The sequence below is a fragment of the Gossypium hirsutum genome, chromosome D13 (assembly GCF_007990345.1).
Source record: "Gossypium hirsutum isolate 1008001.06 chromosome D13, Gossypium_hirsutum_v2.1, whole genome shotgun sequence".
NCBI lineage: Eukaryota > Viridiplantae > Streptophyta > Magnoliopsida > Malvales > Malvaceae > Gossypium > Gossypium hirsutum.
In genome coordinates, this window is record NC_053449.1 from 9,462,002 (window position 1) to 9,534,090 (window position 72,089).

Here is a 72,089-nt window from a genome sequence, read left to right on the forward strand (position 1 = left end):
TACTATTCCCTAAATGACATGTTTGCCCCCCATTTTTATTTTAATTCATATTTTACTTGACAAGCTTTAGTAAATTCCTTTTTTCCTTTTATGTACGTCACAGAGGATAGGAAAATAAAATTAAATATCTCTTATTTGGATAATTATTATTATTTTTTGTTTTAATTTCTATTTAAATTTTTGAGTTAATTATAGGCTTTTATGTATAATGTAAATAATCTTAATTCAGTATTAAATAATTAAGACAAAATTTTAGATAATTATGCCCTGAAAAAAATCTAATTAGAAGATTGAAAACTATACACCACCACTACTTTATTTATAGAATTAAATTTAATTTTAAACACAAAGATCTAAAATTTAAGTATGAGGTATAAGAAAAAAATAGTAAAAATAATAAAGGTCAAAGGTGAAAAAGGTAATTTTGTACATTTATACAAGTATAAAAAGTAAAAGAGAACTTAAATTATGCAAGTATAATTTTGTAAACACAATATTTTGGAAGTGGTGGTGCCACAGCCAGCATGGTTGGTATACTGGGAGTATTATTCTAAAAGGCAACTTTGTAATTTGAAAGCAAAAGGAAGGCTGTTACTATAAGCCACAGCAGGGTTGATGGTTCTTTTCTCATCCCTTTTTTCAATCGCTCCAAGAAAGAGAAAATTCTTGAAAGAAATCGAAAGAGAAATATTCTCTGAGAAAACGAAAGAAGAAGAAAGAGCGGAAGCATCTCTCTCTGTTTTCGTAGATCAAATGAAGAGCTGTGAGCTCTGTGATTTGGCGGCAAGGACGTATTGTGAATCGGACCAAGCAAGTTTGTGCTGGGACTGCGATGCTAAAGTGCACGGAGCCAACTTCCTGGTAGCGAGACACGTCAGGTGTCTTCTCTGTCATGCGTGCCAGTCTCTCACTCCGTGGAGAGCCGCTGGTTCAAAGCTTGGTCACACGGTCTCCGTCTGCGAGAGCTGCGTCGACGGCGGCGATCGAGAAGACACCGAAGCAGAAAACGATGATGAGGACGGGGAAGGCAACGATGGAGGAGCTGTTTCCGATGAGGATGTGGAGGAGGATGAAGATAATCAAGTCGTGCCGTGGTCTGCAGTTGCAAATACACCTCCGCCGGCTTCAAGTTCATCTAGTAGCGAAGAATCCTCTGATGGCGAAAGAGAGATCTATAAATCGACAAATTTGTTTCCGTTGAAAAGGTTGAGAGAAAATGGTTCAGATCTTCGTTCTCAGGTTGGTTTCCTCGTTTTCTCTTTGTTATTTCATTTTAAATTCTTTCCTTTTTTGGATTTGTTAATTAATTTTCATCTATCATTGTTTTTTGCAGGACGATCTGGATCTTTCATCTCCTAAACGGAGGTGCGGTTACCGTACTGTATTGGCGACTCGGAGCAGAGCAGAGGAGGAGGAGGAGGAGGAGGAGGAGACGGTTTCTGTTGACTCTATGAGGGTGCTGAAAGACCAACCGATCATCAAACCGGAGGATACGGTTCAGTTTCAATCCGATTCGAGAGGCGCGGCGAGTACGCAGTCATTAGGTAAAAATTAGAGCTCTATTAAAATCCCGTAACAAATATCCTAAATTCTGTTAGTAATAGTCCAATTTGAGATTTGAGTTGGTTAGGCCTGATATTTCTGATGATCTAACCTATTCTAACGGTAGTCCATGATTGATGGGATTGTTGACCCTTGTAGTAGTTAGTTTGTGCTCATCACCTAAGAATTTTACTAGTTTAATCTGTCTCTGTCAGAGATTTTGTAATTCATTTGTGCCCATCATCTAAGATTTTTACTAGTTTGATATCTTTCGAGGTTCTGTAATTCTGAAATTTAACAGTGGTGAATTAGTGCATTATCATCTTAAACAGACGTCGTTCCCAGCATTTTTCTTCTTCTTTTCCCTTCAGTTGTAGATTTTATTTGACGTTCACTTAAGGAATCTGTTGAGCGGCCTGCTCCCTCGCAAGAAGTTTTCAAAGAATCAGTCGGCTAGGTCCTTAAAAATAAAGTATTATTGAATTTTTTCTCCCAACTCTCCAAAGAGCCCAAAGGTTCTCGGGGTGGGAGCCTGGTGAAAAGATACATCCCTAGAAGACACAAATAATTAATCGATGGAGTGGTGCACGATGCGGATGGTTAGCCTTTTCAAGGAGACATAATATCATTTGGGCTAGTTGTATTTTGGTTGGTGGTTCGATTCTCATTGTGTGTGACTCTATCGATTAATTATCTATGCATTTTTTAAGTATATATTTTTTCTATGAATTTAGATGATCTCACTTCATGAACCCTTGGGGTTGTGCGGTGTTGAGAGATAAAACTCGGACCATCCCAAGCCCAAGATAATACTTTTGATTGTTGAGGGCCTAATTACTCATCATATAACATTTTGAAAACTTTTCCCAAAAAAAGCGATATCCTAAATTGCAATATGTTAACATGTTATGCATAATATTAATTTTAATTAAATTAATAGGCAGTCGATCATATGGAACGTCAACATTTTAGAGTACTTCCAAGTTCCAACTGAAAAGAATCAAAATCCCTCGACCCGTTTTTAATTAGTAACAAGCAAGCAATAAGGTTAGTGCCACGTGGTTGGAAGTTCATTTCATGTGCCTACACGGTGACAAGTGTGGGTCATTTTGTGAGAAATTTTGGTAAAATTGTAGGATGGGAGATAGGAGGAGGCGAGAAATAAAACCATTGTTTTAGTTGGTGAGAAATGAAGGACTTGGGAGTCATATGCCTTCGTTTGTGTTTATATTTTGAAATGTCTGTAGTCTAAGTCTAACTGCTCTAGTTGGTATGCGTGTTTAAGTTGATGTATTCAACATGAGGTAGAAGGAAGATATTTTGTGTTTGTTTAATCATTTATCTGGGGCCTCCTTATGGTATGTATGACTTGCAGGCTTCCAGAACCAAGAATTTTAATTTGAATAATAAATTAAGAAAAAAGGGTGATGGCCCGCCAGCTCTCACATCAGGTGGGTGGGGAAACTAGAATGTTAGAAACTAACAGAAGTCTGTAATTCCAATTTTCAATAGGATAGAGGAATGATCATCAACCCCCATGAAAAGGATGGAATTGGGGGATAATTAGCGGTGGAGAATTGTTGGGGGGAAGTTGTGGTGGGCATGTGCATAAGAAAATGTTGTCAACAACTGTGCAGATATTTATTATAGGGTCATGGAGTTATGATTTCATCTTAGGATTCTGCTGCTGACCTTGACCTTCCATCATCTTTAAGACAATGACTGACGAAAAGAATATTGTTTTTTTGTTTTATTTTTCATATTCAAAACACCATTAACTTGTTGACTAAGCTTGGGTCTTGTGTTTTAAGTTTCAAATTTAGACCATTCACTTGGGTGCAAAATCATATTCTAATCAAAAGGGAAAGACTAAAAACAATATTCTATCCCATCAAGCTTATGTAAAATTGAAGCTAGTATATGTCGTTTCTCCATCCAAATTTGGCAGGAGTAGTCTAGACCACCTCACCATTTTAAATATACAAAATAACAAATTACTAATCCTATTAAAAGACATTATATCAAGGAAACGTTTTTTTTTCATAAACAACTAAAAAATAACTTATAATTAATAAAATATTGGTTATTTATAATTAGGTTTAAATTTACTTGAGATGATTACACCTTGTTAAAATTTAAAATTTAATCTCTATATTTTAATTTTAAAATAATAAGTTTTTATACTTTTTGATTCTTTTATCTAATTGTATCGTTAAAATTATTGACTTAATAGCAAGATAAATTCGTATTTTTAATATATTTATTTTTGGCTAATTATCAAATAAAATGATATTAAATTTGAATTTTTCTTATCAGGAATGAAGTTGGTGTGCCAAATTTAAACTCTTACTAAAAATAGCTAAATTGGAACAAAAAGTAAAGAGAGGGCTTGATTGAAAGATTGAAGATTTAAAGATGATTGGATAAAGATTGAAGGGTCAGAGATTTTTTTTAAAAAGTGGCTAGATAGAGATTGAAGGATTTTTTTTATATTGTTTCTGTAATTAGTTTAAATTTTAATTTTAATTTTATTTTTAAATTTAGAATTATTTAGTGATAATATTTAAGAAAAATCTAATTAAATTTTAGCACTAAAAGTGTACAAATACCTAGTAGCTAGAACCAATTGAATACACTTGGCTATTCTTTTCTTTTTTTTCTTTTTCCTTTCCATTAACTGCGTCACTTTCATTCAGCCATTTTTATTTCTTTTTCTTTTACTTTCAACTTTTGGTTAAATTACCTTTCAAGGCCCTTTCCCTTTCCACTTTCCATAATTCTATTTAAACCATTTATTATGATTCTTTTCATAATTAATTAAACCCTTTTTTAGCTTTAGCCCAAAAATTGCTCCAACAAAACAATCGTGAGATACGAATCCGCTCAGAAAAACCTCTCAATTCAGTATTCGCTATCCCCGATATATGGGATAGTATAAATTCGTCCCTCAAAGTTGATTCAATTTTAACTCAAAAAGCACGCTTTGGGTTGGAATCATTTGGCGTACAGTTGGGAAGTTGAGTTGGCGATGCTGTATTCAAAATCCCACGAACAAATTGGCATGTTCAATTGAAAAAAGCTAGTTGGATTCCGTCAAAGGAGATCGTGGTCGGATTTAAACGAGCCACACGGTTGAGGCCGTTAATTCGAGTTGGGCTTTTCAGATCGTAAGGCTGTCGAAGTCTTAAATTACAGGTACGTGCCACGTGGTTCGAAAATTCGACAAGGGTCGATTTGCAGGTGATACCGGGATCGACTACGAAAGGAAGAGATGGCGATTTGAGGGATCCTCGATTGCTATAACCAGCTTAACGCTTGGAAGAGAAATTTTGTTTCAAGGATCGATTCAAGATTGGAGTACACCAAGGCTAAGGCTAAGCTTAAAAAATATTTTATTTATCCATTTATTTTATTTTTTTAATTTATTTTTGCATTTTTGCATTTGTTTTTATTTTATTTTATTTTTCGTATTTCCTTATTTTATTATCTTAATCAATTTAAAACCCCCATTTTTATTTTTCAGTATTGCAACGCACTTGTCGTGGGCACGTCTATTATCGCGACAATGATTCTGGTAACGAAAAAAGGCGAAATTAGAAACCAGTCCCTATGGATTTGACCCCACTACTATATATTCTAATTTACTATTATTTTGTTGTAGGAATTTATATTTAGTGGTTTCGACGCCCATCAAATTTTGGCGCTATTGTCGGGGATTGGGGAAAATTTATAATTTTTGTTTGTTTTCTTTATGACCAGCTCAGAACCGAAGACTCTAGCATTTGGACCAGAGAAGAAAAGTTGGCTTGCACACTTCAAAGAGAAGCTATTCGGTGCGGTAAACAACCACAACCCGATTTTGAATAAGGATCTTACACTGAAGACATCTACTTATCCAAAGGTTCAGACAAAATGGCAGATCAAACTATACGCCAACTTGTAGCTGCACCAGATGAACAACAACCGCTATGCATAACTTATTCGGTGGGCGAAATACCGTTCGAGTTAAAGGGTGGGTTTGGATGGGCGATTGGGTGCGGTGCGGTGCGTTTAGCTTACTTTTTGTCTCACCCTATAGTATTTAATCTCACCGCCATTATTGTTTTTATACTAACCGCAGGTAAACGCACCGCCCATCCAAACCCACCCAAAGTTGGGATTAATACATTTACTGCCTACTTTCCACGGTTTGAAAATGAGAATCGACATGCTCATCTAAAAGAGTTCCACATGGTTTGTTTAAGCATGAAACCAGAAAGAGTAACTGGGGATCAAATAAAACTACGAGCTTTTTCTTTTTCATTAACTAACTCTGCTAGAGAATGACTGTTTTATTTACCTTCAAGATCTATTAATACTTGGACTGATATGTCTCAATTGTTTCTTGACAGGTTTTTCCCAGTAGCTCGAGCAGCCAAATTAAGAAGGAGTATAGTTGGAATACAACAAAAAGAAATAGAACCACTCTATGAATATTGGGAGTGATACAAGAAGTTGTGTGCAAGTTGCCTACAACATGACCTATCAAAACAATCACTCTTACAGTATTTCTACGAAGGGTTACTCCTAATGAAAATGAAGATGATTGATGCCGCTAGTGGAGGGACTCTTGTGAACATGACTCCCAAAGTGCTAGGGAATTAATTCCGGCCATGGCTGTAAATTCTCAACAGTATCGACCACCTATGGAACCTACAAGAAGGGTTCATGAGCTATGTACTCATTCCATAGTAAATAAGATTGATGAACTTACTAATGTGGTTAAAACTATGCTTGCAAGACAGATGAACCCAGTTCGGTTGTGCGAGATATGTGCTAAGCCTAATCATCTATAACGACCCGATAGTCGCGAGTGTTAGATTGTGCATTTTCGAGACTCTATTACCGTAAATTAGATTCATAAATATTTTATATTTATTAAAAATATTTACGAAGCTAGTTGTGTAGTTAAATAGGTTTTGGTTTGGTGAATTTGCTTAAATTAGGAGTAATTAGGTAAAAGGACTAAATTGCATAAAGGGTGAAATTTGAATTATAGATTAAAGAAAAATTAAAAGGACTAAAGAAGTAATTAAGCCTTATTCCAACAAGTGGATGGTAATAGTGATTACATGTATAAAAATAATATACATATGTATATATTAATAAAATATATATTACTTAATATTTAAGTAAATATATAATATAATAATAAAGTAAATATAATAAAATAAATAAGTAAATGAAATAAAGAAAGAAAGAAAATAAAAAAAAAGAAAGAAAGAAAAAGAAAGAAAGAAAAGAAAAAGGAAGGAGAAAGCCACGGCCTTAGGGCTTCAATTGTTGAAAGTTTAATTGGTTAGTTAATTTAGTCCCCTTTTCTTTTAATTTTTATGTTTTTGGAATCCCGATATTAAATACTACCCAACTCATGTCAAAATTTTAGAAATTATTGAGTTTTTAAATGTTGTTAATGTTAAATAATTTTAGTATTAGGGATTAAATTGATAAATTTTTAAGTTAGAAGTGAAAAAGGATTTAATTGTAGAATAAATTGTAAATTTTGACTAATAAGGACTAAATTGTGAAAAATTCAAAATTTAGGGATTTAAGTGAAATTAGAGATTTAAATCTAGTTTAAAGGTGGAATTGAATGAAAATATAGAATTGATTGTGAAGAAATAAAATTAGTCTCGGTTTAGGGACTAAATTGAAATTTAGACAAATGTTGAGTAAAAATTGAAATATGCAATACGAAATTGAGTTGTATTGTATTGATGAATTTTAATTGTTTTAATTCTGTAGCTAACATCGTATCAGAATCCTCGACTAAAAGGGGAAAGATAAAGTCGACGAGGATTAGCTCAGAATTTCTGGTTTGTATTTCTATAATCCGAATTTAGTTGTTAATTGTTATAATTCAATTTAATGTATATTATAAGTGTTGAGGTGAAGATTATTGTGTTTTGCAATTGAAATGGATTGATTTAGTATGTGATGAATTTATTGAATTTATATTGATTGAATTGGTATATATATTGAACATATTGATTATTTGAATTGAAATGAATATTTGTTGTATTTGAAAAGTGAATTGAAACCCTATTAACTGTATCGGACTGAGTCGAATATAGATGGCATGCCATAAGATTGGAAGAGTTCAGAGATTTCTTCGACTTCGAGTCGATGAGACACTGTGTGTCAATTTACTACTTCGAATTAATTCGATGAGGCATTGGGTGCCAATTTACTTCGGTTGAGTCGATGAGACACTAGGTGTCAATTTATTACTTTGAATTATCCGATGAGGCACTGGATGCCAAACTAGTGTGTTTGGTTGGATCCGTATATCTGTCTGAGTCCGAGTCGTGTTAATAGGTGTAAATAAATAATAAAGTTCTATAATTGATGTTGAAATAGCATGGTATGAGAAATGGAAGTGATATAGTGAATTGAAAATAGAATGTGAAATATGTTGGCAATACATGAAATATATGAGTTATATACTCATGAATTGAGTATGGTATGAAATGATGTATTCATAAATTGAGTATTGCATGACTGATGCCATTGTACGAATAAATATGGTTGATATGTGAATTATCATTTATATAGAAATTATGTGAATTAGGATATTGTTTAATAAATAAAAAAATGATAGTTATGATACTAGACATTAATAAGTCCTTATAATTTAATTGTGTCTATTATATTTTATTATATTATTTTTAAATATTCAGATTATAGAAATACCACTGAGTTTTTACTCAGCGTACGGTTTTGTTTTCCGTGCGCAGATTAGGTATAGTGATTTTCAAGAGTTAGTTGAGGTTGTAAGCATCCATCTCATCACATCTCCAAGTGCCAAAAAGGCATGTTTCAAAATTTTGAATAAAATGACATGTACTGAGGAAGATCAAGTGTGTTCCAAGTAGTATGGACTAAAATATAAATTATAATTTTTTTAATGTTCAAATATATTAGTGATTAGCCAAAATCACTTTGGCACCAAATGTAATATTCCTATAACAAGTTCCTTGGGTCGAACCGGGTATAGGGGTGTTACATCATCCAATCGACTCGTGCCCGGTTTTACTTGAGGACGTAACTACACAAGTAAACACCGTTGGGAACTTCCCAGGGCCACCTCAAAGGTGTTATGATCCATATTCAAGCACGCACAATGTAGGGTAGAGGGGTCATCCAAACCTAAGCTATGGGTCGAACCCTCAATACAACCAACCATATCAACCAAGACCACCTCTGCCTCAACAATATCAACCTCCAAAGTCATCTCTTGAAGCCATAGTAGAGAGGTTAGCCGTTAGCACCAATAAAAGACTGAAGCACATTTCCAAGAACTAGATCATCAAATAAGTAAGCTAGTAGTTATAGTTAGCAATTTGGAGAACCAAGGAAAATTTCCATCTCAAACCGAGCCAAACCCATATCAAAATGCAAATGCTATGACTATAAAAGATGAAACAGAGTCAGAACTAGTGCTTGACACGAGTCGTGACCACAACGTTAAACAAGAAGCCGAACCAGCATCTCCTACTAAGCCGGCACCTTATAAACCATTTGTTGTACCTCCTCCATACCCTAGAAGGCTCGCCCAAGTTAAAAAGGGACGAGAGGAAAAAGAAATTCTTGAGACATTCTGAAAGGTAGAAATTAATATTATTTTACTTGATGCAATTAAACAGGTTCCACGCTATTGAAAATTTTTGAAAGAACTGTGTACTGGTAAAAAGAAGCTCCAAGGAAATGAATGGGTGAATGTGGGAGAAATGTTTCTATAGTGTTACAAAGGAAAATCCCGCCTAAGTGTAAGGACCAAGGTATGTTTTCTATATCTTGCAAAATAGGTAATATTGGCATAAAGAATGCCATGTGTGATTTGGGAGTATCTATTAATGTAATGCCTTTATCTATTTTTAAATTGCTAAACACTTAAAAAATGCTTATGATATTTTACTCGGGAGACCATTCTTAAGTACCGCACGTACAAAGATTGATGTTCGCAGTGGAACCCTCACTATGGAATTCGACGGTGAGGTGGTAAAATTTAATGTTTATGAGGCAATGAGCCAACCCAACACAATATCAAATATTTCTAGTGTTGATATTATTGAACCACTAACGAAATTTCATTTTGAGTATCGTGAAGGGGATGGATTACAACCTGTACTTTCTAAAAGTTTAGACCTCAATATGGTGGATAAATTGTAGATAATGACATTTAGAGAACCAATTCGGGAAACAGTTGTTTTATTAGAGACTCGTCAATTCCCTAGAAGCTAAGGTAAGTATTTTGAACTTTCTCTTTCTAAAACTAAACTGTTGCCTTCTATTTTGTAGGCCCTTGAGATAGAGCTTAAACCATTTCTGGAACACTTGAAGTATGCCTATCTAGGTAATGGAAACACTTTACTAGTATCAGTTTCCAGTAAACTTATGGGATTGGAAGAAGAGAATTTAATTCGAGTATTGAGAGACTACAAAGGGGCTATCGGATGGACGATCACCGACATTAAAAGATTAAGTCCCTGGACTTGTATGCATAGAATGCCGATAGAAAAAAATGCAAGCCCAAAGAGAGAAGCTCAAAGATGCCTTAATCCACCAATGATGGAAGTTGTCAAAAAGGAAATTCAAAAGCTACTGGACGCCAGGATGATCTATCAAATTTTTTACAGTAATTGGGTCAGCCCAATTCATTTAGTACCCAAGAAAACTGGTATGACTGTAATAAAAAATACAACAGGAGATTTAGTTCCCACTCGAGTCTAAAATAGGTGGAGAGTCTGTATAGATTACAGGAAGTTGAACTCTTTAACTCGGAAAGACCACTTTCCATTTCCTTTTATTGATCAAATGTTAGAACGTTTAGTAGGAAAAACTCACTATTGTTGTCTTAATTGTTATTTAAGTTTTTTCCAAATTCTAGTGGCACTGGAGGACCAGTAGAAAACAATGTTTACATGTCCCTTTGGCATATTCGCCTACAGACGAATGCCGTTTGGACTTTGCAATGCACCAACCACATTCCAGAGGTGTATGGTAAGTATATTTTCTAACTATGTCAAAAAAATAATTGAGATATCTATGGATGGTTTTATAGTTTATGGTAATTCTTTCAATGAATCTATTTCTTTCAATGAATCTAATTCTTTCAATGAATCTTTATCAAACCTCGTTAAAATTTTGGAGAGATGCCTAAAATTTAATCTAATTCTTAATTATGAAAAATTTCATTTTATAGTAGATAAGGGATTGATTTTAGGGCTTATTGTTTACGCTGAAGGGATTATGGTCGATAAGGCCAAAACTGATGTTATCAACTCACTTCCATACCCCACTACTATGACGAAAATTCATTCTTTTCTTGGTCATGCAGGTTTTTATAGGTGCTTTATTAGGGACTTTTCTAAGATTTTGCGATCGCTCTGCAATCTCTTGCAAAAAGATAAAGTGTTTAAATTTGATCAAGCGTGCAAAGATGCATTCGACATTCTCAAACAAAAGCTTGTTTTAGCTCCTATAGTACAACCGCCAAATTGGGACTACCCTTTTGAACTCATGTGCGATGCAAGCGACCAAAGTGTAGGAATTGTCCTTGGGCAAAGAATTGGGAAGGAACCTCAGGTCATATCCTATGCCTCTAAAACACTAGATGCTGCCCAGAGCAATTACTCAACTACTGAAAAAGAATTATTAGCTATTGTTTTTTTTCTTGAAAAAATTTAGATTGTATTTATTAGGCACTAAAGTTATTGTTTTTTTCTAATCATACATCGTTGAAATATTTGATCGGGAAAAATAGGCAAAACCTAGGTTAATTCGATGGATTCTTCTCTTACAAAAATTCAATCTCGAGATCAAGGACAAGAAAGGAAGTGAGAACTTAATAGCTGATCATTTTAGTCAAATTCCCTTTTCAAAAGACTACATACCTCTTAAAGATGACTTCCTAGATGAAAGTCTTCTGTAAGCTCAGACAGTTTACCCATAGTATGTAGATATGGTAATTACCTCGCTATAGGTATTGTATCTTCCAACTTATCACGTTCTGAAAAGGTCAAGCTCAAAAGAGACTCACGATATTATATTCGGGACAATCCATACCTATGGAAACACTGCTCCAATCAGATAATTAAACGATGTGTCGCAGAAATTGAGGTACAATCTATCGTTTCTTTTTGTCATTTTTATGCTTGTGGAGGGCATTTCGATCCTAAATGCACCATACATAAGGTACTTGAGTATGGATTGTTTTGGCCACACATATTTCGTGACGCTTATTTATTTTGCAAAACTTACGAGAGTTGTCAAAAAGTGGGGAATTTAAGTCGAAAGAGTGAGATGCCCCTAGCACCTATACATGTATGTGAAATTTTTGATGTGTGGGGCATCAATTTTATGAGACTGTTTGTTTTATCATTTAATAATGTTCACATTGTTCTCGCTATAGATTACGTATCTAAACGGGTAGAAGCTAAAGCTACTCGACATGTCGATGTTAAAACTGTAGTGGATTTTCAAACAAACTCTATCTTCTCCAGGTTTGGCACACCGAGAGCATTAATCAGTGATCGAGGAGCTCATTTCTGCAACAAGGTAATTGATACTCTACTGAAAAAGTATGGGGTGACACATCGTGTGGCCACGGTTTATCACCCATAAACAAACGATCTAACGAAAGTTTCGAACTGCGAAATAAAGTCGATTCTGGAAAAAACTGTGAAACCAAATAGGAAAGACTGTAGCTTATGTTTAAATGATGCATTGTGGGCGTACTGTACTGCTTACAAGGGACCCATAGGAATGTCCCCTTACCGACTCATATTCGGTAAATCGTGTCATCTTCTAGTGGAGTTAGAACAGAAGGCATTTTGGGCAGTAAAAAGATGCAACATGGAGTTGGACGCCACAGGTAATTATTGAAAATTAGACATTCAAGAACTCGAAGAGATCCGGCGAGACGCATATGAAAACGCTCAAATTTATAAATAAAAAACCAAGGCGTTTCATGACCAGAAAATATCTCGCAAACAATTTTCAGTTGACCAGAAAGTGTTACTTTACGATCCTACATTGAGAACTTTTTCGGGTAAGCTTCGAACCAAATGGCTTGGTCCTTTTTTTATTACTAAAATATTTCCTCATGGTGCAGTTGAAATTAAAAGAGAGGAATCCAAGAAATGTTTTAAAGTCAATGGTCAAAGGTTAAAACCCTTTTACGAGAACTTTCAAGTACATGTGGTGGAGGAATTATTTTTCGAGAAGCCAAATGATTAAATTTTCCAGATCGTAGAGCTAACGACATTAAAAAATGTTTTATGGGAGGCAACCTACATTTATTTTTATTTTATTTTATTTTATTTTATTTTGAATTCTAGTTTAGTTTGAGAATTAAATAAAATATTATTTTAATCCGTTTGATCATGCTGTTTTCCAGGAGCAACCACCTTCAACTATAGAAGAATTACTTCTTCGCATTGAAACTCTTCTCGAAACAATGGAAACCAACATCTCAAACATCCTCAACATACGACAAAGTGATCACTTCCACCGCCCTCTGGCCTATTAAATATAAACGGGGAGTACACTTTCTCCACTCATATTATTCTTTTTGCACATTGGGGGCAATGTAGGCTAAGTAGGGAGAATTTTGGATCATGCCATACTTTCTTTTTACATGTGTTTTGCTAAGAATAATTTCTTAATTCGTTTCAGAAATAAACCTCTAATTCTTATTTTTAGTTTATTTAAATAAGTGGGTGAATCATGAATAACTATTGCTTGCTTGATCAATGAATATTTTGTAAAATTGAAAATGTTATGCCTTAGTCGATATTTCATGAAAGTTGTTGGTTTTGTTGAACTTGCCTAATGAAAGTACTCGTTTAAATAAATAAATAAATAAATATCTTGGTTAAGAGTGAAGATTCGGAAATATGACCAAGTTGAGTAACCGGGATGAGGTGCTTGGGTTGTCATCTTGTTTCGCGTCAAAAGATTTAGTGACGAGCCGAAGCTTGTAACACTCTACTAATCGAGCTTCCTTGAGAAATAAATCGATTAAGGACATTGAAACTGAGTAACCGGGATGAGGTGTTTGGGTTGTCATCTCATTTTGCATCAAAAGGTTTGATTATGTCTCGCGTTAAAAATAAAAAATTAAATAAAGAGAACGTGCAGGGTTGAGTAACCGGGGTGAGGTGCTTGGGTTGTTATCTCACTTCGCGTCAAAAGACTTTACTACGTTTAAAAAAAAACAAAAAAACAAAAAATGTATATAGATATAAATAAAAGCATATATTGAGTATGACCGTTTTGCATGTTTGATTGAGCCTAAATTTTGTGAAATAGTTAAGTTTTACATACTGTTTGAGATTTTATAAAATGCTTATTGATTGAGTTTAGCAATTATTTATTTTTGATTCACCTAATTGTTTGATATATGCTTGACTAGGAAATGGGGTTTTGATTTTGAAAGGTATTGACAAATTATTTTTAGTGGATATCATGCTTGAGGACAAGTATCGGCTAAGTAGGAGGAATTTAATAGCAAGATAAATTCATATTTTTAATGTCGAAACCACTTTTTAAAAAACAAGCATTAGGTTGTCGACTTAAAAACGAAAATTGGAGTCGTCACTGATCTTTTTTATTTAGGTGTGATCGAATCACCTTAAAAATGATTTTGGTCTACGAGTTTCAAAAAAAAAGGTTCGAGAGTCAGTTACGTGCGAGGAAGGATTAGCACCCTCGTAACGCCCAAAATTGGTATCGAATTGATTAATTAGTGTCTTAATGTCGAAAATTTGTAAAGATTTTAAAATACGATCCTTGTATTAAAAAACTTGTATAAATCAAATTACATGTTAAGGCCCTCTCATTTTGGAGAGAGAAAATGTCACACCCAATAAGTTAGTGCATGATATTTCACATCCTCAAAAATGAGCTTGTCCTTTAAAAAAACTCATGCAATGAAATTTAAAAGGATATTCAATTGTTTAAGTCAGATGAAGAAATCGAAGCCAATACGTTAGGGCACAATTTCTCAAAATTCTAAACATTGAATATTGTATTTATTATTTTTTAGAAAAATCCTTATTTCGAGAAAACAACATGTCATATCCAATGCGTTAGGACACAACGTATCAAATTCCCAAGAATAAACTTTTTATTTATATGTTTTGATTAAAGAATATTCTCGATTATTTAGATTCAACGAGAAAAATTGTAACCCAATACATTAGGGCTCAATCCTCTCGAAGATCCCAAATGCCGAGTATTGCGTTATCTTATGGATAAAACGATTTCAATATTTTAACCAAATGCAATCTATTAGACAAAATAAAACGTGAGTGAATGATAGCGTATAATGCAAAGAAGATAATTTGTAAATAAATCATACATTTAATCAAATGAACGGTAGATAAATACAAGCAAGCAATACACATAACAACAATAATTTTATGTAAATACCCACATTGGCTAATAAGAGGAAACTAATTAATATCAAGCAAATTTACATAAACATTAATGAAATATACAAATTTAAACATAATTTAAGAAATAAATATAATATATTAAAATGTTAAAATAAATTTAAATAAATTAACAAAATTGAAATAGGTTGAAATAAATTAAAGATGTTAAAATATTTGAAAGAGATAAAATATTCATATAATAATATGAAATTAACAATAGATTATGTATGTATGTATACTGAAAATAATTTAATATGAAATATGTATACATATAATATTATTATATAATAGTATTATATAAAAATATATATTTTCAAATGTAATGAGTGAATTTAGAGAAAATATATTATAGAATAAAATATTAAAGAATGTATATAAAACATATCGAATTTACATAAAAAAAATGAACGATTAATCTAAATGATGATAAATATATAACAATGAATAATACATAATAAATTGCAAAAGAATAATACATAATAGATTTTAAAACAAATGTATAATAGATATAAAATGATTATTTAAAATACTAATAAAATATAATGAAATGGGATACTAATATACGATGATATAAAACTTAAAATATTAATACGTAATAAAATAATGTATATATAAAAAGGTAAATAAATGTATGTGATTAGTACAAATAATATCATCAACAATTATAATGATAATAATAATAATAATAATAATAAGCACAGTTAATTAATAGAAAGAAAATAATATATAAAAGGGCTGATTTGAAATTAAAACATAAAGTCAAGGGCTGTATTGAAATGAAATGAAATGAAAGGGGCCGTATTGAAATCTATTTAAAATCAAAAGGGCTAGTACATAAATTATACACATAAATTCCACTTGGAAAAAAAATTAGATCATCGGAAACGACACCGTTTCGCGTGTTCGTTTCCTCAACTGATGGCAGGACGAGATCAAAAATAAGATCAAATTATGTGGCAAAATTAAAAAAGCAAAAGGGATCAAATTGAAGCAAATCGATAAACAGAGGGACCAAACACGCAAATAGGCCATTGAAATGAAACGCTCGGATTCTTCCCTCGGGTCAGGTCACCACGCAGGTCTCGACCTTAAACGACGTCGTTTTGGCACTGAAGGCACTAACCCAAAACAACGTCGTTTCTTTCTAATACTTAAATCAAATTTTTTTTTAAAAAAAAAAGGGGATCTATTTCGTTTTTTTTAAGAAAAATAATGCAGAGGGGAGGGGAATTCTCCGCTAGGGTTTTAACCCTAGCCTCCTCCCTTCAAGAAAAATTTGCACCGATTTAAACACTATCACCCTGTCTGATCTTCGATTTTGACGAAGATGGACAGGGATCAGACGGCCTCATTGCGAAGGTAAGTTCTCTTCTTCTTCTTTGCTATCTTTTTACACCCAACAAACAAAACAAACCGGGATCTAAGGAAAATCAAAAAGAAAATAATCGAAAGAAAGAAAAAAAAATCCCATCACCTTTCGAAATCTCTGTTTTTATTGCTTTTTCAATTTTTAGTTTTTTTTATTTCCTCCCCTCCCTTACAGATTGAAAATCGGCTTTATATAGCCGAAAAAATTACAGAGAATTTTATATATTTTTTATCTTATTCGCTGTATTTTCTGTTGTCATTGTTGCTTCCTTTTCGTGCTTTGCTTGTTGGTGTTTGTTGCAAGTACTGGCGTACGGAGGCCAGCTGGAAGCGCGTGGCAGAGGCGCACGTGCGCGAAGGTTGGTGCGCGGGACTACTGTGCGGCGGCTGAGGCTGAAGGCTAGGGTTTCAGTTGTTTTTTGGTGTTGAGGGCCGCATTGTAGTTGGGCTTGGTTTATATGGGCTGGGCAAATTCAGGCTGATGTAATTGGACTTTTATTATTGGTTTTAGATTATTTGGTTTTAATTTTTCTTTATGCAGGCCCTGGCCAAAATTGGGTCTTACATTTAATATATTTATTTTTGGCTAATTATCAAATAAAATGCTATTAAATTTGAATTTTTCTTATTAGGAATGAAGTTGGTGTGCCAAATTCAAACTCTTAAAAAAAGGGCTAAATTGGAACAAAAAGCAAAGAGGAGGGCTTGATTAAAAGATTGAAGATTCAAAGATGATTGGATAAAGATTGAAGGGTTGAAGATTTTTTAAAAAAAGTGGCTGGATAAAGATTGAAGGATTTTTTATATTGTTACAACTCTGTAATTAGTTTAAATTTAATTTTTAAATTTAGAATTATTTAGTGATAATATTTAAAATTATTTATTGATAATATTTAGGAAAAATCTAGCTAAATTTTAGCAGTAAAAGTGTGTATAAATACCTAGTAGCTAGAACCAATTGAAATAATCGTGAGATACGAACCCGCTCAGAAAAACCTCTCAATTTGATATTCGCTATCTCTCCGATATATGGGATAGTACAAATTCGTCACTCAAAGTTGATTCAATTTCAACTTAAAAAGCGCGCGTTGGGTTGGAATCGTTTGGCGTACAGTTAGGAAGTTGAGTCAGTAGTGCTGTATTCAAAATCCTACAAACAAATTGGCGTGTTCAATTGGAAAAAGCTAGTTGGATTCCATCAAAGGAGATAGTGATTGGATTTAAATGACCCACGCGCGGTTGTGGCCGTTAATTTGAGTTGGGCTTTTTAGATCGCAAGGCTGTTAAAGTCTTAAATTACGGGTACGTGCCACATGGTTGGAAAATTCGATAAGGGTCGATTCGCAGGTGATATCGGGATTGACTACGAAAGGAAGAGTTGGCGGTTTGAGGGATCCTCGATTGCTATAACCAGCTTATCTCTTGGAAGAGAAATTTTGTTTCAAGGATCGATTCAAGATTGAAGTACACCGAGGCTAAGGCTAAGCTTAAAAAATATTTTATTTATCCATTTATTTTATTTTTTAAAATTTATTTTTGCATTTTCGAATCTGTTTTTATTTTATTTTTCGTTTTTTTATTTTATTATCTTAATCAATTTAAAACCTCCCATTTTTATTTTTCAACATTGCAACGCACTGTTTGTGGTTACGTCTATTACCACGACAACGATTCTAGTCATGAGAAAAGGTGAAATTAGACAATCAGTCCCTGTGGATTCGACCCTACTACTCTATATTTCAATTTACTATTATTTTGTCGTAAGAATTTATATTTGGTGGTTTCGATGCCCATCAGACGTAGTAGTTAAAAAAAATTAAAATAACTATTTAGCCCACAATGTTCATTATTTTTGTTAATTTAGTTCTTTTAAAAAAAACTACTCAAATTTTTTAAATTATTTTTTTCATGTTTTAAATAAAAAATAAAAAGTATAAATTTTCAAAAATAATGAAAAAAATTCTTTAAATTTTAAAATATAAAAAGATTTTACAAAAATCATTTTAAAAAAATTTAAACATGTTAAAAATATAAAAAAATCAAATTAAAAGAAAAAATTTATTTAATCCTTAAATGGTAATAAGAGGTGTACGTCGATTGGCTCAAATCATTTTAGGACGAGCTTAGGCTTATATGTTTAACTTTGGGCTAACCTGAATTAACTTGTTTTACTATTTAAAACAATCGAACTAGAAAGAAATATATCAATACTAATTTTTATAATTAAATTTAAATATGAAATAATTTGTTCTTTATTTTAAATAGAGAAATGGTTGATTTGGGTGAAATGAACTCGAAGTTGAGAAACTTTTTTAACTTGTGCCTCAGTCTGGCGTTGTCCATGATCACCTCTAATGATAATAGGATCTCTCTAAAGTTTGAGCTATTCGTTCAGTTTATATTCAATAATGTTTAACAAGTACTTTTTTAATTTATTCAAATTATTTATATATAATCAATTTAAATTTAAAATACGGTGTAAATTTTATATACTTTATAATTAGATTTATATAAAATTATTATTTTTTTATATATTATCAATTTGACTTAAAAAAAAACATATTCAAGTATGATTTTATATGGACTGAACGAAAAGCTCAAAGTTTGAAGAGACCTTATTATCATTCATGGAGCGTGTATATGCAAATTTCGAATCAAATATTGACTTGAAAATTTTGAAGTCAATTTATTTATGGACAAGAGTATTATCTTTGAAATTTCTTTAATATATTTGATGGAGCTTCAATCCAAACGTCTATCTAGACTTGGTTTTGAAAGGATGTGATTTGTTTCAATGGTTGTCGAGACTTGAAGTTGAGTTTAGTGAGATTGATTGAGAATTTGATTTAATTTGATTAGATTTAAGGATTTCTTAGACTTGATCTTGAATCGAGATGTTTGTTTCAATGGTCATCAAAACTTGATCTTGAAAATGGATTTGAAGAGAGTTTGGATCCAAGGGTCATCTAGACTTGATCTTGGGTGGTTCAGTTTGCTTCAAGTGTCGTGGTGACTTGCTCTCGAAACGAGTTTTGACTTTTTTTCTTCGGTTGAATACTATCAAAAGGCAACTTTCTTCATAAACACATTTTGACTTCCTATCCTTGATTAAATTGGAGCGACAAGCAACTTTTCTTCAAAATTGATATGGAGTTCGTCAAAATCTCTTCAAGTTCTTCAATTCCTTCAGAGATTTTTGCAAAGGATTTTTAAACTTCTTGAACTTGTGAATGTGTAAAATGGTTGTTGGACTGTCAAGTAAAAGAGAGTTCTTGTAAAATTTAACTTATTCATTAGAGTGTTCTACTTTATCTAATATTAATTTAATTAATTAGAAATAAAATAATCCTTAAAGAATATGACTTTTTTTTTATAAAAGAGTTCTAAAAGATTTAAATTCTTAATTTATCTTTTTATTAATTAAATTAATTTAATTAGAGATAAACGATAATGATAGATAATGAATTTGAATTGATCCTAAATTTCTCCCTCTTTAGAGTGAATGATACATTTTTTGAACTTTTATATTTTTTATATTTTTAAAATTTTAAAGAGTTTTAACTTTTTCACAATTTTTAAATTTTTATTGATAATATGAAAAATCTTTGAATTTTTAAAACATTTTTGTATTTGTTTATGTATTTTTAAAGAGTAAGGACCAAATAAACAAAAAAATGTAAATGTTGAAGACTAAAAAGTTATTTTACCTTTTTTTTATAACAGGCACACCAATGATTCTAATAGCAAAATTGATAGAGGGCCAAGATTGTTAAATTAGAAAACGTATAGGGACTCCAATGTCTCAAAATTAAAATATAGGGAGTCAATTTTAAATTTCATAAAGTACATGAATCTTTGGCATATTTGAACCTAAAAATTAACTTCAATTAAACCTAATATTACTATATTATTAATAAAATTTATTATTTTAATAAATGATTTAATATTGTAATTTTATTTTAATAATAAATTTTAAATAATATTCTTATCATTTTATTAAAATACCTATATTAATATTTTAATAATAAGTATATATTATAATTTATAAATATTTAATAATAAATGTTTTACTGTATAAAATCTAAATATTGTTGTGACTTGAATGGAATAGTGGTTAAAGCTCTTGTTAGACATCTGTTTGACACGAATTCAAATTGTGTTACCCCACCCTTTATAAAAAAAATATAAATATTTTAATAATATAAATATGTTTAATTTATGCATAGCTACATTTATCTCTTTTAGTTCCAATATGTCACTATTTTTCTCATATATGTAAGGGTGAGCAGTCAGTCTATTTATTAGTTTGTTTCAAAAAATTCTGAAAATGAACGGAATCGACTTTCCTATTTTGCAAATCAAAACCAAATCACTTATCTTTTGTCAGTTTAGTGGGGAAACCGAATAAACCAATTATATATTTTTTTTTCTAAAAAACTAAAAAGAATAATGTTTAGTACATTGCTAGTGCAGTTTTTAGACTCATAATTATTATGGCCGATACCCCGAGCGAATAGCGAGTTACTCATATTAGATTGTTCGATAGGTACGAACAATATCAATTCTAACTAGGAAACTTGCTATAAAAATAGAAAACTTTTCATCACTTTTTTTTTATCACTTTTTCTTTAGCCTCCGGGCTCGAAGAATTTTTAAAAAATGGAATGGGTCTACTTTTATGTTATTTCGTACTGTACACTTCCTTTGTTTGTGAGATTATTTTCTCACGAGGGGTAATGAAAAGAGTTATAGAATGGATTGCTACCTATGCCTAGATCGCAGATAAATGGAAATTTTATTGATAAGACCTTTTCAATTGTAGCCAATATCTTATTACGAATAATTCCGACAACTTCAGGAGAAAAAGAGGCATTTACTTATTACAGAGATGGTGCGATTTGATTATTATTATATATATATTTTACTTTATTCTCTTTATTCTTTATTTATTATTTACTTTTTTATTTACTTTACCACTCTCAGTCTTAGGAAAAAGACACATTATTCAGAATAGAAAAAAGGCTATTGAAAACAAAAAAGTTAATAAAATATTAAAAAATAAAAGACCTAGGTAAATTTTTTTAAAGTTACTTGTAGAATAAATATTAACTCAAAACTAAAATCATACAAACGGTATGCAACACATTGTATAGACAATAATTTACATTCACATTAAGTGTAAAACTGAAGTGAAGAATTGAGTTTGATTTAGTATTTTGGGATTTATTTTATTAATTTATAGATCTCCAAAGAGAACCCAACATTTGGCTTATTGATGTTCACTGCGAAACACAAATAGTGGGTTCCAATACTAAAAATTGTATGCTTGTGATGTCCTACCGCTAACCTTGTTTTTCTTTTTATAAAAAATCCTTACATCCAAAGATGGGGTTTAAGAAAAATGTAGAAAGATAGCTTGTTGAAGAAATCAACGCAGGCAAACCCTCCTTCAATGGTGGTAAATGCTTCCAACATCAACACTAGGCAAACTATCATGGGTTTGGATAGGCAATGCGTTTTCCTGCGGTTAATTTAAAAACAGCGGTGACAGTGATATTAGATATTGTAGCGATACTGTAGCGTGAGATAAAAGATAAACTAAACTAAACTCACCGCCCCGCCCATCCAAACCCACAACGCAAACTATCATTTGAACCTGGATGGACCGCCGCATGAAAAAACCATTTTCTTCAAGATCATGAAATTGCTATCATCATTTACACTTCAACAAACATAATTCTCCAAATAGGATTTAGGGTAAAACACACACAAGCAGTCTTGAACTACAGAGTGTTGGTAGTTAAACATATTGTTGTCAGCTACAGTCCAAACATATATTTGATATAAACGAAAGAACAATGTTCGAGATTACCTACATATGTTCAGCAAAAGCAGGTATGCTGGTGGTAATAAACATTCTTCCTGTCGTTTCAAATATACGGAAATCAATTCCCTACCTTTCTTATACATAGCGTTTTCAGAAGAAAGATGGAGACAAAGGAAATGGCAACTTATTATTACAAATGCATAGATAGTATGAGGACGCCAACACTCAACGGATCATTCTTCCGGAGACTAGAAGCAGCGTAGTTTTAGATTCAAAATGACATATTAGTTTTAGGGTATTGTAAATGTTGAGCTAATACCTAATAAAGGGCCTAAACAGAGGGCCATTAGTATCAATTATTTAAGCTTTAGTTGTACAACTGATTATTTACACAAATAAATAGCCATCAATGATCTATGACCCAACTACAAAGGACCATCTAAACAAACACAAGCAGGTTCAACACCAGGCTAATGTCCACATGAAAAGTTTCAACTAATAATTTAAAGAAAAAAGCTACCTTTCCCTACATACATCTAAGAAGTGTTGGACCAACAAAATTAATGGAGAAGGTTGGTAAAGACGAATAAAATCTCCTGTCTATCAACCTTAAGTTAATTCCAATGTAATTAAGGGGTCACAAAATGTAAACAGAACATCATCTCCAATCCCGAAGACCACAAAGCCAAATCTTGTGATTACAATAAATGGGAAAAAATCATACCTTAGTGGTGAAGATAACCAAATTTGTCGGTCAGGGATCTGCTTATTCAACACATAGGTGATCAAAGCCCCAAGTTTTAGTGTCAATACTTCATTCTAACAATTGCAAGGCAATGTGTTAAACCTCACAAAATGAAGGAAAGAAAAGTTCCAAAATCAGCAAATCTTACTTGCCTCAAGTTTTTTTCTTGAAGGTCATGGATTATGGAATTAGCTAATTTATGAAATTCATCCTCCTGCAGAACCCAACTGTTTTCACATTAAAAATTAGAGGGAAAAAAGTTCATATTTTAACAGTTTATTAATGAAAAAAATTGTGGGTAATTAGAAAGAAACGATACCGGTAATAGATGGCAGCAGGTGTCTGGGAATCCTTGAGAGAGCTAACAGGTGGGGAAGGCGGAGGTTTGAGTAGTTTAGAGCTTATTCTGAGAAGGGATAAGCTGGAAGTCATAGCCAACCGAAATCGAAAGCTGAAACTCTGAGGGTAGGGGGTAAAATCTTGGATTTCAATTAGCTCATATCCTAAAATGAAGTCGAAATCGTCTTTATCCGCCATTAAAAAGGAGTTTATAGGACGAACCGGCATACGGCAATCTCTTAGTTCCTTCACCCAGAGCTATGGCTTTACATTTTTTTTATCGTCTTCTTCAAGTAAGGCCCAGGCTAATCTGTTAGTTATTTTACTGCTAAAATTTAATAAAATTTGAATAAAAAAATTATTAAATTAATAGTACTTCGAACTGATTGAAACCTGCTCCATCATACAGAGTTTGTATTACATGTGACATGCATTGATAGTGAATAATTGATAAACATTTTCCATAAACTATTTTAAATTAACTATTTTTGTGATATGTATTGATTGTGAATGATGTTAAACACTGTTGATTTCCATTTCATTAAAAATATCATTTACATTTATATATCCCGAGTTCAAGCGATTTAAATCAGTCCCACTCAAATTAAGTTATTATTATTTGAGCATAAAAAACATGTAAATGAGCTAAATCAAGTTGATATTATACCAAGCTAGAATAGTTTGATTATATCTTGAATCGAGCTTAACCTTAAAAAATTTATACCCGATCATCTACGAATTTCAAATTGAACTTAAGCTTATCACCTTTCAAACTTAATTACATAAGCCGGGTCAAATCAAGTTTGAGCTAAACCTAAATATAATATTAACATATTTTATATTTACCCAAACTTGGCCCAACTTAAAATATAAACTTAAAATTTTACCCAAACTCATTTATATTTGCAAAAGACTAAATCAAACTAATTTTAGACTCTCTCATATTATTTTTTTAAATTTTTTATATAATCATCTTAACATTATTTTAATATTTACATTACAGTAGTATTATATATTTAGAATATGTTTATTTTTTTAATGTGTTCTGGATTAAATAGTATCTAAAAATAATATAATATAAAATATTATAAACTTAAAAACATGCCGAACCAAGTTGGGCTTAGACCTTAAATGTTTAAGCTTAACTTCTACCCATATTTTAAACAAGTTTAATTTTTTTGCCCAAACCCATTTTTCGGACATAATATTTTTACCAAAACTCTCCAAATTTTAAGCAAAAAGGTGGTGGCTCAGTCCATGAATAAGTCTAATTACAACCCAGTACAAAAAGTTGGTAATCCTCAAAAAGGCTTTTAACTAGGTGACAGGGAAACTGGATTACATACACGAGAAATGAGCAGTAAATTGTGGTAAGCAGGAAACTAAGAGGAAAGAGAGAAAAAGAAAAGTAACTGCCCTAGGCCTATTCCTATCCATCTATACAAAGCATTCAAATCCCAACTCCACACCAACACTAGATTCTCAACGCTTCTTTGTTACCACATTTCACATTTTGTTTTAGCTTTCATCACCCTTGGCTGCAATCTGAGCACACCAATCAACCCTATCCAACAAATCAAAGTTTAAAACTTAATTTTCAAGGGACTTCATAAAAAGGATTGAGTACATTACAAGTGTAAAGCCTGCAAATCATGCATTAAAAATCACCAAACTTTATACGTAGACCCATCAATGAGTTCTGTGCTCCCATGACAACTAAGAACATATCTGGATATGGGTATGAATACTAAGAACATAAAAAAACATTGAGGTAACATAGATCATAAATGGATTTCAATCAAATATAGATTTAAATTACCTGAATCAGTAGGCACTTCTCATTCTGATTCATATCAAGTATCTGATAACAAAAAAACGAACGAGTGAGAGATGTGATTCGAATATTAATACCGTACTGCTTAACCTCAGGATGAAACCTATTATGGAGTAGAAAAAACATCACATCCTACATGCCTTACATGTTTCTATGCCTCTACTTTGGTTTAGACCAGAAGCAAGAACAGAGCACTGATTCAACCTTTAATTCACATTAAGCAATGAATTCAGCACAAATATTTGATCCAAGTTGCACGATAGACAAGCATTGCTTATCTCCAAGATCATTCTCAAGACCCCATATGTATGCTTTCTTGGCTGTTACAACTATGCACCAGGTTCATGGGTTCAATTGTTGTCAGTATTTCCATATCTTCCAAGCCGATACCCAAGAAAGTAAGCAAAAACTTCATTTCTCCTGCAACTTACCACTTCTCAAAGCTGTTTTCATTCCTCTAATTAGACTACTGTTTTTTAACTTTTAACAAGAACTAGGGGCGTAAATCAAACTCTTCAGCTCCCAAGCTATTCAAGTTGGACTTCAGAAAAGTTCAAACTTCATTGGGTCAGGCTCAAGCAGCTTGAGGTATCAAACGAACCTAGTTTGAGTATCTTAATACTTAATTCAAGCAATTCACAAGCGTAATAAAGCTTTTAATTGATGGATGGAGGTTGAGTTAGAGTATAAATGGTATAAACAAACTTAATTAAGCGAAGCTGAAGTAGTTCAATTTTAGTATGGCCGATCTTGAGTTTCATCACCTAGTTCAATTTTATTTCGAGATCAAATCGACCTTCGAGCAGTGAGTTTCGAATCGAGCTTCTCAACCTTGGCTTAGCTCAATTAGAGCCTTAAGAAGAACTTCATCATGTACATAAAGCAAAAAAATAATAATAAAGTCCAAAAATTACTGTAGAAAGCTTTACAAATTATAAGACCCAATTAAAGCTGTTGATTACCATAAAATTAAATATTAAATCAACTCAAACCTCTGTGCTCCTCCTCCGCATCATAATACTCAAGTTCCTCTTCTAGTACCGGCTGCAGCTCCGCATCTTCTCCGGTAATCTTCTTTTTTTTGGCCTCCTCCTCATTGGGGTACCGGACCACCACCACCGGATAAATACAGTGGTGGACGCAATAATCACTAACACTTCCAAGCCTTCCTTTGCTGGTCCTCCTAGCGGCTCCAAACCCTCTGCTGCCCATGATCACCGCACTCAACCCTAACCTCTCCACTTCTAAACACAGTCTCTCTTTCAGGTCATGGTCTTTCACTATGTGAATCTTAAACGGAATCTGAGCATCCACTAATGGCTGCGCCAGCGTGTCCGCTTTCATCGTCATGAGGTCGAACTCGTTCTTGAGCTTCTGCTATGACTCTTCGTCGGCGGTGGCATTTTCGTGATTAGTTGTGGAGTAAGGAATGGTTTAGACTTGAACGAACCCCAAGTCAGCTCCGTAAAGGACGGACGTCGGATGGATGTGGAGGAGTATCACGGCGTCTCCGGGACGAAGGTAGTTCTGAACAGACCATCGGACGGCGTAAGCGCTCTCGTCGCTCAAGTCGACGGCGATGGCGATGCGACGTTGGGCACCAGCGGTAGGAGTAACGCTCAACGGGACACGTGGCGACGTGGGTTGGATCCGAAGAGAAGCGAGGGGTGGAACCGGAAGGTACGGCTCCGATTGAGGATAGTGTTGTGGATTCATTGCAAGGAAAGTAGTCATTTTTCTGAGAAACAGAAAAGATTGCGATGAGAGCTCTATGAAACAGCCGAAGTGTTACCGGCTTTTAAACTGCGCCACTAAGCAACACGATATCGATACGCCAACCTGTTATTTTACTCATTCTAACTAGTTTTTATAAGGGTTAATGTCTCCAAACATCCTCAAACTATTGTTTAAATTTTAAATCAGTCTTTAAACAGAAAAACATTTAATTGAGTATAGATATTTATATCACAACTAATTATATGCTTTTTCAGAATTAAATTATGGAGGGTATGGAATGTGGTTGAAGCTAGAGGAGGCTCACCCTCTAAAATTTTGGTAAAACAAATTCCAGTGCTTATTCTTCCCCCAAACATCCATAATGAATCGAGATATAAGGATTGTAGAGCGATTAAGTAAACCAAGCTCTCTATTTTCACACTGGTTGGACGAAAAACATCGATGAAAATAATTAACTTCATAAGAATTAAAACTTGTTAGTTATCAATTCACTTATTCTACAAAAAGAGTGAATTTGATTCAATATTTGTGTTTATGTTTGAAATAATGCCATACATTTTGAAATCTATGAATCGGAGAATAGTGGTGAAGGTCCAACCGGTTGAAAGTAAAGGTTGAAGTTACGTGAGAATTCAAAAACAATCTTGTAGGAATCTATAGGACAACTTTGACTAGACTTTCAACATGCTCCAACGAGCTTTTGGGGTGATTCTTATGCTTAAATCATATATCTCCAATTTCTCTTTGTAACAATTTTTAAATCACCTAATTTTGAATTATGTGGCTCAAGATATGATCGTTTTCGTAAAGCAATGCAACTGTAGGAAGTTCGATACTTATTGCTTACTTTCATAAGGGTAACTTTGACTTGAATTTACGAGACTTTTTTACCACCTTTTTAGGAGATTCTAGTGCCCAAATCATAAATATACGAGTTCTCTTTGAATCCATTTTTGAATCACTTTATTTTGAGGTTTGTAGTTCGAAATATGGTCATTTTTGCGAAAGGAGTACAGATACCTACAAACAGTTCGAGTTCAATAGCAACTCAACTTCTCCAATTTATCAATGTCGATCGAAACACAACCAAGAACTAAATTATTGAACTACCTAAGTTGATCCTAAATGCATAAAAGAGTTAAAATTCTATTGTGGAACTCATCATGTTTTTGTACTAGCAACTTGGTTTGTGACTAGCCCTGGTTTATTTTCATTCTTAGTATCATCATCAGAGACAAATTTGTAAGTTTCCGCTGCAACATGCTTTCCTTTCTTCCATTTACAAGAATATTTCCATTCAAGCAACATTGGCGCAAAGACCTCATCATTGTCAACAATCTCGAGCTTTTACTTGACAAGGATTTGGAAGATAAAGGGAGGGGAAAGGTAAAGTAACCCTCTTGGTTTCTAAATGGTTAGCAATTTCATAAAATATCATTTACCAAAGATCAGAGGCGGCAAAAGAGAAAACCTTATGAAGAAACACATACATTTTCTTGGTGACGACATTCCGCTAATTATTTGGTGAGCATAAAGATCATCATAGTCAACAATGGTTTGATCACCATCCATTAGTTGATGGTGAAAGAAGTCACTAATGGCTCTAGATTGAATCTAAAATGGTGCCCTCGTATAAGTACCTACATCTAATATTCATGGTTTGCATTTGAGATTGATTTTTGCAGGTTAGCATAAAATTCCAATACAACGTTCTTGACAAAAAGACTTAGCCAGCTAACAGAGAAAAGTAGTTGATTGTGCCCTAGTTTATTTTATGGAACATTCCCACCATATCATCTATAATTAATTTTTAATTATTTAATGACATTTCAACAAAATTTTTTAAGTCATTAATACATAATTTTGATAATTTTTTAATCCTGAACCCAAACCTTAAACCTTAAACCTCAAACCCCAAATGCAAAACTCAAAACTTAAACTCTAAACTCCAAATTTCGAATCCCGACCCTAAATCTTGAATCATTCAAGATAAAATACCTTGAAATTAAATAAAGGTTGTAATAGGCCATTTTTGCCCGGGCCCAACAAAAGAAAACAAACACAAAATAAAAATCCCAAACATTTATAGCAAAGCCCAAATCTACAATGGCCCAATATGACCCAAATCAACCCTAGCCCATAACCTAAACTAGTAATAGAAACCCTAACCTACCCTAGCCACCAATTGCTCTGCCACCTCTGCCACCGCTGCTTTTCCCATGTCAACGCCGCACCTAGGGTCTTCTGACCTCTGCCACCGCCAGTCTGACGTCACCTGCAGCACCGCCCCCTCCACTTGCACCTGTAAAAGAAGAAACAACAATATAGAAAAATAGAAAAAACTCTATAAAAATGGCTAAATAAGCCATGAAAATTATTGTAATAGGAGGTTCTTGTTTTTTTTCTCTCTTCTGGAATAGAAAAAAAAAACAATCAATAAAAAAAGAGTTAAAAAAAACAGCAAAAGCAGATAAACAAATAAATCTAAAAGGTATTCTATTTCATTCTTATTTTTTTTATTACAAAATTTTTTCCCCTTTTTATACATATATATATTGGAAACTATAAAAGAAGAAATCCAAAAGGATTTTTTTGGAGAAGAAAGGATTTTTTTTTAAAATGAAAGCTGAAATGAATTTTTTGGAAAAATTTGTCTTAAATAGGCCTCTAAAACGACGCCGTTTTGGTCAGGCCTCTCAGGCACCAAAATGACGTCGTTTTGTGCTTGACCCGCGCGCCGACCCAACCCGCTCTTAGGATCCACATGTTTTTAATAGAAGGGCTAATTGCACCTTTAGCCCTTCCGCTTTTTAATTATTTTACAATTTCGATTTTTTTTATTTTTTGAATTTTTACCCTATAATTTTTTTCGATTACATTTTAGCCCATATTTTAACGACACCGTTTTGGACGCCTTGATAAATTTCCTTTTTGGTCCCTCTCCTTTCGCGTGCGTTACAATTTAATCCTTTATTTTGTTTTCATTTCTGATTTCACTAGATTATTTTAGTCTTTAATGTATAATATATAATTTTTGGCTTTTACTAGATTATTTTCCTTATATATATATTATTTTATTTTATATTTTATATTTTTATTTATCCATTTCAATACATAGTTATTACTTCTTGATGCTTTAGTATTTAAAATTGTCTTCATATCGTATTATATATATATATATATATTTTTTTTCATTTCATTTCTATATTTTTATTTATTTTATTATTATTATTAAACTATTTTACTTAATATTTATTTATTTATTTATGTGTCCATTATTATTATTTAAAAATATTTTAGTTTTTATTCGTTTATTTATTATATATATATGATTGGTTTGTCTTGATTTTTTATTATTTATCTTATTTTTATTTTTGCTCGTATTATTTTTATTTACATTATCGCATTTATTATTATTCTGTTATGCATATTAACATCGTACTTTGTTTTTACCAATTCGTGTTACATTAATTTTTCTCGATACATAAATTATGACTTTAAAATAAATAACACTCCGTATTTTGAGATTCGAAAAGGTTGTACCGTAACTTACGGAGTTTCGATTTTCTCGACAAATCCAAATATACGAACCCTTTTTTTAACATAAGTTTTTTAACGATCTCGGGAATTAATAAAAGATCGTGTTTAATAAAAGATCGTGTTCTAACTTACGGGACATGATTTCTTTTCTAAAATCGAGATAATCGAATATCTTTCAAATAAGTAAATTTTTAGGCATTTATTCTTGTATCGGGAATTTGAGACATTGTGTCCAAACTTACGGGACATAATTCTTTTTCTCGATTAACGTAAAATATGCCAATTTTCTCGAAAATTTTTAATATTTTAACAAAAGATCATATTTTAAATCTCTTTAAAGTTTTCAATTCTCGACACTAAGACACTAATTAATCAACTAGGTACCAATTTTGGGTGTTACGAGGGTGCTAATTCTTCCTCGTATGTAACCGACTCCCGAACCCGTTTTTCAGAATTTCGCAGACCAAAAGCGTTGTTTTAATAAATCCAAACCGTTTATTAAACAACCGTTTTATGAGGTGACCCGATCACACCTCATCAAAAAAAATTGGTGACGACTCCCATGTTCGTTTTCGTTTTCAAAACCAAAGTCAACCCCGTTTTTAAAAAATGGTTTGAACAAAGGTAAAATACTTCTAGGCAACCCTAAATGGCCCAAAATTAAATAGCCCATATTCAATTTCACTTTTTTTTTTAAAAAAAAATCTTAATAGCTTAAAATAATTTTTAATCATATAGTAGAAATTTAGATTAAAACCTTTTATAACCAATAAAATAGTGATATATGTCCAATCAAGAAAAAAAATATTTTTATGTTTTTTGAAATCAACAAATATTTAGTGTCACATTAGTAATTTAACATGAATAGTCAATGACTCTCATAAAAAAAGAAAGAAAGGGAGTTATATAGTTAAAAAAAAAAGGAAATTTAAGAAGTTACATGAAAATAATCTATTAGTTCAAGGACTTGTAAGTATATTAGTGAGTAAATGAAGTTGGCCACAGTTTCTATTTAATAGTAATTTTAATATAATATCTCAAACTATTCATAATCCCAACCTTTAAATATGAAAATAATACACTTCAACCCATTCAATATTATGTACTCTCACATAAAGTAAGGATAAATCTACTAGTTATGACATAAATATTAAAACTTGATAATTACGTTGGGTTATAGCTATGTGTACAGCAATGATAGGAGAGTAAAAAGTCATGTTCCATGCTATCAACTATCTTCTTCATAATGAATGAACAAAAAAGACAGATGAAAGCTTTCATTTTTTATTTACAAAGAATAGTTATGTTTACCAACAAAATTAAGCTTTGATTTCAGTATATATGCTTTATTTTCAGCATTTGATTCACACTTTAAAATACTTTTCAACCTTTTGTTTTTTTTTTGCACAGCTGCAACATTTTTCGTCTTTTCTGATATTATTTATGATTCACATAGAGTAGAATCCAACAGCTTTCGGCCAAAACGAAACGCAAGGAAAGACACTAAAGTATCCATCTATGAATGGTTGATGAATCTGTTCTTTATATTACATATCGAGTGACGCTAGGAAAGGAGACGCGCATGAGCTAAGCAGTTCACATTACCTGCTGCTGATATAACCTTAAAATATTTCCTTCCCTTTCGCTATTCTTTTCCATGATCCTATCCATGTCCAGGGTGAGGCATGGGGCTGATACCAATGTGGTGGGTTATGTATCGCTTTCGGTTGTACTCACCGATATATATGCACCATTTTAGAATAGTTATTTTTTTAATTTCGCACGGGTAAAGCTTTTATTTTGTATTTGTTATATCGATTCATTATGTCTAATTTCGATTGCACCAATCAATACATCAATAGTATTAAAAATTATATAAAATATTATTTTTTGTCAATTTTAAGTTGTTTTAAGGTAAAGTACAAAAAAGATAGTTAAAATAGTGTCTTTGTTCTATTTTGGATCTTGAACTATTAAGTTTTTCGATTTAATCATTAAAATTTTTGAAATCAAATATTTTGGTTACTCTTTCGATAGTTGCCATTAGATGGGTGATAGAAGGCTAATGTGAGCCTTTTTTATTAGTCTAATAACAAATTTAGCCTTTCAATGTTTACATATTCTATCATATGTTAAATATAAAATACTCAACAAATTTAGCCTCAATGTTTGCAAAATTTATCATTTAGTTTCAATTATAAAAAATTTTAGTAAATTTAACCCTTAACATTTACATGATTTGTCGGTTTAACTTTGTTGAAAAGCAACACCAAAGCTACAACCAAAGCTACAAATTAGACAAATACCACAAAAAATAACTAGGACTACAACCGGGTATAAATTGTATTTATACAGGGGCTACGTTTGATGTCTGATTATTGGTGTTTTGCTCAACTTATGCATGCATTAACATTCCACCATTAAGTTTTTTGTTTAAAAAATGTTTTTACTTGGCAAGTACATTAAAAAATGGTTTTGAGATGTGTTGTTGCATACTTAATTGAATGTGGAGAGGAAAGAAAGTTCTGAAAGAAATGCTCAGAGTTGAAGAATTGCTGTTGTTAATAATGGTATGAAAGCAAATGCTTAGAGACTTTATTCATAATAGTAGGATTTGATATGAACATGTTAAAGGTTTTGACATAAATTTAAGCCTTTGAGTGATGACATAGATGGATAATTTGGTTGCATGCAAATCATAAACTTCATGATTTAACATGCTTTCAACGTTTGATTTGATTTTAGAATAACATGTGATGATGAAGGAGAACGAGCAAGTCGCATGGTATACAAGGGATACAATAGAGACATAATTGCATTCATATCCAGATGTAGTCCTAGTTATGTTTGTGGTATCTGTCTCTGTAGCATTGGTATAGCTTTTCAACAAAGTTTATAAATATTTGAGTGTTAAATTTATTCATAAAATATGGATTCTAATTATTTATACATAAAATTTGGTTTTTATTAGAACTATGTTGAGCATCACTTTTCCGCTGCATTATTACGTAAGTAGGCTTTGAAAAACATTTAACTTGACAAACACTTTTATAAATTAATCGTTAAAAGCAATTAATTTTGAAACTAAATCACAATCTTTTTGAAACTTGCTAACTTTTCTTCAGAAAGTAAAATGGATGTTTTAAACAACTGTTTTAAACTCAGATAGTTCCATTAGGCCATTTTGGTGGTCAATGTAATCTTTCGAATTCGAGTTTAGTGTCTAGGCTGGGTTGGAGAGGTTATATTTAGTGGTATCAGAGCTTAAATTTTTTAAACTCGGACTGTAAATTTTTAAGTGAGTCTACATGCATGCCATACAAAGGGGTATTTTGAGAAAAATCATGTCACCAGCTTTTACTGAAATCCTTAACTACCTTTTTTTTGAATATGCCAATGTAGAGAGATTAGAAAACTTACCAACATGCAAGATTTCCAATTTCTAAGACTAAATCCTTAGTCTCTCCCCCTTCACGCACGGATATTTCACAATCTTTCTCTCTTCCATGACGAACCAGAGAAAAGAAGAATAGAAAACAAAAGAATCATCACTTTTTCGCTACATTATTTATTAGAGGTGTGCATGGGCCAGGCCGGGCTCAACTAAAAATTTAGGCCCGTTTGCTAGGCCCAGGCTCAACCCGAAAAATGGGCCTAAAATTTTGCCCAAGCTCGACACGGATAAAAATGTTAAAACCCGGGCCTGACCTGACCCGCCCATATTATTTTTTATATAATTTTAAAAAATATATAATACATCAAAATAAATATTTCCCAACAAATTGAAAATAAATTTTAAAAAATATGTATACTTAAATAATACTAAGATAGATGCAACTTAACAAGCAAATACCTCTAAAATAATAACAAAATTAACAATAAAATAAATTTTATACAATATCCAAACAGTAACAACAAAATAGTAGCAACATAATAGTAAAATAGTAGCAAAATAGAAAGAAAATAATATTAAAAAACAAAACAAAAAATTTTTGTCCTTTAGTGAATTTGGGCTAGGCCTAGGCCAAAAATGCCTTACCCGAGGCCCAACTCTTTTTTAAACGGGCCTTATTTTTTTGTCCAAACCTATTTTTCGAGCCTATATTTTTGCCCAAACCCTCCCACATTTCAGACGGGTCTTCAGGCTGGGCCAGATTGCCCGACTCATGAACAGGTCTAATTATTATGTAAGTAGGCTTTGAAAAACATTTAACTTGACAAACACTTTTAAAATTTAATCGCTAAAAGTAATTAGTTTTGAAATTAAATCACAACCTTTTTGAAACCTGCTAACTTTTCTTCAAAAAGTAAAATAGATGTTTTAAACAACTGTTTTAAAGTCTGATAGTTCTGTTAGGTCATTTCAGTGGTCAATGTAATCTTTCAAATTCGGGCTTAACATCTAAGTCGGGTTGGGGAGACTACATTTGGTGCTATCAAAGCCTAGATTTTCTAAACTCAGACTGTGGATTTTTTAGTGAGTTTGCATGCATGTCATACGAAGGGGTGTTTTGATAAAAATCATGCCACAAGTTTTTACTGAAATCCTTAACTAGCTGCTTCTTTTTTTTTCTTCAGTCTGCATGCATGCAAGGTTTTCAATTTCTAAGACTAAATCCTTAGTCTCTCCCCCTTCATGCAAGAACATTTCTCAATCTTTCTCTCTTCCATGACGAGCTAGAGAAAATAAGAACATAAAAACAAAAAAATCGTCCTCGAAGAAGAATGCTTATCCTATATATATAGATCTTCCAACCCCTATCACCAAGATCAATTCACAGCCACCTAGAAATACCTTAATCATCATGTCTCTCAGTAACTTATTTCTAATTCATAACCAACTGGACTATGGTTGAAATCCAACTTTACCTCAACTAGCCCGCTACTTGTTCTTGTTTGCAAAAAGAACCCGCTAGATTAGAGAACCTTTCAATTTAGTACACCAAACTCTTTTGCTACTTAAGACCTTATAAATTCGGGTGTGATAGGCAAATTCGTAAATTATCGTTACATTCCTAGGAAAGTACTTAGTGAACCAAACGTAATAATGTAATTTTCCTAATATTTTAATCAATACCTTTCGATATATACCAAATATTATAAAGTAACATTTCTGATAATCACATTTCCAACAATGACATTTAAAGGAATCACATTCCATTATAATCATAACATGGAAACCACCAAATGCTACCTTAAAATAAATTCTACAAAAACATAGTCAGCATTCGTAATTGTAAAGGTCATCCTTATATTTAACAGTTTCTTTTAACTTCACCATTATTTTTATTATTATTTCAATTGCATTTTTATTATCTGTACTTTTTAAAAAAAATAAAATAGTTATCTCATGTTAGATTTAAGTTATTTAAAAAAAAGGTAATATAGTAATAGTCTTAATTGATATAATATTACATAATAAAGTTGGATTTTTTTATATTTAATTAATTGAGTCGATGTTAAGTTAACTAATGATACCATCTCAATCAATCATTTTTATTCAAACTAGATTATGATATACCCATGGGTGAAAAAAATTATGTAAAAATATATTTATTAAATGTTTTTAGTTAAAACGGTAAAGTCGAAGATTTACATCCTTAGTGTCTTTTTACTTCAAATCCTATCCTGTGCAAGTTTTTATTAATTTATAGAAATATAAAAAGATAAAAATACCTTTAGAATGATGTAACTTTTATTGTAAAAAGGAATGATTTTTGATAAATTCATAACTGAGTTGGCACTCAGTGAACGAGTGACACCAACTCAGCCGACACTTTACTATTAACTAGATTATGACACACTCATGATGTGAGTGGAAATATTTATGTTAATATATATATAAAAGTTAATATGACTTAGTTGAAATGATTAAATAAGATAATGAAAATATATCTTGAGTTTAAATCTCACAATTTTCATTATATTTATATTTATATATATATATATATAATTAAACAAATATAATGAAAATGATAAGTTCATTACTTATAAAAGGACTGACTTTTTGGTAGTACTTTCATATTAAGTTGAAATTTAGTTGATGGGTGACACTAATCCAAGTTAAATCTCATTCACTTAACAACACCAACTCCATTAAAAACTTAATATATACCACAAATATAGATATTGATTCTAAATTATAACTATATCTAGAGAATTAAGTAATAAACAAATTAAAATATTACTCCAGAGTGACAATAAAAATATATATTTTTTGATATTGAATCAATTAGAAAAACGTGGCCATAAAATATATTAAATATTATTGAAAATATTATTTGATAAGGATAATTATTATGATTTGCAATAAATTATCTAAAATGGAAAAAACCTGTAAATTTTAATCCAAAGTGCTTATTAATATACCTGTGATTTTTAGTTATTTTTTATCTCACACTATAATATTTATTTTTATTTTTATTGTTGTTTTTATTTTATTGGTAGATAAATGTACGGTGATCCAAATCCACCGGTGTCAGATTTTTTTTTTAAAAAAACTGGAAAACCAACTTTATATCCATCCTTGCGTAAATTCGTAGAGCAAATATGCAGAATCATCATGATACATGTCCTCATATTCCAAAAGCATCTCAAATCCACCCTTTTCCAAGGATGATGTATTGTCTGCAACAAAGGGTTGACTCCAGAAATCTCCACTGCTTTCAGCTTTATTGAAGCTGAACATAGATCCACTGCCGGAGCTGAAGGAGGACTGTTCAGTACGTGTAGATGTTGCTGGAGACAAAGGTGAACTCTCTAAGATCATGTTGTCGGGAGTATCAACAAGGATGCTATTGCTTTCATCTTCACCTTCACCTTCACCTTCACAAATATTCTCATACCGGGTGGCTTCACTTTGCCAACAATCAGACTTTTCTTTCTCATCACGCTTTGTACGTTTCTTTAGATGAGCGTGCCACTGGTTTTTTATTTCATTGTCTGTTCGTCCTGGAAAACTTTTAGCTATGGTGGACCATCTGTAATATATACACATAAGGTTAAAAAATATTCTTAATTAAATCCACAATATGATGATGATGATGATGATGGTTTAATTGGATATTCTAACCTGTTTCCCATTTCATCATGTAATTTGATGATCAATGCATCTTCTTCTTCAGTGAAGTTGCCGCGCTTTAGTTCAGGCCGGAGGTAATTCATCCATCTTAACCTGCAACTCTTTCCGCACCTTTTAAGCCCTATACACAATTTAGACAACCAAAAAAAAAAAAATCTTAAATAACATGATTGAAGCCTAGAAATGAATTTATTGTGGAAAAAAGAAACTATAGTTTTCTCCATAAAATTATACCAGCATACTTGGGGAGTTCACGCCAGTTCCAATGGCCATATCTTTGTATATAAGATCTTAGTTTGTGATCTTCTTCAGCACTCCATTCACCCTTCTTCATCCCATTTTTATCATAGAAGGGAGCTCTCACCATCTTCCACCACCTCTTCCTTTAACTTCTTTCTATTAGGAAATGTTGTCTGTTCAAGGTCAACTTCCCTAGCACATTAGCTGGATATCTAGGGTTTCATTTATGTATTTATAGCTAGCCCAGATTGGAAAATGGAACGTGTTTACATTTGTGATATGGACTTGCAACCTCAATAATTAATGTTACTTACCACTAAGCAGTATAGAGCTTTGAATAATGACAAAGCTGTCGGGGTTATATGATAATGTTACAAGAGTGAACGAGGAGACTTCATAGAAGTGTCACATGAGATATAATGGACATCAACTGGGTAAAATAAAAATATAGCTAGAGAGGGAAGTTAGTAGCATGGTAAAGAGAATCCTCCAATGAACTTCGTGGCAGCATCTTATCCACCCACAGGTTAAGAGGTTAATGGTGGGGGTCATTTATGATATGTCTCTTTGAATCATGACTCCTGTTTTTGGTTCCTAAGGGTGAGTTTGGATGGGCGGTGCGTTTACTTGTTATTAGTGTAAAAATAGCAGTAGCGGTGAGATTAGATACTGTAGCGATACTGTAGCGTGAGACAAAAAGTAAACTAAACGCACCGCACCGCACTCAATCGCCCATCCAAACCCACCCTAAGTCTCACTTTCCTACCCTTTATACTTCACTCAGCGTGCAATTAAACATGACTCAAACTTGGGGTTCGACCATAAGCTTATTCCATATACATTTGATATCAAAATATTAAAAATAAAGTCATAATCAAACTAAAATGATTTTTTTTATGTATAGTTGATGGCAGTTCTGCTTTATTTTAATCGATGTCGGTATTTGTATTTAAAGATATATGTATTGCCATATAGTTTTTATTTGAATATGAGAAAAAGAAATATATTTGTAAATATTAAGCTAATATAAAATGATTTGACCCTTTCTTCTAATCATATTATTTAAAGTAATTAATAATTTTTATCTTGAGTTGTTGAAGTGTCATGAAAATCAGGAGGAATTAGTTAATTTTATCCAGCCAGGATAAACTAACTCATTTTCATTTCATATCTATTAATTCCATAACTCTTCCTTTGAATAATGCCATATGAAGAACTCTATTTACTTTTTTTTATTTTTTGATGTAACACTAATCTTTTATTGGAAGTTGTGGATATAGTTTGATTAATTTTAATTTTTTAGTTTTAGAATATCAATCTTAATTTAAAAAGTCCAATCAAAACTATTAGGTTAAGTTCTGTTATGCGCCTCATACTATGTATGACTTGTAGATTTAATTCACATTCTCTAATATTTTCAATCTTTACCTTTTGTGAATTTTAAAATTTCAATTCAATAGCCGTTAAATCTATCAACTAAAATGACGTATATAAGCTCTACCAATAAGTGGTTGATGACCAAGTTCAAATTCTAGAGTTAACATTGTTAGGTGGCCTGGATAGGAAGACTACTAAACCGATGAGGACACCTATGGTTTGCATAAGATTTTAGAAACAATAAAATTTAACTTTACGGATTTAGCTATTATCATTTGGATCTCAAATTTTTTTTTAAAAAATAGATAAAAAAATTAACCTATTATTTAAAAATTGAATGTGAGAGCTATGAATTTATATGTAAACGGCCAAATTTACAGATCGCTGATGTTTGACATCAATTATACTTAACACAAACAACCTGTGGCATGTCATACAGAAGGATGATTTTTCTTTTTTAATATAGTTTGAAGACCTTATCGTTATCTGCTCCAACGGCTGTTTAATATTCCAAAATTGTACTTTGAATAATATTTATCTCTAGGGTGACGCTAGAGAAGAAAACGTGTGTGAGTTAAGCAGCTGACATCACCTACTTCTTATATAAGCTAAGCATTCACAAAATATATTAATTAATTTCATGTTGCATTTTTTATTTTGACTTAAGGGTAAAAATGGATTTTAGTAAAACAAAATAAAAATTCAATTAAGCTTTTAATGATAAACAAAAAATTGATCGATTTGAGCAATTTAATAATATATATACATTTAGTATGTTTCTAAATAAATAGTTGTTTAGGCTTATTTAAATCCGGACAACCATTTGCCCAAATTTATTTTAGATGAGTGTAAAACTATAAAAAAATATTAAATTAGTAAAAATAATAAAATATTTAACCATGCAAAAATTCAAAAAAAAAAATAAAAAAAATAAAATGTACATCTAGAATAAACATTGACAAATGTTCATCCAGATTTAGATGATTAGAACATATGAATGTCTAGATTATTTTTGAAGGTAAACTACACATTAGTCACTAAATTATGGGTAAATTTTCATTTTGATCACTTAACTAAAAAATGTTACAATTTGGTCACTGAACTATTCGAAAGTTTTCATTTAAGCCACTTTAACTATTCACAAGTTTTTATTTAAGTCATTAGATTATTTTTTTAAGATTTGCCAACGAGCTCCAAGCAATAATTCAGCGATCGGTACAGTGGATCAATACCCATCAATGAGTAAAAGAACATACATTAGATCCAAGTCGATTTGGCGGTTAGTGTTGGAGATTGGATAAAAAAGTTGTTTGAATTTTAGTTCGCAGATTCGTGACATGTCCAAATTTGTTTCATGAAAAAAATGAATTGTAGAAGAAAAAGAGAAAGTAAGCTTTCGATTAGTGCAAACAATGCAAACATAGAAAGCCATATAATATCATTTTTAACAGCACAGTGACTTGAATGAAAACTTTTGAACATCTCAATGACTAAATTGTAACTTCTTTTAATTAAGTGACCAAAATCAAAATTTATCCATAGTTTAGTATGATGTAGTTTACCTATATTAGTGCAAAACTAAAAAAATTAAAAATTATTAACAATATGTTTCCCTTCTAACTATTTATGGGAGAACTTCAATTCTAGCACAATCTTCTCAAATTGTTCTGTTGCTCGAAGCATTCTAGGATTCTGATTATGCAGTACTTGGAAGATAAGGGAGGGGAATGATAACAAATATCAAGGGTAGACTTTTTTAGCATTTTTAACAATCTCGTCAATTTTAATTTAGCCCAGGTTGAACTCAACCATCTCAACCACCTTCCTCAATAGAACAACCACTCTTTTACTCATTGAATGTAACACCCCTAACCCGTATCCATCTCCAGAATAGGGTTATAGAGCATTACCGGAGTTTACAAATTAATTTACAGACATTTCATTTCATCAAACATTCATATTTAAAATCAATCAAAATCAAAACATTAATGAGCTAACGTTGGCCAATTTAACCCATACATGTCATTATAACCAGAATCAAAACATCCAAAATTACCGATAGAATTAATGGATAGTGTGATAAACATTCATATATCCATTCAATGCATTATTCCCCTTTTTATCAAATATATCAATGTTTCATCAATTTTCATACAATGAACATTCAAACCATATTCACATCAATAACATACATTTCAAGCATTTAAGAATATAATTCAAGTTACACGAACTTACCAGACTAAATTGCAGAAATACCAAAAATTTAGGGACATTTTGGTAATTTTTTATTTTCCTCGAATTTCCACCCAATCATGATCTAAATTAATATATCATTCAATTTATTAATTTAAATAATGAAACAATTCATTTCATTCAATTTGGTCACTTTTTGACATTTTTACCAATTTACCCTTAAAATATTACTTTTATTCAATTTAGTCCTTGAATCTAAAACATGCAAATTGGTCATTTTTAATGAAAACTCATGCTAGTTGAATAATCATTTATTTTTCTCCTCCTCCTCTCCATTCCACATCCTTAATGTATAATATGCTTATATGTAACATTATCTATAATTCCATCATTTATTTATATATTAATTCAAAGCTATCCACTTGAGTCATAGTAAAAAAATTATTTATATCTTAAGATACGGAACTCCGAATTAAGATCCGATAAATTCATATGAAACGAGACTCAAATATATTCTTACCATAAAATTTTCATAATTTTTGGTTTAGCCAATAAGTACATTTTATTCTTTAAAGTTTCCCCTATTTCACTATTTGACAGTTCCGACCCCTCTTCACTAAAAATTAATTATCTCTTTGTACAAAATTTGGATAATGTTTCCGTTTGTTTATATTTAAAATAGACTCATTAATTATTTTAAACATATAAATTTAAGCCTATAATTAATTTTATTCAATTTTTTATGATTTTCCAAATTCAGAATAGGGGAACCCAAATTCATTCTGACATTGTCTCACAAAATTTATTATATCTCATGATTTACAATTCCATTACTTAAACCGTTTCTTCTATGAGAACCTAGACTTAATAAGATTTAATTATATATTTTTTTATCCTCTAATTTGATTTACACAATTTATGGTGATTTTTCAAAGTTAACCTACTGCTGCTGTCCAAAACTGTTTTAGTGCAAGATGTTAATTACTAAATTTATAACTCCCTTATTCCCTTTCTCTATAATATTTCCCATCATTTACACTTATTTCCCTTCACTAATATATCAAGAACATAAGACTTTATTTAAGAAAACTCTACTATAACATCATTTCCATACTTTTTCAACAATAACAAACTTAAAAATATATTGAAATCTTGATGTTCTTACCTTATGCTATTGATTTCAATCTTTAACTTGATTTTCTCTCTCCTCCAACTTCTATTTCTTGAATCTAACTTGACATTCTAGCTCCCCATTGTCTCCTTATTATTTTTCTCTCTTGGAAGCTATGGAAATTCTTTTGATTTCTAGGTGAAAATAGTGAATTTTTGGTGAAAGGACCAAATTGTAAAAAAAGCAAAACTTTCTTTCTTCTCTTCTCTTCTAACGTTGGTTGCATGGAAAGATGATGATTTTTCATCATCTTTCCTCCCTTTTATATTAATCATTTAATAATAAATAATACTAAAATCTTAATAAAATATTAATTAAATAACATTTATCTAATTAATTAATTAAAACTATCACAAACATCATCATTACCTTCTAGAATTCTTTCTCTCTATTTGACCATTTTGCCCTTTATAATCTTTTGAAATTCCATCCTTGAGTCATCACTTAATTTGGTAAAATTACAATTTAGTCCCTCAAAATTCTCCACCTTTTCAAATTGGTCCTAATTCATCCATTTTCCTTAGTTTCTAGATTATTCCACCCTTAAATATTTACACTATTGGTCATTCAAATTTTTCATATTTACACTTTAACCCCTCAAATTTTGAGTATTTACTCTTGGGCAACAAAACTTTTCTAACATTTGTAATTTAATCCTTTCTTGAATTAATATGTCATAATATACTTCCCAATGTTGACATAACTCAATATTACCCTTTTTATCACTTTATTTCCTTATTTTACTATATCAAGGATATTATCTTTCTTATTATAGTAATTTTCAGGGTATTACATTGAATCTCTCTACTGTTAGGAAGCCAGTTTCTAATGACAATTGCAAATAAAGCAACATACATAGTGAAAAGAGAAAAGGCATAGAGATTACCTTTCTCGGGCCAAGTATGATGAACACTGTTGGTTACAACATCAATAGTTTTATCAATACTTTTATCGAGCTCCACCATATTTTGACTAAAGCAGTTAATAATCTTTTTACTTTTAGTAGGGCCAAATTTATACCACTCACCACGTACAAAGACTTTTTTGTATAAATTGTTATCCTTGTCAAAGATACTCATGTATAGATTAGCATAAAATTTCAATACAATGTTTCTAACATAGGGCTTCATAAACCTTCTAGTGCCCCATAAGCCACTATTCTAAAGAATGACATCAATGCCATGATCTACAAAGTTGTTTTCTTATATGTTTTCCTCATCAATGAAGTGTTTTGAGATCCTAAAAGTGTACCTTCAAGAATAAGCAACATCCTAGAACACTTTATTTCTAATTTCCATGATCTTTTCTTCTTATTTTCCTATTGCTTCCATAGCTTGAGATGAAAGTGTTGGAACCCTTGCTTCCTTCATCCTTTTATTCCTCTAGGAAGCAATAAAGGGCGCATTAGAACACTTGGTCCTAGCTTTCATCATGGATAGCAGAAGGATGTTTTCTTCAGAATTCAAATCTGATTTGGATTCTATGGAAGAGTCATGAGGGCTATCATCCAAAGTCTTCCTTTTTTTTTCTGAGTTTGTGGAAGACAAAAGCCTTGCCTTTGTCTTTTTGGGATGTAGCACGGTTGGCAAATTTCTTTGCCACAACCAACTTGGTCCTCATCGTTTGTACTTGTGCAGAACCTGAGGAAGTGGACACTTACCCTACAATCTCTATTTCAACATCTGAGTCTTTAGTCATAGCTTCATCCACCTTGTTAAGAACAAAGTCTTCTCAGCAAACTCCTTATCGTTTTCTTCCTCAACCACTAGTTTTTGAATATTGCTTGTGAACCCTTCAGTCTCCATAGGACTATCCAAAGACGATAGCTCTGTAGTGGTGGCTACATTGACCAGAGTAGGGTCAATGATAGTGGTTTGATCACCTTAGCTAGTAGTGGCTTGAATGAGAGCTTCAGTCCTCTGATCTTGGATGTCACAATGGTGGACAAAGCTAGTCATCTATCTCTGCCACAACATCTAAGGTTTCCTGTGACACAACTATGGTATCTTGGGTAATTATGTTTGCTTCATCTGTAACACCCCAAAACCCGACCTAAAAGTTTAGGCTGAATTTTGGAGGTCACATTGATTATCAAACAGATCAAAGAATTTTTTTTCAAAACAAGTTACCCAAACTTTTAGTTACAAACACATGTTGCCAAACTCGAATAAACGTTTTAAAATACTCGAAAACATAGATTGGCAGTTTCTAAATTTCAGATCAAAATAAAATTTGTGAAAAAAAACCCAAAACATGATTCATACCATAATTCTTATAAACGTTTACATTTCAAAGCTGTCCACCAAAGTAGCAATCGAAAAGATAACTTATTAACTAGTTTTTATAACATGACTTTTCGAGCCCTCCAGCGAGCCGAGTCCAGCTGCAAAAATCGAGCGTACCTGAAAAAGGGAAACACTAAGGAGGGGTGAGCTATACGAGCTCTGGGTGAGCTACACGAGCTCGGCGTGAGAAACATTCATTTGATCATACAAATCGTGTTTACAAAATTCCAAACACACAAAACTTAACCACTAAAGATTAAGCAATTTAGCGAACACAAATCAGTACAACTACCCCAATGTTCAGACGTACAACATGTAAACAGATGCAGATGATATGTAACAAGTTAGAATATAATAAACCCACCCATCCAGCCAAACACATCTTCATCCTCGTTCACAACCTATAAGAGCTATATGATGCTCAGCCAACCATTCATACCCATAGGACCTCGAAAAGCCCATCCAACCCTACACACTCAGAATGTGGACTAGGCCACTTAGATATTAATGTACAGCAAAGCTGCTATATATGCAGTACTGTACAGTAAACCTCCGTATTGGTGTATTGCTGTTGAAATTTCCAGAACAGAATAGAATACAAACTCTATTCTCTTCACAACCAACCCCAAAAATTAATGTATGCAAATGCATGTATGCAAACAATCTCGCGGAAACCACATACAAATAGTTATTCATCGGATAGATAGGATCAAAAGTGTGCATAAACATTCAACCAGATTCAGAATCGTTAGTGTTTGAACACTTTTCCTAAAATATGTTAATGAGTAAACGTCTCTCACACATTTATCAAAAGTGGCAAAACTAGTCGTATTCCTAGTAATTTCAAATACACCCACAAATCTAAACTGGATACAGAGTACTACTCGAGAGTAGGATGCACAAATATTTAAAACTAGATAGTTCACAGCTTAGAGTAACAAATTTGTGAAATCGGGCTACACGGCCGTGTGGAAGTGCCTAGGCCGTATGTGGGTCAAAATGGCCATGTGGAGACGACACACGCCCGTGTGCAAAGGCACACACCCATGTGACCCAAAGACACGGTCGTATAACTCTCTGTTTGATTGCTAATCTAGGTGCAGGGCAGACACAGCTGTGTGAAGGTCTCACACGTCAGTGTGCCTACTAGACACGGTCGTGTGTCCCAAAACACATGCCGTGTGGAATTTTTAATCCCCAAATTAGCCACACGGCCGTGTGGTAACAAAATACCCAAACCCTAATTCCTAAACATACACGCCTGTGTGCCTAAGGACACGCCTGTGTAAAGATTGACTAATTTCCCCAATTCAGCCGCACGGCCATGTGGCACCAAATCTTTCCCGAGAACCCTAATTTCTAGGTGTACACGACCATGTGAACTGCCTGTGTGGGGGCACACGCCCATGTAGCCACTCATGTGGTCACGGAACCACACCAAAACGACCTAAAAACCATGAATTTGCAGCCACAAAAAAGTTTCTAATTACTACGGGTTCAAAAACACACCTTTAAACAGATTTTCAAGCACCAAAACCCAACCAATTCGCATCCTCAACATAAATCTGAAATCTCAATTGCACAAAAAATACTAATATCATCACCATACCAATCTAACACAAATGAATAACCTAAAATCGCTCTACGAAAATCCAAGAACACCACTTACCCCCATTCGATCCCTTGAACTCTCCAAACAACATCAACAAAAAGTAAAGATAAAAATTTAATGGTAGAGAAAACGTATAATTTTTAAATCCCAAAGAAAAGTAAAGAGAAGAAAAAGAAGAAAAAAATAAAACTGATATGAGAAGGTGGGAGAGAAGCATAGAGATCATGAAAATGACTTTTGGGAAGGTTTTTCCAAAAATAATTTAAAAATAAATAAGTATTTTTGGACTTAAAATAAAAAATAAATTAAAATCATCATCCCTAAATCAACCAAATAAGGACTCGAATCCAAGACCCTAAGCTAAACTAACATACAACCAACCACCAGACCAGTAGACCCATTCTGACATTAGAATGCGGAAACCACCCCAAGTGCGTGTCCTACTCCCTAACCCATACTAGAATCTCAAATTTTTAACCCTAAAAGCTGGAGTGTTACAACTTACCCCTCCTTAAAGAAATTTCGTCCCCAAAATTTCCAACTAACGGAATAGTGGTGTAACACAAGCTACACCACTACGCTCCCGCCGCGCACTCTGATCCTAAAGCATTATCGTACAAGATTTTAAAATCTCACACACAGATTCAAGAGTGGAACTTAAACTCAAGACCTTATACACACACCTAGAACACTTAACCATAGAAGTATATACATATTTCTAACACCACACACAACCATACCTGACTCAATGCCAACCAAGTCACTCTCTAATCCGATGCTCTGTGGACCCACATTGAAGACACACTCCCACTTTTTTCCAACAACTACCCGGATGGCACTTCTTATAGTGCTTGTAACAGCCTGAATTTGGGGCTAATCGAAATAGTGGTTTCCGGACCAAAAATTGGATGAGAAAAATTTTTTTTCATTATATTTTTATGGTCTAAAGTTTCACAAAATGATGTCGTGAAAATTTCGTTCGAAAATTTTGACGTTTGGGCACTCAATTTAGTCAAAAGGACTAAATTGTAAAAAGTGAAAAAGTTGAGTTCTATATATTAGATGTGTCCAATTTTTATGAAATTTTAAATTGGAATCTTTATATGGTAATTAGACCATTAGTTAAGTTGGTGGAAAAAAATGGGTATGGTTAGGCATGTTTCCAAAGTTTTTCATTAAGGGCATTTTGGTCATTTAGTTATTAAAATGAATTAAAAACAAAATTAAAAGCCAATTTTTGTCCATCTTCAACCCCTAGGCCGAAAATTGCATGGCTAAACCATGGCTAGGGTTTTTCAAGCTTCCAAGCTCGATTGTAAGTCCGTTCTATCCTCGTTTTTAATTATTTTTACGTTTTTGAAATCCTCGTAACAAGATTTACCTATTTTTACCATTGTTTTGAACTAGGATTTGTGTTTAAAAATTTACCCATGAATGATATGCATGTATGTTGATGTTTTATGGAAGAATATGAATGTTTTGCGTGTGATAAACGATTTGTACTAAGTAATTTTTTGATGAAAATGCCTAAAATGAGTAATTTGTAAAAGTTATAAAATATGTCACAAGTGTGTGAATAAGTGTGTATTGTGGACTGCTATAGTTATGAAAATGGTTCAACTAGGCCTAAAATGCAAGGAAATTGAATAAAAATATTTTACGAGTCTAGGGGCAAAATCATAATTTTGTGAAACTTTAGGGGCAAAAACATAATTTTTTCAGAGTATAATTTTTGGACTGTAATGAATAGTTTGAAGGTTATAGAAGTTAAATGTATTGTTATAAATCAAGAAAGACAAGAAATTAAAATTGATCGATAAAAAGAAAAGTGTGAAAAATTCTCAAATGAACTTTTGGAATAAAAAGGGATACGAATGAAGTGACAGAAATGATCACATGTGTGGCATGGATTGTTTGTAGGCCACTATGTAAAAGTGAAAGTGATGGTCACATGTGTAGTACTATGTGTAGGCTACTACGTGTACCGGAATGATAGGTCGCATGTGTAGTACTATGTGCAGGCTACTATGCATACCGAATAGTTTCGATCACGTGTGTAGTACAATGTGCAGGCTACTACATGTATCGTATGGTAATGGCCACATGTGTAGTACTATGTACAAGCTACTATGTGAACCGAACATCATTGATTAGTAAGGTGGTTGCTATGTGCTGATTCCACCGGACATCATTGATTAATAAGGTGGTTGCTATGTGCTGAATCCACCGAGTATCTGTTATTATTCAGAAGTGTTCATCGGGAAATTGACTAAGTGTAATTGAATAATGAATATAGGTGTGGAATTGAATTGAATATCGACTTAGAAATGGAAAAGTGAATTTTGAATTGAATTGTGATTGAAAGTGAAAAAGTGAAATTATGAAAGAGTACATTTAGCAATAAAACAGTTTAGACAGCAACAGTTGTGTGACTTTGAAAAATCACCAAAAGTGGTGGAGAATGAATTAGAGGCTGAATAATATATGAAATTGAAGCTGAATGAGTCTATTTTCACATAAAATAAACAGAGTAAGCAAAAGAGTTTTATATTTTTAGATATTTGAAGTTTAGTTAGACAGAGTCCAAATGAGTTTGGAATCCCCTGTTCTGACTTTGTAAAATTGTCAAAAACTGTAAAAAAATAATTATGGGATAAAGTTTATATTTTTAGAATCCTCAGTGAATCTATTTAAAAAAAAACAGAAACAATATCCAAATTCTATACAATGAGATAATTAATTTTTAGTGAAGAGAGGTTAGAACTGTTGAGCAGTGAAACAGGGGAAACTTTAAAGAATAAACTGTACTATTTGGATATACAAAAAATTCTGAAAATTTTATGTAATAAGATATGTGAATATAGTTTTGGGGAAAATTTACGGATCTTAATTTGGAGTTCTGTAGCTCCAGGTAAAAATAATTTAGTGACTCTCACTCGAATAGACAACTTTGAATATACATGTGAGTGAATAGTGAAATTGTAGTTAATGTTGTTTAAGTGTGTTATACACATTAAGGATGTGGAATGGGGAGGAGGAGAAGGAAAATTGGAAGAACATTTGAATGATTTGTGTATAATTGGCCATATGCTCGATTATAATCAATAAACGATTGAAAAGAAATGATGTTTATAATTGTGCATTATTAGTTATAGTTAAAGTTCATGTGAAGTTTCATAGTATGTGTATGTGGTATACTTGGTATATGATTTGGTATGTAGCAATGTTAGAAATGATTTATGAATTAACTCATGTTGATAAGTTTGATACATAAATAAATGTGGTGCTTATCCATGCTTATTATGCTTATACTATATGTTTATTTGGCTAGCATGTTTGGTGTGTATGCTTAGGCTTTGGCCAAGTTGTTGCTGGATTATGCCACATTAAATTTATAAAATTATGCATTGAGATGGTAAATGTCTAGATGGAAATATGCTTGTGATCATAAAAGGGTGGTAAGGTTTAAAGTTTGTAATCTTTATTAAAATGGTTTATTATGTGGTTAGTCTTCAAAAAGACTAGCTTGCGACTATGGTTGAGTGTAATGTTTATATCTTGTGTGATATGCATAGGAAACGAGAGTGGAAAGGAAATGAAATACTAGGTTCATGCTTGAAGTGTAAAATGATGCAAAAAGGGGACGTTAAGTTAAACGATAAATATGTATTAGTATTGAACTTAATGAAATTGAATTGTACGTGAATTAAATAGAAATTGCAAATGATATGATTTGAATTAAATGAATTATTGTGGTATTGAAATGTATATTGGATTGAGAAATTGAATTGAATCATGAACATGAGAATCGTGAATTAAATGACATGAGTATGTATTGGGTCTTAGAAGCCCTGTTTGTTACAAATATAGTATTTTGAAGTTATAACGTGAAGATTTATAAAAAAGCATGTTAAAAATTTGAAGAGTTTAAATTTGAATGAAATTTTATAACTCAATTTAACATGTTTATAAGTGTATGTGTTCTGGTAATGCCTCGTACCCTATTCCGGCGTCAAATACAGGTAAGGGGTGTTACAATGTGACATCGCCAGATTCGGTCATAACGTTTAGACCGAATTTGGGGTCTTACAGTGCTCACAAAGCGAGACACTCACACCACCACCAGCACCCTTTATACTACTGTTATTGTCTCTCAATTGTGCCTTTACACGCTTCTTAGATTGAGGCTCCATCCTCGAAGGACTGCGATCCCTCTTCTTCCCACAATCTACGCACCTACCTTGAAACATTTCCCTAGATTTCTCTAACCTAGCCTCAAACACTTTCTCCAACACCTCTCTCACTACACGAGTTAATGCCTCAGTACCAAGCTCCGGATTATCGCTACCCGAAGTTGGCAGAATCGCATTAACTTTCGATTCTAGAAAAATCACACATCCGTAGAAATTAACAACTCCTCGAGAGCCTCGCCAGACTAATCCTCGCGATCTCCCTTACCTTCAGAATCCATACTGGTCTTCAAACTAATTTAAAGTAATCTACATTTCACAAACAATCATATCATAAATATTTATTGGGTCAGTTCTAATCTTATAGTTACGAATTTCCATCCGAACCAGCACCGGAGTTTTAGACATTTTACTTTCACAAAAACCTATTACAATTCAAAACACTTTGGTATAGTTCTCCATTTTTTAAAAAAAATCAAACACTCGCGCACACGATTATGTAAAAATAGAGGCCGAGTTTTTGCAAACCTGGCTAGGATACCACTAAATCTAACACCTCAAAAACTAGCCTAGAAGTTTAGGCTAAATTATAGAGCTCACATTGATCACCAAACTGATTGAAGAATTTTTTTCAAAATGAGTTACCCAAACTTTTAGTTACAAACACATTTTGCCAAACTCGAATAAAGGTTTAAAAATACTCGAAAACATAGATTCGCAGTTTCTAAATTTTAGATCAAAATAAAATTTGTGTAAAAAAAACCCAAAACACGATTCATACCACAATTCTTATAAACGTTTACATTTCAAAGCTGTCCACCAAAGTAGCAATCGAAAAGATGAATTATTAACTAGTTTTTATAACAAGACTCTCCGAGACCACCGACGAGTCGAGTCCAGCTATAGAAATCGAGCGTACCTAAAAAAGGGGAAACACTAAGGGGGTGAGCTACATGAGCTCAGTGTGAGTCCAAACCGAAGTAAAAAGAAAGTGACTAAAGGTCAAATCAAAGTACGATCAGATATACGAAACATTTATTTGATCATACAAATCGCGTTTACAGAATTCTAAACACAAACAAAACTTAACCACTAAAGATTAAGCAATTTAGCGAACACAAATCTGTACAAGTACCCCAATGTTCAGACATACAACATGTAAACAGATACAGATGATATGTAACATGTCAAAAAATAATAAACCCACCCGTCCAGCCAAACACCTCTCCGTCTCCCGTTCACACCCCATAAGAGCTATATGATGCTCAGCTAACCATGCACACCTCATAGGACCTCGAAAAGCCCATCCAACCCTACACACTCAGAATGTGAACTAGGCCACTCAGATATTAATACACAGCAAAGCTGACATATATGCAGTACTGTACGGTAAATTGCTGTATTGATGTATTGTAGTTGAAACTGCCAGAACATAATAGAATACAGACTCCCTTCTTTTCACAACCAACCCCAAAAATTAATTTATGCAAATGCATGTATGCAAACAATCTCGCAGAAACCACATAAAAACAATTATTCATCGGATAGACGGAATCAAAAGTGCCCACAAACATTCAACCAGATTCAAAATCGTTAGTGTTTGAACACTTTTTCGCAAAATACGTTAATGAGTAAACGTCCCTCACACATTTATCAAAAGTGGCAAGACTAGTCATATTCCCAGTAATTGCAAATAAACCCACAAATCTAAACTGGATACAGAGTACTACTCGAGAGTGGGATGCACAAATATTTAAAACTAGATAGTTTACAGCTCAGAGTAACAAATTTGCGTAACCGAGCCACACGGTCGTGTGGAAGTACCTAGGCCGTGTGTGGGTTAAAACGCCCATGTGGAGATGACACATGCCCTTGTCCAAAGGCACACACTCGTGTGAAATGAGGCACATGGCCGTGTGACCTAAGGACATGGCTGTGTGAACAAGCCGTGTAACTCTTTGTCCGATTGCTAATCTAGGTGCAGGATAGACACGACCGTGTCTCCCAAAACACATGCCGTGTGGAATCCCTTATCCCTAAATTAACAACACAACCGTGTGGCACCAAAACACACAAACCCTAATTCCCAAACGCACACGCCTGTGTGCCCAAAAACATGGTCGTGTGACGATCGACTAATTTCCCCAATTCAGTTGCACGACCGTGTAGCACCAAATCTTGCCCGAAAACCTTAATTCCTAGGTGTACAGGGCCGTGTGAACAACTTGTGTGGGGGAACATGCCCGTGTGGTCACGAAACCAAATCGAAATGACCAAGAAACCATGAATTTTCTAATTAGTACGGGTTTAGAAACACACCTTTAAATGGATTCTCAAGCACCAAAACTCGACCAATTTGCCTCTTCAACACAATTCTAAAATCTCAATTACACAAAAAACTACCAATATCATCACCATACCAATCTAACACAAATGAATAACCTAAAATCGCTCTACCAAAAACTAAGAACATTATTTACCTCCGTTCGATCCCTTGAACTCTCCAAACACCATCAACGAAAATTAAAGAGAAGAATTTAATGGCAGAGAAAATGTATAATTTTTAAATCCAAAAGAAAAGTAAAGAGAAGAAAAATAAGAAAAAAATAAAACTGATATGAGAAGATGGGAGAGAAGCATTGAGAATGTGAAAATGACTTTTGGGAAGTTTTTTCCAAAAATAATTTAAAATAAAAATAAATAAGTATTTTTGGACTTAAAACAAAAACTAAATTAAAATCATCATCCCCAAATCAGACAAATGAGGACTCGAACCCGGGGCCCCAAGCTAAATTAACACACAACCAACCACCAGGCCATCAAGCCCATTCTGACACTAGAACGCGGAAACCACCCCAAGTGCGCGTCCTACTTGTCGAAACCATTTTTGTTTCTGAAAAAAACAAAAATTAGTTGTCGATTAAAATTGGAGTCGCCACCAATCTTTTATTGTGGTGTGATTGGATCACCTAAAAACGTTTTTGGTCTACGAGTTTTAGAAAAATAGATCCGGGAGTCAGTTACGTACGAGGAAGGATTAGCACCCTCGTAACACCTAAAAATTGGTACCGAATTGATTAATTAATGTCTTAAGTGTCGAAAGTAAAAAATTTAAGAGGAAATTTAAAATATGATCCCTTTTTATTAATGCTTATTTTTTATTTAAAAAAAACTTGAATAAATTGAAACAAATATTAAAGACTCTCTCGTCTTGAGATAACAAAATGTCATATCCCGTTAGGACACGACACATTTAAACTTTGAGGACAAGCTTGCCTTTAATTTTTAAAATTCATGCAGTGAAAAAAGGATATTCAATTGTTTAAGTCAAATGAAGAAATCGAAGCCCAATGCGTTAGGCACAATTTCTCAAAATCTCAAACATTGAATATTTCTTAGAAAAAAAATCCTCATCTCGAGAAAATAACATGTCATATCCAATGCGTTCGGACACAACGTATAAAAAAATTTGCATATATATACTATAAAAAATGCATGTATTTATAAAAGTTTAAAAATATATATTATATAAAAAATATGCATATATATATACTATAAAAAAAATTGTGTATATAAATATAAAAATGATAATAATAATATTAACAAGAATAATAATATTAATAATAATAACAATAATAAAAAAATAATGGTATAACATAATTATGATAATAACACTAAAAAAGAATTAAATAATAAAATAGCTAAAAAAAAGACTAAATTGAACTTAAAAACGAAAAAATGGGGTAGATTCGCAATAAATTAAAAGACAGGACTAACTTGAATGCGCGAACAACAATGGAGGAGTAAAAAGAAAATTAATCCCGCCCTCCAAAACGCTGCGCAACGACGGACCAAATTGAAACTTAAATGAAATATGCGGCTAAATTTAAAAAAACAAACAAAATGGGTTTGATTGAAGCGCGTCGCAAAAAGAAGGGTCTAATTGCGCAAATTTCCCCTTTATGCCAGAACGCGCGGACCCTGCTTGCGGGTCGGGTCGACGACGGATTTGACCCCCTCAGATGGCGCCGTTTTGCTAACGTGATTTAAAACAGTTTTTTTCTTAAAAAAACATGTTTGCAGAAGTAAGAAAAAAAAATAAAAAAATAAGAACTCTCTGCTAGGGTTTTTCAACCCCAGCTCTTAATGCCGCCGTTCTCAGGCGAGCCAATGCCCAGCGCTCCGTTAAGCTCCGATCTGAGAGAGGCGAACAGAGTTTCGACGGCGAATCCTCGAAGGTATTACCCCTCTCATCTTTTATATTATTATTTTACAAAATAAGAAAAAAATCGACAAGAATAGGAAAAAAAATAAAATAGAAAACTCGATTCACCTTTAAACTTTGATTCTTTTTCTCTCTTATTTTAGTATCTGTCCTCGTTATCTTTTTATTTACAAATTTGAATCAGCCTTATATAGCCGAAATTATAAAAAAAAAAACAATCAAGTCTAAAATAAAAAAAACCATCAAGTCTATATCTTTGATATTTGCTAATTTTGCAGTTTCTTTGCGTCTGTTTTGCCGTTTGTTGCGCAGGTTAGCTGGAGGTGAGACGCACGTGGTGGAGGCCGATGCGTGTGCGAAGAGGAGCCTGGCTTGGCTGCGGCGCAAATTGTTCCAGAAACCCTAGAGGTTTCTAGATGCTTCAAGAAAATGGGCCACTTCGAGTTGGGCTAGGGTTTGGGTCTGTAATTGGTTATTGGGCCGCGGGTTTAGTTGAGTTATAAATGGATTAACAGTTTGTAAATGGACTGGACACTTATTTGGTTTTATTTATTTTTTTGATGGGCCCGGGCTAAAATTGGGTATTACACTACTCACTGGCCCATACTAGAATATCAAACTTTTAACCCCCAAAACCGTGGTGTTACATCATCAACCTTTTGTAAAAAGGTTGGAACAAGAGATTCAACAAGGAGAATGGAAGCATGAGACTTTGGTATATCCTGTGTAACAACCATTTTTTAGTAGTACCAAAAACGATGATTTCGAAACCTTGTATTCTAATAAATGAGTTACTAAATATTGTTTAATAATGTTTACAAGTCTTTTATATGGTTATATTGTGTAATGATCTGATAAATTTTGTAGTTAAAGTACAAGTGGCTTGACCCTAAAGTTAGTGGTTTTAAGAATTCCTGAATGACTTGTACTTTAAGGTCAAGCCACTTGTACTTTAACTGCCGAACTTGAATAATTAGATGCTACACACATAATCAAGAAAATTACATGCAATTTATGTAAGTACCATATAATAAATTGAAGTCTACAAGGGCTTAACTATGAATTCAGGCATGAAATATGATCAAATTGTAAAATTTCAAAATTTTAAAGTTGGTATCGATAATTTATAGTTGGGTATCAATACTGTATCGATACCAAATCACGATTTTGTTTGTTTTAAAATTGTTCATACGGCCAAGTATCGATACCAAATGCTAAAACATTGACACTTCAGCTTAGAAATGGTAAAATTCTATCTTTAAAATGTTTATTTCATGCCAAAATCACCTAACTCAAATGATACCCATTGGATACAATTGTAGACATAAAAATCATCAATTAAGTACATGCCTAATCATATCCAACATAATCATATACCATTTCACATCTATTCAAAGTTATAAACTAACTTACATGTTAAACCAATTCAATATCATCTAACATTAAAAAAATATCACTTTAGCAACCATCCTAAGTGCCTAACCAATACGCTACAATTGACACCTCAATCAACAATTTAAAACCAGCCAAAAGGCCAAATACATACCAATCCAATAAACCTTCCATGCCATTTTCATTATCACCTAACCAAGCATAAATTGGCCATTCAATACAAGATCAAAAATACCAATCAACTTCCTCACCTAACATAATATCAAATCAACCTTTATACCATGAATCACATAAACCAAATTACTTTAGCAAGACATTAGTAAGATGGCCTTTCTCATCACATACATAAACATTCTATACATAATCTCCAAATACCAAAAAAATACAAAATGATAATTATAACCATAAGACATCTTAGGTACATGCCAAGGCCAAAATGAACACACCACCAACACTTGAGTTTGGGATTGCCGCTAGATGTTGAGTCAATGATTGAATTGTAAGGTACCTAACCTGTGCACAGAAAACAAAATTGTACGTTGAGTATAACTTAGTGTTATTCCTATAATCCATACACTATAACATAACATAAGACATTTTAGTAGCATGATGTTATGCAATTTAATATGTCATCTAACTATTTCTCCTATTATTGGATCAAAACAATTATAAATTTGAAATATCTAATCATGACCATCATCTTCACATATCATTTGATATTTAAAATTTATAAGATGAAACCTTTCATTTCAAATTCCAACTTCATGTAGTTAATGAACATGTCTAACATTGTATCAACATATACCACAAATAAAGATTCCTTTTCACATATCACTTCCATTTACTAACCATTTGTCATTTCAATATCAATTTCACATCTATTCAATTTAGTCCACATGAACATAATTAATTCAAATCAATCTAGTATATCTCACAATCAGAAAGTGTCTTACCTTATGTTCTTACCATCCATAAACAGTTCAATATGCACCAATTTACAAGTAGTTCAGGTTATAGAAACACAAACCGTAAACTCTAAGCTATTTGTTGATGACTTTATCTTTTCCTTTCCATTTTGAGGAATCTGGGTCTACGTTAGCTACGGAATAACATAAATATACCAAATCATTAATACACAATCATTTTCACATTCAATTGCTAATTTTTGTGACTTTTTCATTTTATTCAATTTAGTCCTTAAAATCGAGACTAACATAACTTTCAAATTAAGCCTTCAATTTTTATTTCAATTTCATTCTAGGCCTAACTTAACTTCTTATTTTTTATTTCTACAAAAAATTTTGCAATTTGTGCAATTTAATCCCTATTGTAAAAATCATCAATTAACCTTACAATTTAGTATTTTTTTCAACTTCAAACTTAAAAGCTATCAAAATATCACCAAAAGCTTCAACTATCTAACAATGGTAACATTCACAATCTTTGACAATACCAAAAAATATGACATGGATCAGCTAGACTGAGTTATCGGGATTGCGAAAACATAAAAATTACAAGAAAATGACTAAATTGAACTAACCAATTGAAGGTTAAAACTTTATGAATCGTAACTCATTGCCTTCTTTTCTTCTTCTTATTTTTGAAAATTTGTGGATGAAAAGAGATAAATGTTTTCTCTTTTATTCTACCAAGCCAATTTATCTTTTCTTATGTTAATATTAATTTATTTTATAACTTAATTAACTAATGTTTTAATATATAAAAACATACATAATTTATTTCCCCAACCAGCCACCATATCTACTAAGGGTGTATTTACTATATAAATCCCTTACACTAAGTTCTAGTTATAATTCCTTAGCAACTTGTACTTTTACCAATTATGCATTTTAGTCTCTATACTTAAATTAAGCACTAATTCAACGAAATTACCTAACTGAAATTTAATTCACTTTTAATATAATTAGTAAACATTTAATAAAAATATTTACGGGTCTGGTTTACGAAAATGAGATTATAAAACTACACTTTTTGACACCTTTGACTTTCGAGTCATTACATTGTAGGTGAATTGTGTATTTATATTTATTTATATTGTTGGAAACTTGAAAAGTAATAAATTAATACTAAGGTGAGAAAAGACCTAATTTAAAATTGTTGAATACTTGTGAAACATGATTGATATGGATTCTGAATGAAGGTAACTAGTTTACAACATGTGTATTGAGAACATGGAAGTGCCCCTGATTTATAATGTTATGAATCCTATTTAAATGCCCGTTTGAATGTAGTAAACAATTAGGATACGATTGGCATACCATTAGGGTTAGAATGTGCGTTTGTACCGGTTTGCACTTCGGTGCTTATACTTTGCACTTTGGTGCCCCTGTTTGCACTTTGATGCTCTTTGGTGTGGTTTAGTTACCCGAGTATCCAAATTATTTTGCTATAGTTCATCGGGATAACTATTAAAAGAAAGTATATTGATTGACTTCTTGAGTTGCTTGGAAATGATATGTTTGTACTACTATTGAAATGTTAGATGATGAAATTGAATGAATGATGAGTATGTGTTTAAAAGCTGTTTTGAAATTATATCAAAATGACTGGAAAGTTTATAGTTTATATGTATGAAATGCTCGCTATGTAAATGTGACATGTGGTGACAGGGCTATATGTTTAAAAGAAAAGATATTTGATTGTGTATGGGATGAGTTGAGAAGAATGTGTTTATGAATAGATATGATCAATTGATTAACTTGATTCATAGGTTTTATTATTTTAACTAAATGATATAGTCATGCATCGTATTGAATGGATTTAGGAAGAATATATGATTTGATTCACTTAAATGTCTTGATAGGAAAGTGACTTAAACTAGTTAATTATATTCACTTAAATGTGAATATAAGGTAAGTCTTTTTTTATGTATATATGAACTTACTAAGCATGTTAATGCTTACCTTGTTTTATTTTCCTGTCTTCTGTAGTTTCATCTTTGCAGAACTTGGCTATCAGATCACTTCCAGGGTTCACACTATCCAACGTCTCTTTTGGTAGTATTTTGTTAATCTTGGCTTGGTTATAAGTGGCATGTAATATGTCATATATATTTTTTTGATGTTGAGCTTGTAAAATTTCCATTTTGGTAAGTTTATATGGTATTGTATGAAAGTGAGGTTGATGATGTTGATTTTGGTAAGTTGAATCTTACTTGTGCATATATGAATTGTGCATGTTTGAGCAAACATTGAAGTTGGTTAATGAGCGCATTATGGGTCTTTGTGTATGATTGAGCTAAATTATGCATTAGGTGCCTTTTCCAACACACACGATTTGACACATAACCGTGTGACACACGCGGGTTAGTGACACGACTGTGTGCTTTATTATATTTGGATCGCATGTTCTCCACATGGTCATAGTTTGTTACACAGCCTGACTACACAGTCGTGTGACTTTTTTTCCATACGGGCTCAATCTCTCACACGGCCTAGCCATACATCCATGTGACCCTTGTTTGCTTAAAATTCTATATATTTTGTTATGTTTACATTAAGTTCCTATTTGTTTATGGGATGGCTTTAGAGCTTTCTTAAGCTCATTCAGGACTCAAATTGATGTATAAATCATAGCATACTTGAATTATGAACGTTTTAATGATTGTTTTGATTGCTAAATGTTGAATTTACATGTATTTGTTCTGTTATCTTCTGTAGCATCCTGTAGCTTGGGTTTGATGACCGAACTGGGTATGGGGTGTAACATCCTGGGTTAGCTCTATGATATGTTGTAATTTGATACGTCAAATTAAGCTCTCCAATACACTTGAGGAGCATATTCTTAAGGAATTTAGGTGTCTTTTATATATTTTTATTGGTTTTCATCTTTAAGCATTAATAAATGCTTTTGCTTAGTTTACACTCTTTTGAAACCCAAATTGGCCAAACGGTGCCATGGGGGACCTAACGATGTGATTGAGATGGTGTAGGAAGATGATAATAGCTCAAAATCGAAAAGATCGTAATTCGAAGTGGGTATCGTGACACCGCGAAGTGGGTATTGTGATAACGAGACCCCAAGACCCCTAATTTAGCTATTATCTTGGGTATCCTGACACCGAAGCCTAGGTGTCACGATACCACTACTTGATAGGAAGAAAATTTACAGTATGGGTAGTTTTTGTCACTAAGAAGTCTCAAAAGACAACGTTTAAGGGCAATTTGGTAAAAAAATTTGGATTGTAATAAGATGTTAATAACCACTTTTGGTTGAGAACTATAGAGGTTGTTCATATTTACTTTTCTTACATCTTTTTAGCTTTCTAGTTATCTTTTTCTTCATTTTCCTACGGTTTAGTTTTAACTTTTCTGGTTTTTAATTGGTAGTTAGTTAGCTTTTACTATAGCTTTGTCTTAATTTCTTTTAGTACTCAATTTTTTTTGTATTTTCAGTTTAATCCGTAGTAATTAATATAGTCATTAACAAGCTAAGTACTGGTAGAAGTGACTAGAAAAGTTGGCAGTTCTCTAAGCACTATGACACAAATAATAAAAACAGGGAACATAAACATTATTTACGCAGTTCAATTTCCCTACATTTGTGGAGCCTAGCTCAGTGAGAAGTATTCACTATTTTCAAAACTTACAACAAGTGAACCTAAATCTATCACACCTCAATGAAAATTTCCTCACTTTTGTACCTTTGAAAGCTAGTATCGTCACTACTAAATTCACCCCTATGAACTTGTAAAACCACAACAAAAAGGTTTTACAATCAAAACAAACTCTCACAAATAATATTCCTCACATGAACAAATTAACTACTCTCAAAATTAGTATATCAACCTATACAGGTCTCTCAATTATGTAGAATTTTTTGAGACTTGCTAACATAATGAAGATGTATTACAATCCCTATTAAATAGTAACTAAATTAGCTGGATACAATATAATAATAACAAACAAGGTAAACAACGAATGCTAGCAGCTAAGTCTTCAACATTCCAATCCGATCCAACTTCCTTGATCCAATAGATTAGATAGACATGATCCAATCCTTTAAATATTTCCAAAATAATATGATCTTTATTGATAAGCTAATTACAATCCATAATATTAGTACTGCCCAAAAATCCGGTTCAATATATTGCCGATCACCTAAATATGGAAACAAGCCAGCCCATCGTAGTTGGTCACGAAGTGAGCATTCCCTCAAGCATACCTCAGTAATTCCATATTTTTCAAATATATATACGTTTAATCATTTTAATTTACTTTTTGATTTAAAATGAAGTCATAATTTATTTATTTTAATCGGGTCGATGAAGCCATAATTTCTTAATTTAGTATAAGTTAAAATATAACATACCACCTTCAATAATAATAAGATTTTTGTAGTTTTTTTTATTATATTGAGCCAAAATGGTAATCAATCTTTACTAATTAAACTAATTAAATTAAACGTGACTAAAAACAAAATTTATATAAATAAAGTTGACATAGCAAAATTTCATAAAAAAAAACAATTTTTTTACAATTATAATTTTTTTTATAGTTTTGCACTAATCCAAAATGAGATTCGACATTTATATTTATATGTTCTGATTCATCTAAATTTGAAAATTTATTTATCTAGATTTATTTTGGATGTGTATTTCATTAATTTTATAATTAATTTTATAAATTATAAATATATATTTTTATTTTTTTGAATTTTTATATACTTGAAATTTTTAATACTATTTTTATAATATTTAGTAATTTTTAAATTTTTTTTTTATAGTTTTGCTCTTACCTAGAATGAATTTGGATAAATGACTGTCCAGATTTAAATGAACCTGGACAATCATTTGTTCGAATTCATTTTAAATGTATATGTATTATTAATTTTAAAATATTTTTTATAAATTTATTTTTTATATATTTTTTCCATGTTAGTGTCGTTTGCCATGTCATTGTCTTTAATGATCAAACCAATCAATTGACGTTTTCCATTAATGAAGAAGCCTAGTTTAGTTTCACTAAGATGAAAATTTTTAAAGACTTAATTGAATTTTAAATTTTTCTATAAAAGCTTTTTTTTCCTTGAACTTTTATTTTTTTATTTAAATTAATTTTTAAAATATCTGTCTAATTTAAATTTTACCACTAAATACATGTTAAAAAAATTATAACGGAAATATAAATGTTAAATGTAATGTTTTCAAATTTCAATAGCGAATTTTTTTTTGTTAAAATTTTCTATTAGTCTTAGTCTTTGTACTTTACGAAAATTATAGATTTAGTCCTTGTAATTTAATTTGGTTATTACTAGTCTCTAAACTTTTCAAAATTTAAAATTTCAGTTCTCACTAAATGATAACTGTTAAATTCATTAGGTTAAGTTTTATTATTTCTAAAATCTGATGCGTCAAACATATTATCACATGTGTAATGTCATGTTAGCTTGTTATTTTTACATATTACTCACTAAAAATTCAATTAATGGATTAATGACTGTTATTTGTACCAATTCTAGAATTTAAAAATTTGTGACTTAAAATGATCTAATTGAAAAATATGGACTAAACCTACAACTATGTATATAATACATGACTAGTAATTGAATCTAACCAAACAAATTTAACAGTTATTGTTTGGGTTAGGGCTAAAATTTCAAAATTCAAAACTTAGAAAGTGTTGGGGATCAACTAGTATAAACAATGAATAAGAACGAAAAATAGAAAAAGAAAATTGGACACACAAATATTTATATGAAAAACTCCTCTGCAGAGGATAAAAACCACTAACAAAGGAAACTTCACTAAAACGGAAAAAATCTAAAAGGGGAGTATAAAATGGAGAAACAAATAAACCTTGAGCCCAAAATAAAAATATTCCTCAAAATTCCCACAAACTCTCTCTTAATTTGTTGTTATTCTAAATTATCTAGAGTTGCTAAGAGGCCTATTTATAGGCTGAATTTCGTGTACAAATATTACTAAAACATCCCTAAAATAATCAGAGTTAGACTGGGAAAATATAATAGAGTATAACTAGGAGAAGAAACTCAATTGAGTGGGGAACACGTCGCCATGTCGTGAAGTCACTATCGGCTCGTTGGGAAGTCCATCATCGCATCATTGAGACATGGCGTTACTTCTCGTCGGGCATTGTATTCACGTCATAGGTACGACGACTCTTCCTTGTCATGATGTCATCTCTGTTTCATTTGAAATGCGAGGCACTAGAATGATAGAAATGTGCAAGTGTACACAATCGCAAGAAGTAATAAAGTGACAAGTAAATGTCAAGTTATCGTACCCACAGGGGCTATGAAAGGAATTATTTATGAATGCAATTAAAAAAAACTTTGGTGAAGAAAATATTTTGATTTTGAAGAAGTGATTAAAGACAAAAATTTAACTAAGAAAAATAAAAATAAAAGTTCCAATGCATGATTTCAAAAGAAGATCTTAATCAAGATGACATAATTGTGTTAGATTAATTACATTTCTTAACTTAACATTACTAAAACAATGTTCATGTTGTTACGAATAAATTTACGGCAACTTGGTAATTAGTTAACTATAGCACATAAAAACTTACTAAATTAACTAATCTCTTGAACATATCGCTATGCCAATTCAAACAATTAATCAATTTAAATAAGCAAGTAACAATATATTCCTACATTGAAATAGTTTAATCACAATAATCTTGCAAGTTATGTAAGGCTAATGTACCATTTAATACCATCACTTATTTAACCCTTAGCTACCTAACATAATCATGGTTTTACTTAATCAAACAATTTACCAAGAGCTATAACAACACAAACATAATTTTAATAACTTAACTGGACGAAATGCAATCAACCTAACATGAATTAAATTTAAGCCATGTTAATTAAATTTAGAATAACAATAAAACAAATATTCGTAGACATATTCATAACAAAAACAATAAAAAATAAAGGATAATGAACTAGAATCAAATCCGGTGTTTCTCTAAAGCTTGACTAGTTTGCTCCGCTCCTCCTTCTCCACTTGTTCTTGTTGAACCGAGGCTTCTACAAGCACTTAAATGCTGCTACCAATGGTGGCTGAAGGGCACTTTTCCAAGAGGGGAAATCAGCAATGGAATGGAAGAGAAATATGGAAAACAAAGGAAGGGTTGGAAGAGAAAATGATGGAGAAGTGAAGAACGAAAAGTGTGAGAGGTGTGTTTCAAATGAGCAGCCAATGGGGGTATTTATAGGTTGGATAGGCTACTAAAAATAGAAAAAATCAGCAGCCATTAACCCCCCATGACTGGCCACACATGTGGCAAGTTTGAAGCTTTCAAACTTGCTAAATTTAGCTAGGGCCAAATCTTTACAAGCACAGAAAGTGGAGGGGTTTGAATGCAATTTCAAGAAAAATTTAAGGGCTGATTTGTGAGCAAAATAATCAGCTAATTTGAGCTGATTGGGTCAGTATGTTGGACAGTTCTAGGCAGCCCATTTGCTCAGTTGGATCGGTATTCTCGATTCAGCACAATTGAGCTTTCTTTCGTAATTTAATTAATAATAATTATTTAACCCAAAATAAATTGGATTAAAATTAAAATTAATTATATTATGAATTAATATTCATAATTTGGACCGTCTTAGGCTAAAAAATTAATTCACCTCGATGCTTCAAAAATCGCTCTCCAGTTTTGTGCTTCTAGTAGTGTCTGTCGAGCCAACTTTCACCCTTTGTGCAAATCTATCAAAAATAAATCAAAATTTATCAAAATTAATTATAAAATTAATTAAAATTCAATATATTAATAATTTAATTTCAATTCAATTATTTTATAATTATTATATATTTTTCGACAAGAATTACACTGAAACTACATGAATTTGAGTTAAAAATGGCATGAAAAAGTCTATATATTTTCGTGTTTCCAGACACACTTCATCTCCAAATTTTTGAATTAAAAATATCCACCTTGACTCTTATTTTTGAATTTTTTTCTTTTCCAAGCCCTTACTGGGGCCTAACTCGATCTCTATCAAATGCTTACCAAGTCCAAACAATGCATAAACTTGGAAATTGGAAGACTCTTCGTCATTATGTCTGCTGGATTGTTCTCTGTGCCAATTTTGAGAATATGAAGATCTCCTTGAGTGATCACCTCTCGAACAAAGTGGTATCGAATATCTACATGCTTTGTTCTTTCGTGATGCATCTAATCTTTCATGAGATGTATGACATTTTGACTATCACAATATATGAAAACTTTTTCGTTTTTATCAACTAGCTCCCCAATAGACCTCTCAACAAAATTACTCCTTTTACAACCTCTATGACAGCCATATATTCAGCTTCGATAATCGATAAAGCCATAGTGGCTTGAAGGGTGGCTTTCCAACAAATTTGTCTCTTTCCGAAGGTGAACAAATAACCTATGGGAGATATTTTTTTGTTTAAGTCTCCACTATAATCTAAATCTACATAGCTGACTAGATCCTCTAAACATCTTACGAATTCCAAACAAGTACTGGAAGTCCCTCTTAAATATATTAGAATCCACTTAACAGCTTGCCAATGTAATTTGTCGGGTTTGGCCATATATCTACTTAATACACTAATAACATGTGAAATATTGGGACGAGTACAAACCATTGCATACATTAGGCTTCTGGTTACATTAGAATAGGGAACTAAGGACATGTACTTTTATTCGTCTTCAGTTTATGGTGAACCTGAGGTCAAAAGTCTGAAGTGGGTAGCTAAGGGAGTACTAACTAGTTTAGAATCTTGCATTCCAAGCCGCTCGAGAATCCTTTCGATGTATTACTATTGTGATAGAAATAGCTTTCCAGAGTGTCGGTCTCTCAAATTTTACATCCCTAAAATCTTCTTGGCTGTAACAAGATCCTTCATCTCTAACTTAAAGTTAAGCATGGTTTTAAGTCGTTCAATTTTGAATGGATCATTAGCCGCAATTAACATATCATCAACATAAAACAACAAATAAATAAATGATTCATCATCTAAATGTTGTAAATAAACACAACTATCTTACTTACTTCGAACAAAACCAATACCTAACATGAAGGAAACACAATTTTTGTACCACTACCAAGGATACTGCTTCAAGCTGTATAATGATTTTTGAAGAAGACAAACATGATCTTCCTTTCCTTCGATCTTGAAGCCTTCGGGTTGCTGCATGTAAATGTCCTCATCTAAATCCCCATGAAGGAATGAAATTTTTACATCTAACTACTCTAACTCGAGAATATTTGATGCAACAAGAGCTAACAGTGCCCAAATGGAAGCATGCTTCACAACTCGAGAGAAAACATCATGAAAATCAACTTCCTCCACTTGACTGTAGCCCTTTGCGACCAACCTCACCTTATATGTCGTGTCACCTTGACCCAAACCTTCCTTGTTCTTGAATACCCACTTGCAACCAACTATTTATTCTTGGTGGCTGGTTTAACAAGTTGCCATGCCTCGTTCTAATCGAGTGACTGTATCTTTTCTGCCATAGCAACAAGCCAGTTACTAGAATTAAAAGCTCAAATTGTCTCTGAATAATTTGAAGGTTCGAATGAATTGATGCTCTCTGCAACACTTAAAGACTATGCCACGAGGTTTCCTTCACAATATTTTTTCGGTGGTTTGATCTCTCACCTTTTTTCTGTCCTAGGCTAACTTATAATTTTGAAAGGTTTCTGGTTGGGATGAATCAAAGAAACATCGGTTTCATAATTTTTGCCTGACATCACGATGTGGCGATTCTACTCATCGGGACATCATCCCTGTTCATCATGTTGTTGCAACATCGTGCTTTGTAACGGCACGACGTCATCGTCTGTTTTTATTTTTTGTTCCACCTTGCTCGAAGCACTTGGCCTTTCGGTGTTGTTTTGACCCAGTGACCCCCTTTTAAACAGAATCATTGATGTTTCATTAAATGTAACATCTCTACTGACAATGATCTTACTCATTTCTATGCATCACAACTTGTAAGCTTTAATCTCGGCCGCAAAACCTAGAAAAATACACTTCACCGACCTTGGTTCAAGCTTTCCTTGACTAATTTAAGCATATTCAAGACAACCAAATACTCTAAGGTTAGAGTAGCTAGGAGAATTACCTGACCAAATCTCTTCAGGAACCTTTCTATCCAAAGCTCGATATGGAGACCAATTCACCAAATAGCTTACGAGATTAACTACTTCGACCCAAAACTCTTTTTCTAAACCGACATTGGAAAGCATACATCATACTTTCTGAAGTAAAGTTTTGTTCATCTGTTCGGCAACACCATTCTATTGCGAGGTGCCAACAACTGTGTGATATCTTTCAATTCCATCCCGTTTGTAGAAATCATTAAATTCAGTTGAACAGAATTCAAGCCTATTATCCGTTCTGAATCATTTTACAGACTCCCTAGTCCATTTTTCAAGTAGGATTTTCCACTATTTAAAGATCTTGAAGAGTTCATTTTTATGCTTTATGAAGTATACCCAAAATTTTTTAGAGTGATCGTGTTAGAAAATCGAGTTTGGAAAACGCAGTAGAAAATAAATTTAGGGAAAACTAGAGTTTAATTTTTTTTTTGCAAAACAAGAACTTGGTTGTGATATCTAAATTAATAAACACTTGATCAAAATTGTATAGTTTCGATTCGTCTAGGATGAACACTTCGACCGAGAAATCTTTTCCGTTATCCTCAAGCTCACGTTTGTCAAGTGTGGGCTCGCATCAAATCAGAATTTTGTTCACAAAATTTGTATATCTCCCAATTTCTCTAAAATTTTCGGCCAATTTTTAAATAAAAAATATCTCTAGAAATTTTCTGAAATAATTTCTTCAGAGAATTTTCTCTCTACAACTTTCTCTTGAATTCAAGTGTGTAGAAATAATGACCCAAGGCTCTCTTTAGATAGAGAGAGTTTAGAGAGTTCAACTATGATTAAACTTAATCACTTTAATATTAAATTAATATGATATTTATCAAGATAAATATTAGATTAAATTTTATATTAAATCTTATTAAATTAAGAGAATATTTATCTATAAGATAAACATTAACTTAAATTAATAAAATACTATTAAGATAAGTATTAAATTTAATTTAATATTAAATCTATTAAAATAATATTATTTATGGAATAGTTAATCTGAAATCAAATTATCTGGTAGAGTCCCAGTAGGAGTGTAATTCTTCCATTGCTCAACCATCGAAGACCCACCGTCGCCGACCATTTCCAGGCCACAAGAATGCCAGTGCCACAGTCGCCAGCACCCCGAGCTAGTTTGATTTCTACCGATTTTGTCCGAACTAGTGACAACCAGACCAGTCCGATCCAACCACCGACCCAGTTTCACATACCAAGCCTAGTTCGACCAGTTTTTGGGTCTTGGTCTCAATTTTGGGCTCTTGGGTCCAATTTACGATCTTATGTCCAATTTTTTAGTTCAATTACCCATTGGGTCAATTATCTGAGTTGAAAATTAATTTCTAAAAAAATAATTTTAATTTTAATTAATTTGATTAATTAAATTATTTAATTTTCAAAAATATAAAATTGTCTGCCCAATTTAATTCCACATCGAATAAATCAACTCAATTAAATTATTTCTAAACTTATAGAATTTTCTTCTAATTCAAATGCAGTTTGATCGAGCTTTTGTTGAGCTAGCAGAGGGACCAATCGAACATATAAAATTAGGCTCTAATAATTGCAATTATGTCCAGAAGCATCATTTCGATAATTCGCAATTACTTAATCATGGAGTCAGTCCACAAGAAGTACCATAATTGAAAAATCATTATTGCATACTCTTTACAAAAGCAATTCATCCAACTGCTTTGTCCAATGACCTCATCATGTGTAAGTTAACCTCATATGATATCCTTGATTTCTTTGAGTTAAACTCGTTCACTCAATACAATCGTATTTTATCTCATTGTCACCACTGTTTCTTCTTAATGGTTAATATGATCACTATCAACATATGATTGTAATTAATTGCTCGTTCGAGAATAAGTAACTCGTGACCATGTTCCATATTTATCAATCCATCCAATGCCAATGAGAGGATATCATTAAATCTTTAATTGAGTTATGAATTCCACTATTTCTAGTAAAGTAATGTCATACACAAGTCATGTACCCAACGTGCCAGTTATTGGCTCGACCATCTTTAGAGCATAAGCCTCCACTTATATCAAAGCACATGAGTTAGATATGCATGGTTAGTGACTAACTCAGGATTTAGGTAAATCACACCATGAATGTCACAAGTGAAATAATTCACAAATGGATTTAGAATTAATTCATCTTGGGTCCAGTCCAATGTATTATTCTGCCAATGAATACATATATGTCTCTACCCGTGGAGTTAACTGCTCCAATAGCTAAGACTAGGCATATCCTCAATTGAAATTGTAGATGACAGAATAATCATTCTCAGTATTTGAATCAAATGTTCACTTTGATTCTCTTATGGGATTACAGACTCGTTTTGGTTATCGACTAAAGTAAGTTGTCTTTCTCGCAATGTAAACGTTCTTATAATGCCACGTATCATCAGTTTGAACTTAGACAATTAATGAGCTACTATTTGCTTGTCACAATTTCGCTATGCATGTAAAATATGAAAGATAGAAATACAAAAGACATAACAATGAAATATGAAATTTATTTATTCATCGTTAAAACACATAAAAAATAATTACATGTTTACTAAAAGATGGACATATTTCCCAAAAATCTCCCACTTGCCCTAGTGAAGTAAATGTCTCTTGTTTCGTATTCTCATATCCTCAACATGTTTGTCCAATGACCTCCTACTTACAAGAGTCTTAGTAAACCAATCCGTAATGTTATCTTCAGAAGCTACTTTTACCACATCTATAATTTTTTGACTACTGCTTCTTGTATCAAGTGATACTTCCGGTTAATGTGATTTATCCTCTTATGACTTCTCATTTCCTTAGTATTAGCTATTGAAGCACTGTTACCACAATACAATGTTATAGCTTTTTCCATGCCAGGAATAGCATCAAGATCGGTTGAGAAATTTCAAATTTCTATTACTTCTTTTGTTGCCTTAGAAGCAGCCACATACTCGGCCTCTATAGTATAGTCAACAATGCAAGTTTGTTTTACACTTCTCCATACTATGGTTCCACGGCTTAGGACAAATATATTTCTTGATGTCGATTTCCTCGAATCTTTACAAGTTTGGAAGTCTGAGTCTGTGTATCTAATAGGATTATGGTTCTCCCCGGAATATACAAGCATATAATCCCTGGTTATTTTAAGACACCTTAATATATGCTTTACAACTTACCAATACCTGAGACCATGATTCGTTTGATATCGACTAACCATTCCTACTGTGAAACAAATATCTAGACATGTGTAAAGCATTCCATATATAAGGCTTCCAACTGCCAAAGCATATGGAAACTTACTCATATGCTCTCTTTCTTCTGTTGTCTTAAGAAAGTCATAAAAAAATATGAAAACCTAATACGGTTGGCTATGTGTCTGGCTTTGCATCGATTATTGCAAAATGTTCTAGTACTTTATCGATGTATGAAGCTTGTGATAGAGCTATTTTTTTTATTCTTTCGATCCCTAAGGATTCGAAATTCAAGAATATAACTATCTTCACCCAAGTCTTTCATGCTAAACTGTTGAGTTAACCACAATTTAACTGATGATAATTTTCCTACATAATTTTTGATAAGTAGAATATCGTCGACATACAAAATGAAGAAGACCACTTTTTTATCCTTTATACGTTTATAAATACAAGGTTCATCACCGTTTTGCTCAAACACAAAATTCTTGATCGTTTGATCAAATCTTTTATTCCATGAGAGGTACACTTGTTTAAGTCCATAAATGGATCTTAGTAGTTTGCAAACTTTCCTTTCCTTGGACATCATAGCCAGTGGGTTGAACCATATAAATGGTCTTATTAAGATAGCAATTTAAGAATGCTATCTTGACATCCATTTGCCAAATCTCGTAATTAAGAGCAGCGGTAATGAATAAGAGTATGCGGATAGACTTGAGCATGGCTATCGGAGAGAAGGTCTCATTAGAATTGATTCCTTCTTTTTGTGTATAGTGTTTCACTATAAGTCTAGCTTTATGTGTTTGCAATTTCCCTTCTGCATTTCTCTTTTTATTGTAGATCCACTTTCACCCTATGAGTTTAATCCCAACCAATAAGTCTACAAGTTCTCACACCGTATTGGATTTTATAGAATCCGTTTCGGCATCTATTATATGTTTTTAGAGCTTAGAAGCAACGTCTTATATAGCTTCATCGTAAGTGAGTAGATCATTATCCCCATGATTGACTTCTGTATTATTAATACTAACATTATAGATGAAGATGTCTGATTTCTTAGAAACTCTCTCCCTATGACGAATTCTCCTATATTGTTGATTGTTTGCAGGTCTTTCTACAACTTTATTGGGAATTAAATTTGGTAATTGTTTTACAACTCCTGAAAGTTCCTCAAGTACTACTTTACTTCGAGGCTAAAATTTATCCATGTAGCTTTCCTCGAGGAAAGTAGCATGAGTAGAAACTTTGATCGTATTATGTTTCGGGTTATAGAATAATCCATGCTTTCTTCTTTTCGAATACCCTACAAACATGCACAATTCTTTCCATGCATCCAACTTCTTTGCATCCTTATCCAGAACGTGTGCTGGACAACCCTATATTCTATAGTGATTTAGAGCGAGTTTCTTTTCATGCTACAGTTCATAAGGTGCCTTACAAGTAGAATTGGTTGGCACATCATTTAGAATATAGCAAGCCATTTGTATCACATATCCCAGAAGGAAGTAAGGATTTGTGAATAGCTTAACATTGAACGAATCATGTAAAGCAATTTTCCATATAAAGAAATGTTTTATTCCTTCTCTTAACTATGTCATTCTA

The 72,089-nt window shown here is 32.3% G+C and overlaps 3 protein-coding genes and 1 pseudogene across 21 annotated transcripts; 1 reads left to right on the forward strand and 3 right to left on the reverse strand.

Annotated features, from left to right (window-relative positions):
- Nucleotides 1-472: 472 nt before the first annotated feature.
- LOC107918540 (zinc finger protein CONSTANS) lies at nucleotides 473-1,873 on the forward strand. Its single transcript, XM_016848118.2, has 2 exons — nucleotides 473-1,239; nucleotides 1,334-1,873. The coding sequence occupies exons 1-2, from the start codon at nucleotides 616-618 to the stop codon at nucleotides 1,553-1,555; spliced, it is 846 nt and encodes a 281-aa protein (XP_016703607.1). The 5' UTR covers nucleotides 473-615; the 3' UTR covers nucleotides 1,556-1,873.
- Nucleotides 1,874-21,541: 19,668 nt separating this feature from the next.
- Nucleotides 21,542-24,182, reverse strand: LOC107934849 (uncharacterized). 19 transcript variants are annotated; one of them, XR_005923653.1, is made up of 6 exons: nucleotides 23,283-24,180; nucleotides 23,112-23,177; nucleotides 22,943-23,037; nucleotides 22,268-22,313; nucleotides 22,005-22,079; nucleotides 21,542-21,912 (listed from the first exon to the last, which is right to left on the reverse strand). XR_005923653.1 is itself a non-coding variant. In XM_041110216.1 (5 exons), exons 1-5 carry the CDS (start codon nucleotides 23,528-23,530, stop codon nucleotides 21,765-21,767), a joined length of 645 nt encoding a protein of 214 aa, XP_040966150.1. In that variant the 5' UTR covers nucleotides 23,531-24,148; the 3' UTR covers nucleotides 21,542-21,764. The 19 variants fall into 19 exon arrangements, 3 of the variants coding, with proteins under 3 accessions (XP_040966150.1, XP_016722860.2, XP_040966151.1); XR_005923663.1 differs by having other exon boundaries at nucleotides 22,943-22,980; nucleotides 23,283-24,178; XR_005923656.1 differs by having other exon boundaries at nucleotides 22,264-22,313; nucleotides 22,943-22,980; nucleotides 23,283-24,178.
- Nucleotides 24,183-24,624: 442 nt separating this feature from the next.
- LOC107934840 (universal stress protein PHOS34-like) lies at nucleotides 24,625-26,982 on the reverse strand (annotated as a pseudogene).
- Nucleotides 26,983-36,926: 9,944 nt separating this feature from the next.
- Nucleotides 36,927-37,922, reverse strand: LOC107939732 (transcription factor MYB14). The gene is made up of 3 exons (XM_016873108.2): nucleotides 37,729-37,922; nucleotides 37,486-37,615; nucleotides 36,927-37,393 (listed from the first exon to the last, which is right to left on the reverse strand). Exons 1-3 carry the CDS (start codon nucleotides 37,859-37,861, stop codon nucleotides 36,928-36,930), a joined length of 729 nt encoding a protein of 242 aa, XP_016728597.1. The 5' UTR covers nucleotides 37,862-37,922; the 3' UTR covers nucleotide 36,927.
- Nucleotides 37,923-72,089: the final 34,167 nt, after the last annotated feature.

Coding starts and splice junctions, on each gene's coding strand:
- LOC107918540 (XM_016848118.2), top strand. CDS start 616: ATGGTTCTTTTCTCATCCCTTTTTTCAATCGCTCCAAGAAAGAGAAAA. Junction 1,240..1,333: donor GTTCAGATCTTCGTTCTCAG/GTTGGTTTCCTC, acceptor TGTTTTTTGCAG/GACGATCTGGATCTTTCATC.
- LOC107934849 (XM_041110216.1), bottom strand. CDS start 23,530: ATGCCGGTTCGTCCTATAAACTCCTTTTTAATGGCGGATAAAGACGAT. Junction 23,191..23,282: donor CCTGCTGCCATCTATTACCG/GTATCGTTTCTT, acceptor ATGTGAAAACAG/TTGGGTTCTGCAGGAGGATG. Junction 21,913..22,004: donor GGGTTTGGATGGGCGGGGCG/GTGAGTTTAGTT, acceptor AATTAACCGCAG/GAAAACGCATTGCCTATCCA.
- LOC107939732 (XM_016873108.2), bottom strand. CDS start 37,861: ATGGTGAGAGCTCCCTTCTATGATAAAAATGGGATGAAGAAGGGTGAA. Junction 37,616..37,728: donor TGAACTCCCCAAGTATGCTG/GTATAATTTTAT, acceptor AATTGTGTATAG/GGCTTAAAAGGTGCGGAAAG. Junction 37,394..37,485: donor CATGATGAAATGGGAAACAG/GTTAGAATATCC, acceptor TATATATTACAG/ATGGTCCACCATAGCTAAAA.